The sequence below is a fragment of the Strongylocentrotus purpuratus genome, unplaced genomic scaffold, assembly GCF_000002235.5.
Source record: "Strongylocentrotus purpuratus isolate Spur 01 unplaced genomic scaffold, Spur_5.0 spur5_scaffold_4, whole genome shotgun sequence".
Classification (NCBI taxonomy): Eukaryota; Metazoa; Echinodermata; class Echinoidea; order Camarodonta; family Strongylocentrotidae; genus Strongylocentrotus; species Strongylocentrotus purpuratus.
In genome coordinates, this window is record NW_022145610.1 from 25,404,374 (window position 1) to 25,476,462 (window position 72,089).

Sequence of the window (72,089 nt, forward strand, 5' to 3'; positions counted from 1 at the left end):
TGTGCATGGTTGCTACAATCAAATTATTATACACCATATAAAAATTGATGTAAGCTTATGAGTAAAATGTTACATATTATGATTATTTTTAACATCAGAAGAAGCTACGGTATTAGGTGTGCCTAAAGCTTAAGCAGTTAATAATGAAATGGATATTAAAAGGGAAATACCACGACTTTTCTTTTTTCATCTGCATGATCTGATCTTTCTATTAGAGTACCGTGCACTGTAAAAAAATAATAGTCGAAATAACTCAATAAAATTGAGGAAAAGAATTGCCTTATTTTTATTAAGTAAATATTACCTACGGCATCTTAAGTAGAATTTACTTATTTTGCTGAATAAATTTTTACTCAGTTAAATCGAGTTACATTAACGTAAATAATTTAAGTATTGTAATCATTTTAGATAATTAAAAAAACGCTATGATAGGGTTACATATTGCACGATTTGGTACCCATCTAATCTAACAAGTAACATCCACTAATCATTCACTACTTCTATTTAAGATTAATCACTAATCACTAACACTACTTCTATTTAAGATTTAACCGTATATATATATATATATCTACCACCATCACAAACTATTACATACGCTTCAATTCGACACATATTGAAAGGCTCCAAATTTTATATATACTTGATCGTAGCATCTTAAAAGGAAAATTGGTTGACAATTTCCTGAAATATCAAGTTTTTATTTGTTTTGAACTGGGTAACAATTAAAAATTGTCTTGTCTTTGCTTAGCCATGTTAAATGAATTAGTCAATGTTTTAAAGTCCTTAAATTTTTATTCAACCACAAAAAAGAATTGTTTTATTTAAAAAAGAGTTTAATTTGGTCTTAATGAATATTCATTATTATGTAAATATTTCTATTACGCACTGCATCGGTCCTTACTTTAAAAAGATAAGAATAATCAACATAAATTGTTTGAGTAATACGTATAATTTCTGATTTTGAGTTAAAATTACTAAATTAATACAAGCTGAAATTACTTAAAGTTCTTATGTATTTGATTTTACTTAAATATTCCACGTATGTTCTACTAAATTGAAAGTTTGAGTTAGCAAGACTTAAATTTAGTTCGTAAGTGGCAAACCTAAGGTTTTCAAGTAAATTCTACATGGAAAAAATACGTAAAAATTACCAATGAACAAATTCTTTTTTACAGTGTGAGTATGCGGCACCCTTTCCAACCCGGATAAAAGAAACATGACGCACATGATCATGTTTCACGAAGCGTATGTGTTCATGTATTTGCTTTCACTACCTTGTACGTACTTAGGTCCTTGAGACTGGCAACAGGTATTGTGTCCCTCCATGCACGAAATCGACTTTGCGTTTCCTCGGCAAGTAAAGGTAGATCCTATTGTATTTCAACTTTGATTCAGAAATGAGTATGGAGGAAACATGATGTGACATAACTCATAAGCTACTCACAATACAGTGCGTCGCAGAAAAAAAACGAAACCGAGAATTATCGATGTTTTATCATAACTTAATCACAATTCTAATTGATATATGACACAATGGTGTAAAAAGAAATATTTATTTTTTTCTCGAAAACAATGATCAATAAGCTACTAGCTAAACAAATATAGATTGTTAAGAATGAGTTCGGAAGTTTTAATGCAAATGTGACAAAACTTTAAACACTAAGGATACTAATTACAAACTATCTGCTCTTTTTCTTCCATTCTCTCTCTAGCCTATATATAATTATATATATATATCTCTCTCTCTTCCGTCTCTCCCTCTTGCTCTCTCTCTCTCTCTCTCTCTCTCTCTCTCTCTTTCACTACATGATTCTTCTCTGTATTCCTTTATTTCATATCCGAATTTCTCTCAATATATCTCTCTTTATTAGATATTACTCTTTGGGATGTAATGACGATGCATGTAAAAGCAAGGTACAAAATTAATCATAAGTCTGAAGTGGGTAGCGCACCCTCCCCCAACAACCCCCCCCCCCTCTCTCTCTCTCTCTCTCTCTCCCCCTCCTCTCTCTCTCTCTCTCTCTCTCTCTCTCCTCTCTCTCTATCTATCTCTCTGTCTCTCTCTCTCTCTCTCATACACTCTATCCTCGCTTCCTCTTTCTCCTAGGATGTTCCTTCTACTGGCTCTTCTTTCTCCTCCTCCGTTTTCTTCTTATTATTATTCCTATCCTTCTCATCCTTTTCATTCTTCTTTTTTCTTCTTCTTCTCCTCCTCCCCTCTATCTCTTTCGTTCTTCTGCATCACCAGTACCCTTTGTTTTCATATCTTATTGATCACACGGAACCAAACGTATAATGGAGTCACGAATGAATTTATCCATGATTCTTACAAACACCAGCTTAAGAAATCATAATGGATGCCGATAAACTGAACCAAAGAAACATGGGAATCCCTCGAAATGTCACGTGATCATCGTCCGATTTCTTACATGGCCTCATAATGTCACTTGCATTTACCAAATGATCTGTCACAGGGAATCAAATAAAGAATGAAATAAAAGAAACTAAAATAACCGAGGTGGTTAAGTTCTTAACTGAAATAAAGGTGGACAATTGTCAAGCTTTTCATTCTCTTTATTTTCAGCTTGGATGGACACCACTGTAAAAAAATAATGTGAAAGCAATTGATCTTCAAATGTACTCATATTTTTTTTAAATACAGCACTATGTTAGGACCAAGCCTTTCAGGCCATTTGTGTGTGTAACCCCCCCCCCCCCCCTGAGTTTCCCTGAATATTATAATTTATATTACTGAGTATATATATTAGTTAAAGATATCACAAAAGACAGCGATAAACACAGTAAAAAGACAAACAATTACAAATACATGTGTGATATAATGTAAAATTGGAGGGGGCAAAAAGGTTTGGAAGGTAAATTCAACGTTACTCAGAATACAAGGTCAGTTTCATTTGTTTTTTAAACATTGAACTGTTTTTATACAAGCGTATGACTTGAGGTAAAGTGTTCCATAATATATTTGGCAAAGTATTTCATACAGATTTTTTAGAAAATGAACTTTTCATTTTCCATAAATGAAACGTGTTGCAAAGCCGAGTATTATGAGAATGAATTTGGTTATTGACCGAGAATATGGATGACATTCTTTTTGAAAGTATATTTTGGAAAAAATTGAAAACCAATTAGTGCAGTGTGGTATTTGAATAAATTAAAAACATAGAGGGTTTTTAAACTAAGAAATAAAGGAGCAGAATGTGCATAATAATCACTACCTGTACAAATACGTAGAGCCTTCTTTTGTGATTTGAAGAGGGTATTAATTTTTCCATGACACGAATTTCACCAAATAGTAATACAATATGTCAGATACTTATAGACAATGAACGTGGTATCTTGCAACTCGATATTGTATAGGCTTACTTCGTTTCTCTATCCATTTCGAGTTCTGTTTTGCTGTTTTGTTTTAATTTTGTCCGCATATAAGTAAACTAAAACACTCACAGATCAATTGATAAAATAGATATTCCCTCTTAGAATTCAAATTGTTGCTAACATTTATAATGGCTGCTAATAATTGTCATCATTACCGTCATAAGAGTATAGCCGTTGTAAAATCTAATTAGTTAAGTTCGATCGAGAAGCGAGGCAAGACCGGACACGGGTTATGATGGGGAATGGCTATTATCTACGTCCACAACATTTTGGAGACGATTATTATCTTTCGTACATGCAATTTAGCACGTTTAACGAACCTTAATTATCTTTATAGTGAAGTTAGATTTTGAGGAAGTGAAAACGTTCAGCACGTAAAACTGAGTTGTTTAATATTATTATCTTCGGTCCTTGCGATGGACAAAATCTTGGCGTTATCTAATTAGTCATGGAAGTGGCAATGACGCTGGAATGAAACGTGTTGCAAGCTTTATCTTTTTCTACTGGTATCAATAGATACGGGTGCCGGATAGTTTGCTGTTTCGTATAGATGAAATTAATCTTAGAATGAACATAGAAAATTAGCATCAAATCGAGGTTACCTTATGAATTTGTCTCCTTATTTATCATAAGGCAATTTACCCCTCCTCTTTTTACAGGTTTGTATACACTATTCCGAAGCGTCGCTCAAATTTGAATGGGGAATATCAGACCAAATTCGCACTGATCAGTTTGATCCGAAATTTCCAATAAACAATTGTTCAAAATGAACAAACTGGTCCTCAGATTTGCCGAAATAGAAGATATTATATTCCACATACTAAGAATCTTGCTCTACGATTGGTCAAATGTAAATCACGTGATGAAAGATAGTTCGCCTATCATTGATGGGAAAAGAAAAGTTTGTTGCACTGTGCAACGCACTTTCACCGAAGACTATCTACACAGTGCAACGCACTTTCACTGAAGATTGCATACGTTGCGTGTACGTACGCACGTAAGAACTACATACACTGAACATATCGTACACCGTTTGCTAGCTGTTAATTGATGACTTGTTGCTCTTAAATGACGGAAGAAGTGAAATGTTTCTGATGTGGAATATAAAGCAAATAATCACCTTTTGGTTTCCGAGGCGATCTAAATGTATACGCTTAGCTATACACCCAGATCGCCTCGGAAGTGATAGTTTGTCCCATCACCTTCACCAACGATAATTATTTGCTTATTAGTCAACCCCCCGCCCCCACGACATTTTGTTAGGGGTGTCTTACCTCCATACCCCCTCTCTATAACGACGGACACCCCTGTCGTCATCTTAACTGGCCGGCCATTTGCCCTTACCCACCTTAGACCCCCCCCCCCTCCCCCTCCTCTCCCCCTCCCAATATGACCCGGCTTCTACAGAGTACAGGTTCCAAAAGTGCAAATGCACAGAGTTATCATGAACCCTGGGAATGAGGCGAAGCAGAAAAGGGGATAATATAGTACCTCCATTGTCATAATGAAGATGACAAAGAAGTATGCGATAGAAATATTCTATTCTTATCTGCTCTTAAGTTCGTATCGATCCCGGTAATCTCCTGTAATCTCCCACAAGCATTCAATGACTTCGGTGCATATGACTCTCTAATACTTTGTGCTAGATATTGGCAAGCAGTTGTGTGATGGCTCGAAATGGTGTTGATAACGACTTCGGTGCGTCTGCAATCCTCTGTAGGATTATTATCACGTAGGCAGAGATAATTTTTTCACTGGATTTTCTATAGGGTTTTTCTGTATGGTCGGGTCCAAAATACGGTTAATATCTTGATGAGTAGTAGTAACCTTTAGTTTTAGCCGCGCGATCTGATGATATATGTGGTCAAGAGATCTCGAGGGAGGAGGGGGAGACAGAGTGAGGGTGTGAGAGAGAGGGAGAGAGGAAAAATAGAGAGTGAGTGAGCAAGAGAGAGAGAGAGAGCAAAAGATGGGTAAAGGTGAGGGAGAGAGAGAGAGAGAGAGGGAGTGGGAGAAAATGAGAGAGGGAGAGAGAGAGAGAGAAATGGGAAAAAACTAAAGAAAGATAAAGAAAGAAAAAAAGAAAGAAAGAATGACCAGTATGATGAAAAACGCCATTCTTGCGTGATGTAAGTCTGCTGGGAGCTCGACAGGAGAGCGGGAACAACACTATACATTATCTGTAATCTGTAATCAAAATCTGTAATCGTATTATCTTTATATTTTTTTGAACGAATGCATCTCTATGACCTGAGAAGGAGTGTCTAATGTCCTGCAACTGGCATATGATATAGTAATATATTTCAGCTTACTGTGATCTATGTAGTTCAGTAAAGAAACCGATTTGGATGGTTTGCGTAAGGATGGGGGTATATCGTCAAAATGACATTTTTTGGAAGGAACAGATTTTGGGGGGTCTTTTTTTCCTTGATCAGAAATCAGTTAGGAGGAGCAATTCGTCCCCTCGCCATACGCTAGGAATAATGTAAAGTCAAGATATGCACACGGTGAAATACGGACGTTGCTGGCCTTTAAAAACGGCTAGCCGATGAACTGTACATGCATGCTCGCTCGCTTTGATCGTTCAAATCGGATATAATTTCTCATTTACATGTAAATCCTGACCAGCTTCGATATCATCTTTGCAATATCCCATATCTATAAAATGCATGAATATCTTCAAAAACACCGAGTTATTAACAGTTAAGCCACAGTACATCTCATATTTCTGATCGCGAATTGTAGGCCTACTCAGGCATTTAATGCACCGTGATATTTCAAATGGGCGTCGATTATATTTAAATCGAAAGATGATACTCTGAAATGAATAATTCACTCAATTCTTTCTTCAGCCTACCAAAGCACTTACGTCTTTAAAAAAAAAAAATTATATATTGCATTTATAAAGCGCTTAGGCCTACTACAATGTTTCTAAGCACTTATTGTTACTTTTGCACATATCTCTCTCGGTCTCTTTCTCTCTTCCCTTTCTCTCCAATCACTCCACATGTATGCAGCTCTACATCGCCAGATTAGCAAGGAGTTGTAGAAACTTCTTGGTATAAATATCCCTCTTTCTCTGGACATTAATTCCGCTCTACAGATTGCCATTCATCACATTTATTGAATGATTCAGGTCTTATGTCTTATATTTTTTAACTACTCTCTTGCAATCAGTTTTACTGTATATGTGTCATTATTTTTTTAATTTATTTTATGTAAAAGAACTTGCATGCATTCAGACACAAATAAGTCTTGGAGGAAATAAAAGGGGATGTCTCACAAGAAACAGCAGATTGTAAAACTGAAGGAAGTAAAACTCAGCAAGGAAATAGAGTTTAAAATATAACATAAAGACCACCCTTCCCCTACCCTTTAAAAAACAAACTGTGGATTTGTTGGCAAATATTCTTAATTGGATGCGTGGGAGCGCTTCTTTTAACACAACTTACGTTGCTGAAATTGCTGCCAGAAACATAACCTGATCAGTGAAATAACAGGAATGACTAAATCCATTGTAAGATCATGAAGCTGTGCTTATTTAATAAGAAACACATACAAAGACAGAACGGGTACATAACAAACAAAGATTACAGAAATTGATAGAAAACACAAATTTTTAACACAGAATGCATAATTGTTTAATAAAATTGTTTAATAAATAATATAAAAAGAAAGATTATATACATTGCATTAATAAAATGCAGGTCAAAGGTCAATCAAGTGCTCTTGTGTTTTGGTATTTATGCTTACTTACAATGTTAAAAAAGGAGCCTTATAACATTTACATATGATCCCTCCAGGGCTCATATTCATTGAGAAATAATACAAGACTTGAACCATTAAACTATTCTGAAGATTGTTTATAACTTAATTTACTTCAAGTAGTGAACTTTGACAGTAACGCAGGAGGAGTCTGCACCTTTGAATGTTTTTAAACAGAAATATGGCACCACATAAACATGCTGTGAATCATCATCATAATAAACTTTGAAACATTCTCTTATGAATGATAAAAAATTATCTAATTGATTCCTTTCAAAGACAGAGCAATATACACTGGTAACAAAGAAGTGCTGATTATGCAGTTACATAGTTTTCTCCTTTTTTAATTACATGTACAAGTATTTCATTATGATGATTATTGCACATTTACGATGTGTTATACTTAAAGGATCCACTTTGTTGGTGGTACATCCTCAGCACCCCCACCCCCCCCCCCCCTCCATCGCCAAAGTAAGAAAACAAACTGGATACAAATGTGTTTATGCTGCTTGTAAGTATCGGCTTGCATTGTGATGTAGATATACAGTAGGCTGTGTTTATGTTTTGGGTAAACATGAAAAATGTAAGAACTTATTTTTTTTGGTTCATCAAAAATCCACTTCCTTTCATGAAGTGCTTACAGTGGATTGTCCCAACTTGAAAGATTGGTGAAGTGTGAAGTCATCAAAAATCTATTTTTGAAATTTCTCAATTTTTTCTTCATTTTCCGAAAGAGTATAAAAAATAATGTCCAAATGTCGAAAACCAATTGAATGTGTTAAGTATTGGCTGAGATATGACCATCTGGAACTCAGTGTTACATATGGCTCTGCATCATAATGTTACGAGCCAGGGCAATATAACACTGAGTTCCTATAGGAAATCTATTTATTTAGATGGTCATATCTCAGCCAATACTTGATATATTCAATAGGTTTTCGACATTTGGACATTATTTTTTATGCTCTTTCGGAAAATGAAGAAAAAAATGAAGAAATTCCAAAAATATATTTTTATGATGTCAAAGCTTCTGTACTCAATTGCCTTTTATAGCTTGAAGCTATTGCTACCTTGAATAGGGTGAAAGTCTGTGATTGTAAACACATAATTTCAGAGTACACCTACGCAAAATACAATCAATAAAACTTTTCAAACGCTCATGATCAATTCTGATCATTTGAAAAAGATGATAGGGTTAAATTACTGAAAACTCACAAGATTGAATACATGTAAACTTGCAATAAATAGTGAAATTACATTTGCATAATTATCATAATTGCATTGTATTAATTTGATCAAACAATAAACCTTCCCCCGAATGGCCACAATTAGCATAATTTAAGATCTTTGACCAAAGAGGGACACATTTATATTTAAAAAGTTTTGGTAATGAACAATTCCATTTCACAGTATTAAAAGTCTATTTGAGTAAAAAGGAATGGAACTTAGTCTTATTTTTATTTCTAGAAAATAATTCGGAAAGTGAAGTTTTATGAGCAGTTGAGCATTATATACGAATAAATCAATTTGAATCTTTCAAAACATATGAGAAAACAAATACCTATTTAGATACTTGTGAATACCATTCAGGCAAACAAGTTATACTGTTTTGATACAAATCTTGCTCAAATGCACATTTAGAATGTGAATTTTTCCGAAAGTTAAGCCGGGACTAAGTCCAGACTAAACAAGAATTTTAATTCACACTTCTATGGAATGCTAGGTTTCATCTTCCTCCTTCAATATTCATGACAAAGATAATCTATCAAAGACTTTTTGGAAATTCAGTTCATACTCATATTATCTTTTTCTTCCCATTTCATTGCAAAATTAATTTTTTGAGACTTTTCATTGAAGGATTAAAATAATCTGTACAGGATAATTGAGTTGACAACAGGCACTCCATAAAAGTGTGGACTAACTTAGTGCGCGCTAACTTAGTACGCGCTACCAGAATACCACCCACTATCATTAGTAACTGCAAAAATTTAAACAAAAGAGGGCAGCATGGTGACATTCTTTACCACTCACAATTGAGTATGGTTGGCAAATTTGGGCATCAAAACAAAAACGATTTATTAGTTCAATTCACAGAGTTGTCCATCCACATTTACTCTACGCCATATACATGTAGCAGACCAAGCAGATTGTGTCTGAGGATAACCCATGCAATGCAATTTGAATTAGGCATTAGATGCTTTTTCCACAGACTTTAACTTGGCTTGGGATTCAGAGGGTTAAATCGATTCAAAGTGTTAGAGATAACACATTTAGAGTTGTCCTCTTTTCTTTATAAAATGATGTGAACATGATACAATCCTGGTCTTGGAGATGGTTTTGTGGAAGTTCCTTTGAGAGAATTTCCACCATCTGCTAATTTTCCCCGAAACTGAAAACAAATGTAATAGACTACTGTAAGTAACTCTTATGGAGCCACATTGGCAATAAATCTGTTTGTATCAAGTGCATTTCCTTGAGGCTCCAACAGATGATAAGGCCTGTAGTTTGGATTGATGACTAAACAGGTCTTACACATTTTGCATGCCAATCAAACACGATAAAGAATCTACCCCTGGAAGAGAAATCTCACAATAAAATCTCCTGAACCACAATGAATGCTCTCCAATCTCTTACAGGCCACCGTCTATGATAAGGCTGCGATGAGTACTTGAATACTCCAGTACTCGCACTGTTGAATAACTACTGGAATACGTTTTTCGTACTCGAATACTCGGCCGCGATTTTTAATTTTTTTAATTTCTTTTGCCATTCACCTGGCACTGTTCAGGCCGACGTTTACCCATGCCCGGGAGCTAGCGCCGGCATGGTACCGTTGCAGGGGTGATAGTGAGCACTAAAAAAAAAAATAGGTTTTTTGTTTTCCCCTCAACCACGCCCCCCGTGAGTAAAAAAAAAGAAGAGGATTCGCGGGGAAAAAATGGCATCTAACAACATTCCACCCTTTCGTGTAAGAAAATTGGGAAAAAAATAGGGCTAAATAGGAAAGAATAGAGAAGATAAAGGGGAAATCGGGAAAATCAGGTTAAAAAAGGGAAGAAAAAAAAATTGGTAAAAAAAAAAAAAAAAAAAATCTGGATTTTTTTTTTTTTTTTTTTAAATCGGGAAGAAAAAAAAAATCGGGAAAAAATCGGGAAAAAATAAAAAAATCGGTAAACCGATTTAAATCGGGTTTTTATCAGGCCTGCGTTGGTAAAAATGTTTCCAGCTCAATCACTGTCAACTGGGAAACTGGGACCAAATGTCCAGATTTCTGTTTGGACTTGGAGGAAAAAAAGTCTGTCATCTTTGGTTTTAAAAACAGCATTGTTTACTATTATTATAATTATTAAATCGGCGCCTTCAACTGCAACTCGAAGTAAAATTGTGTGAGTTTTTGGAGATGGACCTGGGATACTTCTAGCGTAGTATGGTGGTGGCAACAACAACAAAATATAAATATATATATATATATATATATATATATATATTTTTTTTTTAAAAAAAAACATGGCGTCCGAGTATTCGCCTGTAAGCCTAGGAGTGTACTCAAGTACTTCATTACACCGTTATGCACAGCCTTACTCTACGAGATTCAAAATGAGTTAGTGACTTAGTGTCCTACCAGCTTTTACTCCATGAAAATCCACTAAGTCCAGTGAAAAAATTATCCATTGATTTCAGTTTGAGTGAACTGTCTCACTGAATACAGAGGAAGTTCCACAGAACCAAAATCATGGGTTCATGAACAGTCATATCATATGTACTCATTCAAAGAAGTCTTTGATGTTTCTTCCGGTAGCCAGGGGTACATCATGTTGCCCCCATTGGGCCTTGCGTTTGGGGCGGAGCCATGGAGGGGAGCGGAGGAAGGAACATGGACTTCAGTCTCGATGCCATCTCTGCTACCTCGTTGTCAGCAGACTCGTACTGCCGCACCGTCTGGGCAAACTTGATTGCACCTTCAGCAAAAATAGAAAATAGAAAAGGCCTTTCAGCAAATTGTTCCTTCTTTTAAACATATTTTGATGAGATTTTTCTGAAATATGTCTTTGGTGATAATTTCCAACCAAATTGTTTATATTTTTAAATAACCTATTAATTTTTTTATTTTTTTATTTGACAATGAATTTATCTTAAGAAATTTTGCATGGATCGGTAACATGGCTCTGGTGGATAGAGAATCAAAATCTATACAAACATACAAATATATTCACCTGTATTACATTTTGTGTATTTTCATCATTATTTTTCCTGGCATTGGCTCAAAAGAGACATGTTATCCTAAAAAATAATGGCGGATTCCTTCAGCTTGGAACTATTAACTGGTTACAGAAGGAGAGCAAACGTACAGCTATGATACAGCAGATTGTGCAGATAATTGCCAAAAGCAGCACGTCTTAATGCAATGGAATGACTATTCGAATGCAACCCAGGCCATTGTGAAATCTACCAGTAGGTCACTTGCTATGAACCCCTGTTGGCCCTGCTTCTAAAAAAAATTGTCTTTAATGCCTGGTCCATATTACCTTCTCCATCAGGTGTGAATCCATACTTCTGTATCGCCTCCATCTGAATCTGTGTCGCAGCTGGGAAGACAAGGTGCATCATATGCATCATATCATTGCCTGCTGCTTCTTTCTGCTTGTCCATCAAGGCCTTGTTTTCAGGACTGAGGAAGGCATCAAGGACATCCCTCAAAGCAGCTGAAATCATCAAAATGTTACTCATTTATTCCATTATTCAAAATGGTTCCTTATAAAGAATCAATGTTACATCCATATGGCGAAACTGGTCATGGTTTTCAACTTTTCATATCATACATTAAGGCTGAAATTATAGATTAAATTATATTAAAGGCACATTTTACTACTTGTAGCTACTTGCCCCCTCTATATAACAATGCCTAATCGGTGACCGTTGGTCTCCTATATGGTCCCCTTTTTCTTATGTTAATTGAGAGCTGATTTGATGAGATAACCACCAATCAGTGACCTTGCACGGAGGTCTAATCCCTCCTGGCAAAATTAGTGCAGATAGGCTTTAAAGGCTATGATCAGTGTATATGGGGCATCATGGGAGGTTATTCTACAACAGTCGTCATTTACAGAAGGGGTATGTGCATATTGGTACTATTTCCATCTGGAAAAATATGGTACATAGAACCTGTCTCAGACTCATGCCATGGCCAATTAACTGGTTGCTTAACTGTTTCCCTTACCCAACTGTCTAAATTATCTAAAGAAATGCTCTTTTAGCAAGGCTCCACACTTGTTTGTTTTTTTGGAAGGGGGTCCAGATTTGTATACATGAGTCCTATGTAAAAATGTTTAAATTTGAGGATCCGGAGTTCCGAATTAGATTTTGGGCACCCATATATGCAAGGCACCTCTTAGTGCCAAGTCCTACTTTTAGGCTCCTTTCTATGACTGTGTACAATTTAGTTCCAGAAATAGCTAAATAAATAACCATTAAATATCAAACACTCTAGACAGAGTCTAACATTAACTCAGTCATTAGCGACTACAACTTTCATGATATCAACATCCAATGATAATGTAATATCAACTGATTTAACAATCAACCTTCTCATCAATAACAATAATAATTCAACAAATGATATAAGAAATTTATAACATAAACAAGGATCTATTAAAGCTTGTAATATTTGGCAATGTTAACAATAAACAACAATCATAAACACAAAGCTGGGGTAGAAGTTAATTAACACGCGGTGCTAGTGTACTTTTGCACCACCACTGGGTATGCTGCATTTCATCACACACATTAGTTTCCTCATTCCCAATCCATAGACTTAGCACAGAATGAAGCATGGCAAAGCCAAAGGGCCGGTACGAAAGTACAAGACTTTGAATTGAGAGCCCAATATGATTGCAGCCTTGCAGGGCTCTCTATCACCATCATAATAAGACAGAAATATCTGTGTGGTATAAGGAATTATTTAATAAAACTTACATTTGCTAACCTTTCCCACATAAAGACAGTAACCTAGAGTAAAGGAGCCGGTAATCGGCCAGCTCCAGTTTTCGGCCGATTGGTTGGATGCAAGGTAAAATCACTCTAAAATACATCGCATAATAGCATAACACATATCCCACACATACCATACCATGCCAGTGTCACTGAAGAACCACATTTGCAATGGAAAATATATCCTAAAATATCACATTTTAGCGATGTAATCGCCGGTTCCGCTACCCAAATCTGAAAAATCGAGTATCTTACGCGTGTCTGTAAGAAATATGGGTACCATAAAATGAGCTTTATTTCAAGTATTTTTCAGATTTAGAGCCCGATTTTGTGCTAGTCGCAAGCTCAAAAGTATCTCATCGCATGTATTAAATCAATGCAGCCGCACACCGCGACACACACACGATATCTCTGTCTAATTCAGATTCCAACTTCCGATCACCGCTGTGCCTGTCTTCGGCCAGGCGAGCACCAGGGAGCTCCGGCGTGGGATACCTGCTCCGCCCGCTTGTGCTGTACATCAGCGCGGAAACGCACACGGCGCGTGCGAGCGCTTCCTATTGACTTTGTACATGCGGCCGTAAACTGAAACGCCGATAACTGGCTCCAAAACAGTGAAAATTGAAATGAATATTGTCATGGCAATTCGTGATTTTTTTCTGGGATTCTTTTTTTGTTTAAATAATAATAATATTTGCTTCATGATTTGAACAAGAAATGATAATAAATAGGAAGTAAAGAGTCCTAAAAATAGGATTTTGTCTTAAGTGGCCGAAAACGGGCTCCTTTACTCTACAGCACGCGCAAGGGTAGGCACATTCATGGGGCACTAGAGGGCGCTTCGCTCGCGTACGACAATCTGAATGGCCTTGCTGCGGTGGGTCGGCAATAATCAGCCCAAAACTTGGATATGGGAGGTTGGAAGGATATATCTTTTTTATAATGTTATCCGGTCTTACCCTTAACCATCCTATGTTTAATCTATGTAGAAATAACATGCGAGTGTGATAAGAGAATCATCGGGCCCATTACTGAAGTAACTTTTTAAATATTAGCCTAGAAATGATCACCAAACAGAAAAAATTGACATTTTTTCCCGACAAATCTTCATAAAATCTGAGTTATAAACAAGTCACATCTAGGTACACTAATACAAATACGATTTTCTGAAAATTCAGGTATGATTTATTAAGTTTATTTCAAGTATATTTCTGCGCATTGCAGCGCCAATATTCTACACTGCTTCAAAATCACACTTGAATTTTTTTTTTGCAACGAATTTGATACGAGGTCCGCGAGTGTTCCCCGTTCCTTGCGTGTTGAAAGTTTGGTAATACATAGTTTGCATTGACTCGCGCACGAAAAAATGGTCGAAAACAAAATGTCAAATGAAGAAATAAACAAGCTTTTGTATAGTTATTAGAGTTCTACCGAGGTTTCTTTGTCGATTCAATTGATTATATAGTCTCAATTAGAATTCAGAATTATCTCACTGAAAAGTTAAGAAACCGACGATGTTCTCGATCTTAGTTATTTTCATTTTGCCAGCAGCCGATCTAGCGTTGTTTGGGCAAAAAGCTAGGCCGCTGCCTTCCCACGCGAACCCTTCCGAGTCCCACTAAAATGGCGCTCTGCGGAGCTCCGAAGCTGCGTTGGTATGGCTGCAAACTCTCAGCCGGCTAGCTCCCCACGAAGGACCATTCGCGGTATGGCGAGAGTGTGTGTGTGAAGTATGATTTTGGATTCGAGAACGCACGTAATGCAACCGTGCGCGTCATTTTCAGCTGTCGAATGTATACGACCAATTTTACATGTACGATTTTTAGTACAGATACTTGGTCAGTTTTCTTCTTATATCTTTGGTTTTACAACATTTAAAAATACAATTTCTTCAAATTTGCTCCTGACTCGGTTCAGACTAATTGTCTGATGTGTTTTCAAGTCAATTTTTTTTAATAGATTTTTTGCATGAATTTGCCTAGCAAGGGAAGATTAAAACTAGACCTAGACTAGTCTAGATTCTAGCAACAAAAAAATCACTGGAATCCGACAAAAAAAGCTTGCCCTCGGTTTTTCGTTGTTTTGATTTTAGACTCGACAGTATGATTTGGAAATATGACGATTGGAAAGAAAATAGATCACATTTTCACATATTATAAAAAATAACTTTGAAAATCATTATCATCATTCATCAACGACAACGACACGTTCAACTTTCTAATGTAGATCTAAGTAGGGTCTAGGGCTAACATGATTTTAAATGCATGGGGCTATTGTGAAAAAATGACAAAAAGAACATCACTACAAACGTCCAAACATGTAATTAATTACCCAATACAAATTTTAGAACGTGAAAAACATTACCAAAATACTCAAAATGATTGAATCAACTTACATCTCGTCCTATCAAGCGATAAATTTGGTTGATTCACCTGCGCCATTGTGGCTTTCATCGAAAGGGTGCGGTGCGGTGCGGCGCGGTGTGGTGTGCTCAACGCACCCATTCGATAAAAGAGGGGGGCCTTTTCTCGAAAGGGTGCGTTGAGAGCGGAGTACCGTTTTAACACACCCTTTCGATGAAAGCGGGGGGGCTTTTCTCGAAAGGGTGCGTCGACTAGTCTTTCGCATCAGTCGTTTAAAATGAGGATCTCGGACAGAAGGTAATAGTTGCCAATTTAAGTATATCGAAAATGTATTGAATAAAATGGAATGGTCTTGATTACAGAGTGGTCTCTTTGATGGGGGAGACAGAGAGAAGGAAAAAAGGGAAAGGGAAAGGGAAGATAAAAGAAAGAAAGAAGAATAAGAAGAGAAGAGGGAAACGGGGGGGGGGGCGAAGGACTCTTGCCCCCCCCCCCCCCGCCAAAAAATAAATAAGAGAGAGAGAGAGAGAGATGCATGAGGGAAAGGGAAAGGGAAAGAGAAGATAAAAGGAAAGGAAAAAGAGGGAAACGGGGGCGAAGGGCTCTTGCCCCCCCCCCCGCCAAAAAATAAAAAAGAGAGAGAGAGAGAGAGAGAGAGAGAAGGGAAAGGGAATGGAAAAGAGGAAAGGAATATAAAAGGAAAAAAAGAAGAAGAAGAAGGAAAGATGGATACGGAGGAAGGGCGAAAGGTTCTTACCTCCCCCCCCCCCCCCACCCCCTCCCGCCAAAAAAATAAATAACAGAGAGAGAGAGAGAGAGAGAAGGGAGAGGGAAAGATAATCTAAAAGGAAAGAAAGAAGAGGAAAAAGAATAAGAAAAGAGGGAAAGGGGGCGAAGGGCTCTTGCCAACAAAATAAATAAGAGAGAGAGAGAAGGGAAAGGGAAAGAGGAAAGGAATATAAAAGGAAAAAAAGAAGGAGAAGGAAAGAGGGAAACGGGGGAAGGGCGAAAGGCTCTTACCCCCCCCCCCCTCCCGCCAAAAAAAAAAAAAATAAGAGAGGGAGAGAGAAGGGAGAGGGAAAGAAAATATAAAAGGAAAGAAAGAAGAGGAAGAAGAATAAGAAAAGTGGGAAACGGGGGCGAAGGGCTCTTGCCTCCTCCCTCCCCCCCCCCCCGCCAAAAAATAAATAAGAGAGAGAGAGAGAAGGAAAGGGAAAGAGAAGATAAAAGGAAAGAAAGAAGAGGAAAAAGAAGAAAAGAGGGTAACGGGGGCAAAGGGCTCTTGCCTCCTTTCTTTCCTATTCTCCCTCTTTTTCGTTTTTCTCTTTCTTTCTTTTCTTTCTTCTCTTTTCTTTCCTTTCTTTTCTTTTTTTCTTTTCTTTTTCTTTTTTTTTCCCTTTTACTCTCCTTTTTCCCCTCCCCCTTTTCTCTTTTTTCCCGACGGCAGCGCAATTTTACCGACAATATCCTGACAGGTGGGGGGGGGGGGTGTCGCACCCCACACCCCCTTTGGAGACGCCCCTGCCTTCGCCATTTCGTATTTTCGTATTTTCTCTATGAACTTGTTTAATGGACAATAAATAATATTAAAAACATGAATACTATAGCGGTATAATGATGAGAGAGATGATTTAAGTCATACTTTTTTTCAATGTGATTGGAGTGGACTTGAGGGTGGGGGGGGGGGGGTCCCCCTAAGATCTCGGCCGTTTCACAGCCGATCGCCGCGAAAATGCATATTTATGGTAATTTATGCAAACAAGGTCAGAGAATTCACATTTTTACCCATAAATCATATATAATTCATATTCGAGCGTTCTTTTTCACTTCATATATTCGTTAGAATAATAAAACGACAACAAAGTTGGAAGAGCCAGTTTATCCCTATGTTATCTCTTGTTTTGATAATTTGTATTTATGTATTATATTATTTTGTTATTTCATTTCATTTCTAACCACAATTCAACTATTTTTACCCAAAATCAAACACATTTACTTGAAACAAGACCAAATAACCAATGTTTTCTCTTTTTTTAAAAGAATAAATGGTATTTCCATATGTTTGGTACATAAATCACAAAATGAGCGATTTTAGGGCTAACATGCAAAAACAAAAGGTCACGTGACTCCGCAATTATACGTCCGATTTTCAACAAAAAAATGTTTCAAAAGATGCGTAAGACTCGAAAGAAAAAAGTCATGAAAGAAAAACTTTATATCTGCCGCGGTTCCGGAGTAGTCGCGAAATTACTAGAGAGCACTAATCTTTTTTGGGGCCCTCAAAATTTGAAAAAACGTACCCCCCCCCCCCTTGAACGCCAGGGGGGGGGTATCTCCCAAAAACGGTAAAAATTAACGTGTTTTTTTTTACACGTTTTTTTCACAGGGCGGAGCCCTCAGAAGCTCAGGGGTATTAAACATCAAAATTAACGTCGGGTGAGCATAATTTTATACCTTATTTGTGACAGTGGCAGGACACAATTTGGTGTTGGGTCCAGGGGCGGAGCCCCCAGAAGCTGAGGAGTTTTGTCCATTAAATAATTATTATTTTATACCTTATTTGTGACACAGGGGTCACGAATTGGCGTGGGGTCCAGGGGGTGGAGCACCCGGAAGCTCAGGGGTTTTGGGCAATAAATAACGGTCAGATGAGCATATTTTTATATCTATTTGTGACACTGGAAGGACACAAATTGGTGTTGGATCAAAGGGGCGGAGCCCCAAGAAGGTGAGGGGTTTTATACTTCAAATTATCGTCAGATGAGCATATTTATATATCTATTTGTGACACTGGCAGAACACAAATTCTTCTTCCTCTTCCTCTTCTTTCTTTCCTTTTATCTTCTCTTTCCCTCTCCTTCTCCAACATAAGATGCAAGACGGATATATATCGACTCACCTTCTTTCCAAGAACCATACGGGCCTGGAATTTACTTTCCCCCCCCCCCCCCCCAGCATCTTTGCCTGCGACGCAGTCGAAACCTTCAAAGCCAGACTCTGGGAAGCCATTCAAGGGGGTAATATAATCATAGTCCCTCCCCACAACTGCAATGTGATGGGACTTTATTCTAAAATGTTCTAGAAGCAACAAACACTCTCTCTCGAACGATAACGTTCTTATTGGTCATCTTTATATCCCTCTTGAGGATCAGGACCAGGATCAGAACAGATTCTCTCTCTCTCTCTTATTTATTTTTTGGCGAGGGGGGGGGGGGAGGGAGGAGGCAAGAGCCCTTTGCCCCTGTTTCCCTCTTCTTTCTTTCCTTTTATATTTTATATTTTCTTTCCCTTTCCCTTCACTCTCTCTCTCTCTTATTTATTTTGTTGGCGGGGGGGGGGGGGCAAGAGCCCTTCGCCCTTCCCCCGTTTCCCTCTTTCCTTCTTATTCCTCTTCTTTCTTTCCTCTTATATTTTCTTTCCCTCTCCCTTCTCTCTCTCTTATTTATTTTTGGCGGGGGGAGGGCAAGAGCCCTTCGCCCCCGTTTCCCTCTTTTCTTCTTCTTCCTCTTCTTTCTTTCCTTTTATCTTCTCTTTCCCTTTCCCTTCTCTCTCTCTCTTATTTATTTTGTTGGCAAGAGCCCTTCGCCCCCTTTCCCTCTTTTCTTATTCTTTTTCCTCTTCTTTCTTTCCTTTTAGATTTTCTTTCCCTCTCCCTTCTCTCTCTCTCTCTTATTAATTTTTTTGGCGGGAAGGTAAGAACCTTTCGCCCTTCCCCCGTATCCATCTTTCCTTCTTCTTCTTCTTTCTTTCCTTTTATATTTTCTTTTCCTTTCCCTTCTCTCTCTCTCTCTCTCTCTCTCTCTCCTATTTATTTGTTGGCGGGGGGGGGGGGAGGAGGCAAGAGCCCTTCGCCCCCGTTTCCCTCTTTTCTTCTTATTCTTCTTTCTTTCCTCTTATATTTTCTTTCCCTCTCCCTTCTCTCTCTCTTATTTATTTTTGGCGGGGGGGGGGAGGGCAAGAGCCCTTCGCCCCCGTGTCCCTCTCTTTCTTTTTCCTCTTCTTTCTTTCCTTTTATCTTCTCTTTCCCTTTCCCTTCTCTCTCTCTCTCTTATTTATTTTTTTGGCGGGGGGGGGGGAGTAGGCAAGAGCCTTTTGCCCTTCCCCCATTTCCCTCTTTCCTTCTTCTTCTTCTTTCTTTCCTTTTATATTTTCTTTTCCTTTCCCTTTCCCTTCTCTCTCTATCTCTCTCTCTCCTAATTGTTGGCGGGGGGGGGGGGGAGGAGGCAAAAGCCCTTTGCCCACGTTTCCCTCTTTTCTTCTTCTTCTTCCTCTTCTTTCTTTCCTTTTATCTTCTCTTTCCCATTCCCTTTCCCTTCTCTCTCTCTCTCCTATTTATTTGTTGGCGGGGGGGGGAGAGGCAAAAGCCCTTTGCCCCCGTTTACCTCTTTTCTTCTTCTTCCTCTTCTTTCTTTCCTTTTATCTTCTCTTTCCCTTTCCCTTCTCTCTCTCTCTGATTTATTTTTTGGCGGGGGGGGGGGGGGGGCAAGAGTCCTTCGCCCCCCCCCACACCTTTCCCTCTTCTCTTCTTATTCTTCTTTCTTTCCTTTTATCTTCCCTTTCCCTTTCCCTTTTTTCCTTCTCTCTGTCTCCCCCATCAAAGAGACCACTCTGTAATCAAGACCATTCCATTTTATTCAATACATTTTCGATATACTTAAATTGGCAACTATTACCTTCTGTCCGAGATCCTCATTTTAAACGACTGATGCGAAAGACTAGTCGACGCACCCTTTCGAGAAAAGCCCCCCCGCTTTCATCGAAAGGGTGTGTTAAAACGGTACTCCGCTCTCAACGCACCCTTTCGAGAAAAGGCCCCCCTCTTTTATCGAATGGGTGCGTTGAGCACACCACACCGCGCCGCACCGCACCGCACCCTTTCGATGAAAGCCCGCCATTGTCGATTTTTTTTTTTTTCTTCTTCAGAACTGTGATGAACAACCACGTAAAGTAAATTGGAGCCGTTTTAGCGAAATTCAGTGCTATAATTCTATGCAATATGTCTATAATGAAATTGTACCAGCTCGTAAATTCCTGTATTGGAAGACTATGTCGTGGGTTTTCTTTTTAAACTGTATATCGTGGACAGGATTTATGTGTCACTGCAGACTAAATCTAGAAATCTACTAGAATACCAAATGGCAAATCGAACATAATATCGAAGCAAATCAGAATAAACTCTTGTCATTCCTTGGATTCTAAAGCTTCAACTTTCTTTTTCCCCCTCCTTTTTATCTTTTTGTTAGATAAAGCATTTTGTTTCCCCTCAGAAAAAAAGTAATCTCTACTTTGCACACTACCATTTCTAAATTTAAACTAGCGTGTTACATAATTATGTAGTTTTAATATTGGTTGGCATTGTAATGGTTTATATTGTATATTATTATATTCATGAATAATTTATATTTTATGTTTTGAGTAGAAAAATAAAAAGAATTTTAAAAATGCTTTGAAATGTTGGTAAATATATAGCATACTTGTATATCGGCTAATTCATTGTGAATTTTTTAGTAAACAGCATACATTATACATATGTTGTCAGTCACACTGTTAGCTCATTAGGAATTAGTACATTATTATGCCCAGGCGCGTACACAGGGGGGTGTTTGGGGGGTTAAACCCCCCCCCCTAAATTTCTCTAAACCCCCCCCCCCCTCCCCCCCTTTTGGATTTTTTTTTTTATTAAATAAAAAATAAAAAAAAAAAAAAAATATTCCCATGGTTGACCTAAAAAAGCTGACCTTACCCCCCCCCCCCAACGGAGCAAAATGTCTAATTTTGAAATTTCGAGACCAAAAAAAAAAAAAAATGTGTCCTCTTACCCCCCCCCCCCCCCCCCCCCCCCCCCCCCCCCCCCCCGCTTATTCAGCGGACGGCTGAGTCGTTGCGATTTTTTTGGGATAAAAAAAAAAAAAAAGTGACCTCTTACCCCCCCCCCCCCCCCCCCCCCCACCCGCTTATTCAGCGGCTGGCTGAGTCGTTGCGAAATTTTCGGCCCGATTTATAAATGTTAACCCCCCCCCCCCCTTGAAAAAATCCTGCGTACGCGCCTGATTATGCTCACTAGATCATTATCAAAATGAAAACAAGGCTTTCTTATAAGTTTTAGGAGCAGACATGTCAGAATAATCTACACTAGTAAATTCAATTATGAAACCAAGTTATATATTTAGTCACTGACTTCTGATTATGTGCTTTCAGCATGACAGAGAGAGAGAGAGAGAGAGATGGGGCAGCGGGGGGGGGGGGGGTGCGGCGGTAAGAGAGCAGAGGAACGGAAGAACGACTAACAAAAAAAACCAAAAAAAATCTCATAATTTAATGATTTATACAGTAAAGGAAAGAGCAAACAGAAGGATGACCGGCATACAATATTATATGCTTCAGAATGCAACACACTCCACTTGCTTCGGCATAAATTACAACACATTTTTAGAAATAATACGTTTCTCTATGTAGGTTGTATGAGATCTGGAAAAAATCATCATGCGTGACAAATTATGGGTAAAAGAATGAAGGACCAAAAGGACCAGGGTCGACAAAATAATAGTTTCATCGATCTGAGTTTAATTCCACTTAATAACATTTTGAGGAATTTTCAATATCAGTTGCATACATTTATAGGATTTCCAATGGGCGGGCAGGGGTACATGCCGTACAAGAAATTTAATATAACATTCATGAAAAACTTTAAAACAATGTTTTGCAAAGGGAAATAGAAATATATACAGATGAAAAAGATGTGAAAATTGGGTACCACTGTGAAATCGGGGGCAGCTCTATTTATTTTTCTTATAGTTGAAGACTACCCCCCTCCCCCCCCCCTCCCTTTCAAATTTTAATAGACTATAATAGCTTATTGAACGTTGAAAAGATTTTTTTAAAAATTTATCCCTTTCAATTTTGGAGCTTTACGCGTAGTAGAGACGTACTGGTAAGGGAGGGGGGGTTGGGGGGGGGGGCTCAGGGGGTTGCCACCCCCCCCCCCACACACACAATAAAGTTCCTCGACCAAAATATTTATTTGACAAAAAGAAGGAAAAGAGAAAGAAAGAAAAAGGAAAGAAAACATAAGAAAAGGAGGAAAGGGATCGAGGCCGCGAGGCATAATTTTTGTTAACCACAGCCACTTTCTTTCGTAAAATAATTCCATTGGTTCCATAATTATACCGTCAATTAACATTATCAAGCTACGATTTTTTTTTGTAGGGTCTGTTATTTCTTTCTCTAGCTTTGCGGGGTCTATCTTCTTAAACAAAATTTAAAGAGCATATTAAGTCCACGCCCTCAGAAATATATACCTTAAAAAATGTATTGTCCGAGTAAAACAGGAGATTATATTTGTTTGTTATGGTTTAATTTTCTTTGCAAGGAAGAGGGGGTATGTGATGACATGGAGAAAGAGATACCAATATAGAAGAGAGAGAGAGAGAGAGAGAGAGAGAGAGAGAGAGAGAGAGAGAGAGAGAGGGGGGAGAGAGAGAGAGAGGGAGAGAGGGAGAGAAGGGGGGGGGGATCCGGAGAGCCGAGGGGAACCTCTCCCTTTCTCAATGGTATAACGGAAGTAGAAAACTATGCTCATTTTAAGAGGAAATCAAAGGAATACCTAATACTTGAGAGTCAGAGAAGAGAAGTGAATGACATGTTATATGATTTAAATTTGTATTCTTCTGCCAGTTTATACTTTTTCATTTTGTATATACTTATGTTTTTGTACGTTATAGAAATTCTACCCAAAAAAAAATCATCATCATTTCCTCTTCTTCCTCCTCCTCCTCCTCCTCCTCCTCCTCCTCTTTTTCTTCTTCTCCTTCATCTTTTTCTTCTTGTTCTTATTTTCATTTCTATCATAAGTTTAATGTTGTTATTATTATTATCTTTAATAATTTCCCCCTTAATTATCTGTCTGTAAATATTACTATTTTAACTTATTAATTGTGTACATGTCTGTAGGGGACCCCACTGTATAAGCTCTCGAGAATCGTGGGTTATCCTGTTCAAGCTGACTCTAATTTTGATCTGTTATTCCTGTATATTATTGTTGTATGTTGGAAGCTTGTCGAATAAAAATAAATCAATCAATCAATCAATCAATCAATCGGTCCCTCTATTCTTCTCCACCTTGACTTGCACGAATAACCACTTGATGAACTTACGTGTACAAAGAAATCCCGTTTTGGGCTACAGTCCGGATCTAACGCATGCGCAGCTCATTAGTTTGGCGTTGCCATTGAAAGAGGAAAGATGGAGAACTACAGGGTAAGTAAAGTTGACTTACCTCAGAAAAGTAATGAATTTATGTTTTTCAAATATAGAAAAGTTAGATGAATATTGTAAAACGTTTATGAAATATTATTTACTCAGCATGAATGAACCTGTTTTGCATGCCATCTATTTTTCAGCTCGAAAACCGCCTCGGAAAAGGAGCACAAGGACAAGTTTTCCTTGCAATTGACAAAAGTGACGGCAAGAAATTTGTGTTGAAAAAGGTAAGCTAAATATAAAAAGAATGTTCATGTTTTTATTCGGAAGATGTGGGTGAAAGTCTAATCAGTAAGAAGTATAAGACAGTAAATCAATCTCACCCTTAATACAAACTATAATGATCATACTTGATAAAACCTAGGCTAGATTCTTACCGCTAGAATCTAGATCCATCGTCTGTCATTAAAGCGTGGAATATGAATGAATTATGATACCGGTATTGAGTTTTATTGACATCAGTGACATCACCCATGCATTTGGCACCCATCTTTGTGAAGAGTGATGTAGGCCTACACACACTTAAATGAGTTTTACATCGCCCCTTCCCACACAGTAACCAGGGGTTCTTTTCACAAATTAAATACAAGATTAGCGACATCTTGACGGTTTGCCCGTCTTGTCCGCTTAGATGTGTTTCACAAAACCATCTTTGCCAAGAAGAGTGACAACTTGTCACGGTTCCAAACCTGAGAACGCCGTCTTAAGTCATTTGAAGTAACTCTACGGGCTAGCCGTAAGGGCTCCCTCGAAATGTTTTTTATGATATTATTCGAGGGAGCCTTAAACGGCACCCATAGGGTCCCACGGAGAGGTACTGTAGGTAAACAACAACTAAAATGTGTCCAAAATCACACTTTCCCGCACCCGACCAATATTGGACAGTGGCTTTGATAAATTTTGTTGTAATTGTAGTCCTAATTACCTCCTGAATTTAAAAATCAGAGGTAAAAATAATAAAATAAAAAGCAATTTTCTTACCAGACCGATACAGCTCAGCTCCCTTTTCACGTGTACCGTGTGAATTCACGATCTCTACACAATGGTGATGACCTCTGACTGGCACTTCCGTGATTGTGCTGCTTCCGTATAATGCGCTGTATGAGTGTTATTAGGCTACTACGGGCAGCTAGTGAATTAAATGAAAACTGAAAATTTATTTTAAAACTTATTTCCTGATCTTCAACCTCAAGCTGTTATTTTACTGATCAATTGTTATTTTTGGTCTTAATGTGAAACTGAAAGTGAAACCATTGTACCAAATTTCTTAACGATTGAATAAGATTAAAATATTATTTGTCCATACATCAGTGACCAGTCTACCGGTACCATAAAAAAGTGGCTGAAGATGAAAAAGTCTGTAACCCATGAGAATGATGACATTTTCGTGTAGGCATTTTTCTAGATATTTTCATATTTCAAGCATAACCTTGTCCTTGACATAAATTACAAAAAATAATTATCTGATAAATAAATGTTGGCAAATTAAAACTGTGAGTCATAATAGGCCTAGTTTGTTTTCATTATTGATTTTATGTGAATTATAATGGTATCCTCGTACTTACAATCCTTAGATGTTAAACACATATTTTCATGTGGATTGTATCTTGTAATTTTGTGCAACAACGCTCAAAGACTTACTTTTTAAAAGAGTTTGAGTGAAAAATAGCCTTGGTAATACAGGATAAAATCTGATGGATTGTGACAAAGACTTTTTTTAGCTGATGGTATTGAAATCATGAATTTGTCACTCATAATGGATTTGTGAAACAGGTGGTCCGCTTCCTGATATTTCCTTTAAGACCTTAGGTTGCGGACCAACATTTGATTGTCATGGAATTGGTTTCGTGAAAAAATTGGGGGATAGTGGGAATGGGAGAATAATAACAAACTCTGAGGCAGGTATGAGAAAATGTAAAAATTTGTTTATATCACTCTTCACACAGGCAAATGGGTGCCAATTACGGCCTGATGGTATCAATATCATATTTCATATTATATGTCATGTCTGTATGCAACTGCTGCCAGTGCCATACTATTTGTACTTCAAATTTTAATTATTATTCCTGAATTAGTCTTCAGGTATGTGTACGTGTGTGTGTGTGCAGGTGTGTTTGTACTATTTAGGTTGTATAGACATGTATCAATCAGATATGATTATTACATCTGAGACCAACCATTATCGTCGCCATCCGAAACAAAAGACACTACTCAAGTTTTGATCCAGAGTTCCACTCTGAGTCAATTTGTAGAATGTATTGTAGACGAAGACAGAAAGATGACTGTACTGCAGACACCACTCCTAAACTGAAGTTAGTGACAGATTCACTAAGGTGGTGCCGAAGGCATTATGTTTTGTTTTTTGTACGTCTGTCTGTATGCCCATCTCACTATCTACATGAAATTATTGCGATATCTCATGAACCACTTGGTCATGCTGGTAATGGTATGTTTTACCATGGGAATATGATCTGATGAGATTTTGGAGGAAGTAGGTCAAAAGTTAAAGGTCATAGAGGTCATTTTCTGAAAGTACAGGTAGTAGCCTTGTTATTGCGATATCTCAAGAACCACTAGATCTATAAGTATGACTTCAAAGTTCAAACAAATAGATAGTATGTATATCACCTGAGGCAGATGTTCTTATTCCAATTTTTCACAGAGGTAAATTTTTTAAATGACACTTTACAGGTGTTAAAGGTAATACAAAGTTTTGGTGTGGGGTCATGAATTTGGTTCAAATGAACATATTGGCAGCATATGCGATCCTACACTATTCAGTGATCGTTTTCACAGTTGAAATCAAGTCTAAAATTATGAAATTGTAAATAATAAACTCTTTAAGTGTATAGCTCCCTCTCAAGGTCAAGATATTCATTAAGCTATTAAACAATGTTTTGTGACCAAAATCGACCGATTAACTATTCCCATTTGGAAATTATATATCACAACTACATATTCTGAGATTTTCATGGTCGCAGCTATCATTGTATGGCCGTAGGCGCCATTTGAAATTTATCAAAATTTACCGGGAGCGCCGGTAAATTTTTATATTCAATTTTTCTCGAAAGCAGAAGTGTTTTAGGGGCTAAATTTTCTAGTGCTCATAATACATCCACAGGGCCATCCAAATATATCAAAATTTGTAAAGAATCCCTATCCACCCAATTTTCAGAATTTCCCAAAACTTTGTATTATCTTTAATTAGGCTGGTTATCAGGGTATGTCAAGTGGAGGTATGATCTTTGAACTTTGTTCAAGTATATATCACCATTGGGAGATAATCTGATTACGGTAGACTTAGGGATATATGTAAGTAGGTCAAAGTTCAAAGCTCATAGTCAGGATCCAATTTCCATGAAATTCAGGGTTGTTTTCACACTTTTATCACAATATCTCAAGATCTATTGATGCCATTAACTTCAACTTGGCTCAAAGGTCAAGGGTCATAGAGAAAGAGTATCTGATCAGATTTGGAGATAAGTTGGTCAAAGTTAAAAGATTATTGAGGTAAATTTACATGATGTTTCAAGGTATTACTTTTACCTCAACGTTTAGCGTTTAAACATTTAGCCATGAAGTTCAAACTTGATTTTAGTATTCATCACTATAATGAGCAAACTGATTAGATTTTTCGGTTAAAATGGTCAAAATTTCAAAAGGCATGGAGTCATATACCTACATGAAAATAAAGTGTTTTGTTTAAAAATAGTTTATTATCGCTACATAAATAACTATTTCAAGCTATTTTAGCTGTGAACTTAAAATTTAGAACTAGTATGCATCACCATGGGGAGACAAGAGATCAGATTTCAGGATTGCTATACAGAAAATCACTAATATTTTTTTCATTATGTGTTGACCTTTTCTTTTTCCATTTTTCTTTTAGGTTGAGTGTACAGATGAAACGGAGGCTACAAAAGCATTCAAGGAGGTACGTAAAAACAAAATTGATCAAATAAAAATTGAAACGTCCTTATAATTGCTAGGCCTCCTCTTATTGGTCCCAAGTCCTTGAATCAATCGCAAAATTAAATATTGCAATAAATAATGTTCTTTTATCCACATCCATATTCTACTTACCGGTACATGTATTTCCAATCAGTTTCTTGCCTTGAACATGATGTAATGTGTGTGTGTGTGTGTGTATACCATAGCCTGACATTGAAAATACTGAATATGCATGAAGCTGGCTGATGGTCGAGCTTTTCTTTTCTTATCCTCATTTTTCTTTCTTTATGATATTATAATAATTATATTTAGCAAGTCATGAAAATTTGAAAAAGAAAATTCAAAAGATTATTGCAGAATTAAATTGGCCCTATTTTATTTTGACAGTCAAATGAAATCTCCATGAAATGCAGATCTATGCATGTTCATTGTTCATTTGACCAAACTATAATTGTTGTAAATCAGAAAATCATTCAAAGTGAATTCAAGTCTAGAATTTAAGGACCATACTGAAGTTATGTTTTCTGTGATTTATAGCATTCTACTCAGTTATCAATCAATGGTTAGAAACTTAGCATGATGGTCAAACCGTACAGTCACTTACATGTACGTGGCTGGGAAAAAAATCCTTTTGCTATTCAAATGTAAATGGCAATATTCCAGTACTATTGAATAGCAATGTGGTAATCAGCTAGTGGGATGGTGGGGGGGGGGGTATTGTAAATTTAAAGGTTCTAATCAAATGCAATTTTGGGAGGGCATCAGTAAAAGTATAAAATTAAGTAATGTAAAGTTGATCTTGACTAAACTTTAACATTTCCTGATTATAGTTCATGCAAGTTAATGAAGTTATGTATCATATTTACAGTTATAATTCACAACATTCCATTATTCCTTGCTCTATTGGTCATAAATCTTATTTTCCCATGGATGGTTACCGGTATGTCACATTTAAATTTCATGACATGATCTATCACTATAAACTACATGTATGTTACATGTACCGGTATGTCATGCTCCCTGTAAGGCTGTCTTGTGAGTCACAAATCCAAGAAGCTGTTGCTTATTATATTAAGTTATTAAGTACTGGAACAATAACATTGGAATCCAGTTGTAGAATGCTATAAGTTTTCAGGTTTGCATCAATTCCTAGAATATTAATTTGATATTCCCTTTACCATACATGTATTACAAAAAGTCTACCATTTTAATATCTTTACTAAAATGTTGGCTATAATCAAAACATTGATATTGATTTGCCAAAGATTTAAAGTTAAATGTATCATAGACATTTTCTGCAAATGTAATGGAGTAATGGTGGAATCCAGATAATGGCTGCCATGCATGTCATATTGCTGTAATAATATCCAATTCATATCATGAACTTTTATTGGAGACAAGGTGTTTGCAGTGCATACATGTACTGTTGAAAACTAATAATAACGGCCTTGATGTATTTATTATTTATTAACTAATTCCTGTCTGCACCAGACAAATTCTGCGGTATCCAGGATCATAAAACAGTTGTTGCTTAGTGTTGCTTAGCAACCAACGAGAATGCTCTTACACCCATTGGCAACATTTCTGTTAGTGGCAGTTTTCACCTTACCCTTCCCCCCATTGCAATAGGTCTCCTGTTCATAAATATCTAAATTGAATTAAATGGTAAATTGTTTCAATGAATATGCCGGAAGTAAACGCATAATAATTGCACAAAGACTGCACAGACAAGAGCATGATATAGTTCTTTGACTATTTTTGATCATTTGTTTCCTTATTTTTTATCATTTTGCTTAATCCAGAGATTAGTCGTTTGAGTATCTGAACAACACAATCTCTCCTCCCACGCATTATAACCAGATTAAACTAAAAAGACTTAAACAAATAAGGACCATTTATAGAGAAAGATTAGAAGAGGAGAGATAGAATAATTGAAAGGAATAAAGAGGAATTAATTTTACAAAGTTCCGTGTAAAAGATATGATGGGCATAGTATTTTGTTCTTCAGTACGATGTATGCATTCATTTCAAAATCTGAATTATAATCATGGGCGATCATGTACACATTGCATAATGATAATTGAATTATAAGTTAAGGTTAGAATTATATTTAAAAAACCTATAATGCTGAAATCCTTGCATGAATTTTCTTAGAAAGAATAATATGGGAGGGGGTGGAAATAGTGGGTGCTGAATTAATGGTTATCATCTGACTTAAAGTGCATTACTGTACAAGAGATATAAATTGTGATCATTCTTTTTCTAAATTTCTAAAAATGCATATTGTGACAGTATAGATAGAGCATAGATAATCTATTTTACTATGGCTATTTGTAAGGGCTGTCCCTTTTTGCGTTATTTACAGTATGTAAATAAACTTAGGTGCAAGCTTTTCAATCCTTAAATCGGTTGTTTTGCATGTGTCCGTGTCTTAGATGGCTCAGGGCGTCCTTGGGGTATTGTTTCCTTCGTTCAGCATATAAAGAAATGTACTCTACGGTGGTATCTGTTTATTCTGTTGACTTTATTAGCCTAGCCCCCCACATAGTATGTGCAAGCGACACCGGTCCCAGAGCAAATATAATTATATTCTAAATAGTTTACATATACGGTTATGATGGTAATAAATGTCTTTGACAGAATTGCTATTCTGTAAAAATAGACCATTATTTCAGAAAGTCTGCAGAGCGTGTGTATATTTAGAATGAGGAATACAAAGAAGTCGGTTTTAGATCTTTGACTTGAAATGCATCAAGGCAACGAAGTTGATACCTCTGCATTGTGTGATTCTACTACCGGTAGATCATATACAAAGAAATTTATGTGTCACCTTATTGTTTAGTTATATCTGTTTACCAGTTTACCAGGTTACCTGTTTAGCCCCTCAATAGACATAAGCAACACCAGACTTGAGATAAATAATTGAATGACTCTTTGTCGTTTTATGTACATGTATATCGTAAGAAATGATGATAAACACCATTTTTACTTCGTAATTTGTTTTCCTTCTGTTTTGACATACATACATGAATAGCAGAGAACATATACATGTCTATAAAAGCTTTATATATTTTTGTTTGTGTGATAAACATCACATTTCTTTGTTCATTGATCTCTTTTACACCCCCCCCCCCCCCACCCAAGAGAGATATCATTATGACATGTCATAGATGGCTAGGCCTATATTGACTTAAAATATTCATCATAAAAATATCATAATTTAAACAAAAACGAGCTCAATTGAGCTTCAGAAATGTTAAAGTACTCCAGCATTTGTTTTTCTTTAGATAACTTGTGTACAAATGAAAACAGAATTGCCTTAAGGAGATTTCACTTCTTTTTTTTTCTATCCTGCTACAGCAGTGATGCACATACAATTATCTTTATACCATCATCAGTGCATTTTTTTTCAAAGGGATGTTGGGTCTTTTTTTTTTTTTTTTTTTTTTAATAATCTTTTAGTGTATGAACTTTATTTCACAAAATATTACATTTTCACTTTGTATCTTTGATATATTGCTTTATTTTTTAAAATAAATTGTGATTACAATGTACATCATGTAAGTGAACAATGTTGAGGTTTTTTGTTTTTATATTTTATTTTATTTCTCTCTCCTTCTTCATTTAAACCCCCTCCAAGTGTTCAACAATGAGTTTGGACTGTAAAGAACTTCTACATTTTGCTATTGTGAATTTGATATCCATTTCAGGTACATTATGCCAAATTTATCAATGAAACATGCCATTTTTAAAGTCTACCGGTATATAATTCACCCTCTTTATAGTTCATTATACATTTATGACATCTGTCCAATCCTGTGGTACCAAGAAGGGGTTTATAAACTTATTTGTTTGTCTTTTCTTTGCATGTAGGCTATGGCCCTCCAGGAGCTCAAGCATCCATACATCTGTGGCTACAAGGATTTCTTTGTCACATGGGACAAGGAGGTAAAGAAAAAAAAATTGTAGTTAGATTTATGTTTTAAAGCCCCACTGGACACGCCCTCTATATAACAAACAATTAATGCCTAAGTGGTGACCATTGGTCCCCCATATGCCCCATTTTCTTATGTTAATTGAGAGCTGATTTAATGAGATAACCACCTGTCAGTGACCATGCAGGGAGGTCTAATGCCTCTTGGTCAAACCAGTGCAGATAGGCTTTAAGACTGTGTACAGTACATGTATTTTTGTCTTTAAAAGGTAGATTCCATGATAAAATCTCATGTGTAACTATGTAATCTGACACATTCTGTCTCATTTCATGAATTCATTCAATTGTCCAGTTACTTGTGCTTGAGCATTCCCCAATTCATATATGAATTAACATTATACTTTTGATCTCAGTTTTTCATTCTGTATTTGTTAAATGCCATTTGACGTACGGTACTTTGTAATTTGATAGCTTGACTTTCCCTTGTTCAGTGTCCTCCTAATGGAGCATTTTGCCCTGCAGTTAATATGTCAGAATTGTCTTTCTCTTCCTTTTTTTAGTAGGTATGTTATTTTGCTTCTTAATTATTTTTTTGTATTTTATACAAAATCTGGACAAAAATGAAACTATCTGAATTCATGTCTTGGTTATCCCCCCCCCCCCCCCCCCCCTGCCAAAAAAAAAAGGAAAATTAAAAAATGTTTGTATATGCTCACTGAAAGTCCTACACTATATGTGTATCATTCTGATAAATCAATATCTCTTAATGATTCATGGCCTGTTGTAGTCCCTTATAAATATGGCCACCACCCCCTAAAATCACCTTGTCACTGATGACAGGAAGAGGAGTAAATGACCTGTGAGGCCAGAGATGAGGCCAGGCATCTCTTTTGTTCCCTGTCTTGGAAATCATTGCATTCAGTCTATTGTTAAGGGCTTCGTACAGGTAATAAGGGATGGGAGATGAATAGGGATAGAGAGAAGGGAAGAAGACACCAGAGGGTGTGGTTACAAAGGGTCTTTTCAAACCTGGACAATAGGTGCAGGGATTCTTGAGGAGAGTGATTATATAACATTGATCAATTCCCCCCCCCCCCCCCCCCTATATAGATTATTTTGAACAATACACTTTTATGGGTTTTGTGTATCCTGCTTGAACAAACCTACCAACAGATGTAAGTTTGGTAAACTAGATAACAAGAGGAACATAATTCGCATAAAATAGTTTAGGGAAATCCCCCCTCCCCCTGTGATGTAAATTACATTTTTAAGGCAGAAATAAAATGCATTCAGTAAGAAAAACTACTGCATGATTGCTCCTCCTCGACCCCCCCCCCCCCCCTTGCAGTTGATTAAAATTGTAACATTTCCATCTTCCCTGAGTGCATTCAATTTGAAATAGCTACTTTCTGGACAAATAAACTACTGCAGGATTGCTCCCCTCATCTCCCTTGCAGGTGACTAAAATTGCAACATTTTCACTTCCCCTGAGTGCATTTAAAGGCCCACTGCACTACTTGTAGCTACTTGCGCCCTCTATATAACAAACAGTGCCTCATCGGTTACCATTGGTCCCCCGTGATCCTCTTTTTCTTATGTTAACTGAGAGTTGAGTTCATGAGATAACCACCTGTTCAGTGACCTTGCAGGGCGGTATAATCCCTCCTGTAAACTAGTACAGATACAGTGTAAGCTTTAATTTGAAATAGGTACTTCCCCCTCCCTGATCAACTATCCTCCAGGCCAATTGCCCCCTAATTAGGGGTAAATGCCCCTGTTGATTCTGTGAACCTGTAGATAAAGGCCACTCAAAGGAGATTAAAAAAGCAAAGTCTCTATACCCAGGTGGTCTTTATAGACAGGTTGCTTTCAATTGTACAGGTTTCAGTAAGAGAAACAAAGCAAGTGGTCTTAGAAAGATGGCCTTTCTGTACAGATGCCCACTAAAGCAGGTTTAACTGAAGTTGTCACAATTAAGACATGGGAGAGTAGTTGTCGGTTGGGGGGGGGGGGGGGTTCATAAAGGATGCAGTGTAATACATTAACCGGTTGAGACAGTCCGTCTTGATAAATATTTGACCGATACGTTTCCTTTCAAACTCTTCTTTATTATCCAGGAAGCTGCCATTATAGTATGTATAGTCATGGACTACTACAAGATGGGGGATCTAGACAGATTGCTGAAGAAGAAACGTAAAAAGAATGAAGCAATCGAAGAGCTGGTGAGTACTTAGTATTTCATGATGTTTGATTGCTCTTATTAGAAGAAATTTTTAAATTTTATTCTAACAAGACCACTGCAGGTGGTGCTGGATGCATTATGTTTTCAGGTTATCTGTCTCTCCGTCCTTCCGTTTGTTCTGCTTTCTTGTTATTGCAGTAAATCAGTATCCACTCTTGTTCTTTTTTCTTCTTTTTTAACTCCAGCCAAATGCTGGTTTTTGACCTTCCATCTCAGAAAATTATAGAATTTAATAAGTATTCTAAAAAAAATAGACCAGAAATTGTCTGCATTGTTCTTAATTTTGTACTTTTCTTTTTGTTTTGGTCATACCCTTTCTGCATTAGATCCTGAAGAAATGGTGTGGACAAATGATTGAAGCTCTTGCTTTTGTCCATCAAAGAAAGGTCATTCACAGGTACATACAGACTTTTTAACTCATTTTAATTTTAAAAATGTAATTTCTTTATATTCATTTTGAATATCAGGAAAACTGTGCAACAAAGTCAATTATTTGAAAACCCTTTAGTGCAGTACTTTATGCAGCTTACTCTGCCAAAAGTATTTTAATAGCATTTACTATGGTTCTATTTTCAAGGGTACTCACACGATCTTGCTGAGCAGCAAATGCACATGAAATGTACCATCAAAGGATAATTGAGTAAATTTAATGAAAATGAAGAGTGAGAACTCAAATTTTTTACTTTTATAAGTCCATTCGAGCATGCTTGTCTGGAAAACAAAGTAACAACAATAGCTTCCAGTATAATATTTCAGAATAGTTATAATTGTCTTTAGAAATGGTTTCACAAATACTGGAAAGTATCATGCCAGTAATCTTGTTCATTTTTTAAAGTCTAAAAGTTCCTATATTCTTTATTTTTTATTCTCACAGAGATTTGAAACCAAGCAACATCTTCTTGACCGATGACCTCACACTGTCCCTAGGAGACTTTGGTGTGGCGACCATCATGGATGATGCCAGGACAAAGGCTAGGACCACTGTTGGTGGGTTATGAATCAGAATATCAACCTACGCTTATGTTTATCATTTTCATTGCCAGATAAATACATTCTGATAGGTGATCCATCTGTAATATAAATATACACAGACCACTTTTGTAGTATACAGTGTCTTTGGGGAGAAAAGAAAAATAGATACCATACCCAAATTCCCCAAATGGTTAATTGTCATGATGCCCAGGTTGTGTGATGAAGTACGTCTTCTCTGAAATATTTTGAAATCACATTCCAAGTGTGTGATGTATGGATCAATCTAATATTGTTTGTTACCTTGAAAACTCCATGTAAGGATACAAGCATAGATGATTTCACCTTATATATAATTATGTGCAACAGCAAGTACTATCTCTACACAAAATCAATTACACTTTGCTGCTGAATAGCCTAAAAGGAACAATGCTATTTAAAATGTGATTGTTTTATTACAATGTGTAGTATGAGTCAATCCTCATGTTTTAGGAATAAAATAATCATTCCTGTCCTTTATGCTTCTACTCACCTTTACCCTTTGACAGGCTCAATGAACTGGATGGCTCCTGAGGTTCTAGAGAAGCCGTACGATGAGAGAAGTGATGTCTGGTCACTAGGGTGTATCATCCTCGAGATGGCAACATGTGGATTCTTAGATGTAAGGCATCAGTCACATAGTAACTCTCAATAGTCTTGTAACCAAAATTAATTAAAAATTCCACTAACTTTATAACTAAGATAACATTTTAGATGTTACCTATAAAATGTTGAACACAGAGATGGGTCTGCTGTTTATCCAAGGATGCCAGATTGCGGGGGTTTTGCCAGATTTTAGGACATGACATGTAGATCCTTAGGCTCCTTCGTAGAAAGAAAGGACAGGGTCCGAACATGCATGGGCCACTTTTTGGTGTAGAGTTAAGTTAAATTATCCAAACAGAAGTAGAAGATTCGGCATGAAACTTTCTCTACATTTGATTATCAAAATCTTCCTCTTGAAAATAAATATATCTTTATTGTTTGTTATCTCGGTTGCCTCCCTTCCAATAAGCCCTCAGACCAGTATGGCAAACAAGTAGATCCATTTTGTTAATGTTGCTGAACCATTTTTATTTTCATTAAATTTATTTTTTCACATTCCAGTTTTAACACAAAATAAAGTACAATATAAAATATGAATGAATACATATAGATATGGTCAAGTGTGTTTTTTGAATATATGTTATGATTTTTTTTGTTTTTGTAATTTGTATTTCTTTCAATTTTAGACTCAATCCATGGGTGAAGTTTTGATGGGCATCAAGCAAGATCCAGCCAGACTGGAAGAGGCTTTAGAACCAGTTGGAAAGGTAAGAAAAACATTCATCTTATGAGCCTACTTATTATGAAAGTGTCGTAGTGGAGTGGTTTAAGCACTTGACTTGAAATTCAAAGGTCGTGTTTTTCGATCCCGACACGTCACTAATGTCCTTTGGCAAGGCATTAATCTACATTTGCCGCTCAATACCCAAGAGAGAAATTGGGACTTGGTAGGATGACAAAAGCATTTGTGTTTTAGTAATTGCCTCACGGTGAGCATATGGTACAAATACTCACCAGGGAGTGGAGATGGTGCACATTGTGCATGAATGAATCAGATGACCGGGATAATACATGAAAATACAACTTGTGACCTACAATATATTCATTACAGCATTTGGAATAAATATCATCTGCATTGTATGTGTAGTTTCATAGTAAATTTCATAGTAAATGTGTGATGGATCGCCTAACAGGCCGACCTCCGCTCTGTGCTTGGAAAATGTTTGGTTATACTAACATGTATTGTGTGGACCAGTCCCCAAGTTGTTATCATACACGTATACAAACAGATAATATTGAACGAATACAAAAACGGGCATGTAGAATTATTTTGGGACTTAATTATGAAACACATAATCATGCTCTAGAACTGTGCAATTTGTTAACGTTGGAAGAACGTCGGAATAAACTTTGTTTTTATTTCGCCATTAAATTAGAAAAGCATGATTTGTGTTCGTTATGGCTACCAAGTCAAAGAATTGTTAAATTTAATTTACGAAATGTACAGAAATATTCTCAATTTATTTGTAAAACTAGTCGCTTTAATAACTGTAACAGCTCTATTCCCTATTTTGTTCGTATCTTAAACGATTATTATTCAAAAAAGTAAGCTTCATATATTTTTGTATATGTTTATGTTTAATGATGTTGCCTATTATGTGTATAAATGTGTCTAGTATTTTTATCCTTTTATATGTCATTAATTTTATTTTATGTCAACATGTATAATGCTCAGTGTATTTTAAATATCATGATGTTTTTACCTTGTACAAATGATCTGCAATTCAGCTTCGGCTGCCAGAACATCATACGAATAAACCCTTATTGAATTGAATTGAATTGAAATTGATGCAACAGAGGAAGAAAAACTAAATACATTTAATAATTTAACAGTTGTAAGCAGACAATGTAACTTCCAATCATGGTGACTTACAGGATAATCATAATAAACATTTTCTTTGCTCTTTTATATAAATTCTTTGTATTGCATGGAGTTTGCATATTTGTGTTCCTGATAGTATATTTTCCTTCTATTTTTAGACGTATTCTGCAGATTTAAGTCAAGTCATTCGCACCATGCTGAGAAGGAACTTCCAACAGAGGCCGTCTGCTTTGTAAGTTTCTTTTTTTGGTAATTTACATCTGTCATTTAGATCAGATTATAATAGCTACATTTACACTGCAACCAAAACTCATTGATTTTTCTCACATTCCAGTGTTTACCCACCATTGTGAAGACTGCTAATGACCAGTTCAAGAAGCTATTGATAGCAATCCCGTTTAGATTTCTCACTGATTGATGTAAACACTGTTGGTTCAGGGGCCTGTTTCATAAAAACTTGTGATCAATAACAAGTGACACTAACTGTTATAAGCTACTGAAATTGTGGCATTCGACTGGCTGAGAGCAAATTTGTCATAGAAATTTAGCATTAGTTATTGATGGCAGGTTTTATGAAACAGGGCCCTGATGATACAGTACATGTATCATATGAAAATATGAAAAATACAAATTTAGGTACATATAGAGGGCTCTTCGATGACAATAATATTAGTCTCACCCAATAGCGAAAACTTATCAATTTCCTAACTTCAACCCTGGACCCCAAACTTAACATAACCCTAAGCCTTGCCCCCACCCTAAGTCTAGTCCTAACCTGAATCCCAATTACATTTTTAACCCTGTAACTTTGATGAAAGAAAGCTTGGGAGCATTTGTCACAGGAGTAGATGTAAGATTAACACTGTTCATATTCCATTCTGATTTGATACACAGGGAGTTGGTCGAGCTACCCTACATCAAGGAATGTCTAGCATTGAGCAACTCAGCTCTGACTGGCAAGAAGAAAGAGAAAGAGAAGGCTGCAAGTAAGAACAATGATAGCATTTAATAGCAGTCCTTTGTAAAAACTTATGTTCTCATTTTCTCATTATGTTACACACATCTCTGAAATGACCGAATAGAGATATGACAAAGAAATTTCATAAACTGAATGTCTTGGGTGTATGTAAAGATTGATGATGTTAATATCGCATTTGTATTCCCCATGACCTGGGACGGAATCAACAATTTTTGTTATGTTGAATAGAATCTCACATTTCTATGACGTTTGTCATATCTTGGTTTTCATTGTGCAAAACATTTTTAATGTAAACTTTTAATTCATTTCTTTGTATCTCTCTTTCTCTTTTCCCTTATTTCACAAGAAAGGATTTTTGATCAATTATCTATGTGTTATCTGTTGGTGTCATAAAGAGTCAATATTTTATATTCCAATTTATTCAGTTATGTTTTAACATTTTCTTACATTTTATAGAGGATTGTCCAACAGACAAAGGCATTCCTGGTGTCATGGGTAAGTCAATGAAAGTGATACCAGGGGGGGTGTTTCACAAAGACTAAGATCAATTTAAGTTGGACTTAACTAAGTTTTCATTCATGTGTAGGACTAAGTCTTTGTGAAACACTCCCCTGTATTGTATCATTCTATTCAAGTTATATCAATCATCTTTTATTCCATAATTTATAGACCTTTCAAATTTACTTTAATCTTGAAAATTACTATCTATTTCATAGACTATTGTAGTATTTGTTGTTTTACGATTATGATCAGACTAGTACCGCAAATGCATATTCATTGCAGCCTCTATATAATATTTGTCAACAATATTCATGCTTCAATCAAACAAGTTATGTCATCTGAATTGTTCAAGAGATGTAAAAGCATTGTAATTTAAACATTATGTTTCTTCTCTTTTCAGCGTTCATCACCGAGAATAAAGATAACGAGATCTCCATCACAAAAGCTTTCAAATATCTCAACACACTTCAAAGTAAGTAATGGATATACCTCAGGCCTAAAATAAAAACTTGTTGCATTGCCCTTTAGGTGCCAAAACATGGGTCGGTCGGTCGGAAAAGTTTTTTATGCCTCCGCCACCGAAGGTGGTGCCGGAGGCATCATGTTTTCGGGTTGTCCGTCCGTCCCGTTTGACCGTTATCACAATATCTCAAGAACCATTTAAGATTTAAACTTAAGACTCGGGAATAGTATTTATCACCATAGGAAGACGATCTGATTAGATTTTGGAGTACATAGGTCAAAGGTCACAGGTCACAGAGGTCAACTTATGAAATTCCTTGTATTGAGTTTGTTAGCGCGATATCTCAAGAACCATTTGAGATTTAAACTTCAAACTTAAGGATAGTATGTATCACCATAGGAAGACGATCTGATTAGATTTTGGAGCACGTATGTCAAAGGTCAAGGGTCACAGAGGTCAACTTATGAAATTCCATACATTGAGATTGTTATCATGATATCTCAAGAACCACTGGAGATTTAAACTTCAAACTTAGTGATAGTGTGTATCACTATAGGAAAACAATCTGATTACATTTTGGAGCACGTAGGTCAAAGGTCAAGGGTCATAGAGGTCAACTTATGAAATTCCATACATTGAGATTGTTATCATAATATCTCAAGAACCACTGGAGATTTAAACTTCAAACTTAATGATAGTGTGTATCACCATAGGAAGACAATCTGATTAGATTTTGGAGCACGTAGGTCAAAGGTCAAGGGTCACAGAGGTCAACTTATAAAATTCCATACATTGAGATCGTTATCGCGATATCTCAAGAACCACTGGAGAATTTTCACTTCAAACTTAATGATAGTATGTATCACCATATCATAATATCTCAAGAACCACTGGAGATTTAAACTTCAAACTTAATGATAGTGTGTATCACCATAGGAAGACAATCTGATTAGATTTTGGAGCACGTAGGTCAAAGGTCAAGGGTCACAGAGGTCAACTTATGAAATTCCATACATTGAGATTGTTATCATGATATCTCAAGAACCACTGGAGATTTAAACTCCAAACTTGTTTAAATTGCTCTATGGCGGAGGCATCATTTTCGACTGCGCGCAGTCAAAATTCCATCTAGTTTTTTATAATTTTTGTTGTCGCCCTCTTTGGGCCGATATTTTTCAGATTTGAATGTTTTTTTGTCCCGCTCTCTTTTGGCTGATATTTCTCAGTTTTTAATGCTTTAATACATGTGTTTCAACGTCATCATTCCATTGATATCTTTTTCACCTCATAATCATCCATGGTTTGCACGAGTGAGAATTTTGTAATAATTTTATTTTATGCATTTATATCCCATTTACATGAACAAAATACATATTTTTGTATTCATTAATAACAAAAAATCTAAAAAACGGTTTAAAAAAAACTTTTTTTAAATGCCGACCGTAGATTTTCAGATTTGTGGGTCGGTCGCAAAGGGCAATGCAACAAGTTTTTATTTTAGGCCTCATACAGCTAACCCTGTATGTCTAAGTTGTTGTGATCTGTTATGTGTATGTTTTTTGTGTGTCGTATCATGAATTTTTAGTGCTGTATGTAGGGAAGCTTTGCCGTAATGACCACAGCCCTTCCTATGAAGAAAAAAAGGGGGGGGGGTTGGGGATGGAGAAGGGGGAAGGTGGAGATGGGATGAGAAAAGGTTGATGGGACACCCAAAATCCATACCAAGGGGATAATATTGCGATCTCGGGGGGGAGGGGGGAAATGTTCTCCTTACCCCCTTCCCCACTGAGTATGCCTCGGAGGCTCATTAGGATTCTCCAAATCTTGTTGCTGGGGGAAAAATCCTGCTCGTCCCCCAACCCTTTTCCATCCAATCCTAGATTTGCCCCTGCTTATAATCATGATGCTCTTGTGGATCACTCTGCAAAGATCATAATGGCTGAAATAAAGAAGCTGTGATCAATATTTGGCCATGAAATATAAAAAACATGCCGACTTCCTACAATTTGCAATTATTTTTCCTGATTTAATAAAAAAAAATCTTGTTTTTCCTGATTTTTCTTGATTTTCCCCCTATTTTCCTGTATTTCCCCTATTTTCCTGTATTTCCCCTTTCATGTTTTCTTTTTTCTTGTAGCGCCTCAGATTGATGAAGCTGGTAAGAAGCTGATCATTAGTAGCATGAAGAGCAGTGTATCAGAGGTAGCACTACAGATTGAAGCCTGCAGACTGCTCCTTACCCTCACAGCAGCTGGTAAGACAGAAGTGAATTGAGAAGACAAATGAATTTTTTTAGATGTACAGTCAAACCTGTCTTTAATAGTGGCCATCTCTCCATAAAGATAACCTGTCTATAATGGTTACAAATATTGCCTCCCTCTTGGAGGAAATGTGTGTTGAAGAACCTGTCTAATAGGCTTGGGCGGTTCCCTTGTTGATGAGAACCGACTCCGGTTCCCACTCTCGGCCTCGGTTCCAAGTGGAATCGACTCCCGCTGGCTGCCATATACAGTACATGTAATTGAAGCCACAATGCTGTAAAGGCCACACACACACACACACCAGGGAGGTGTTTACACACTGTATGTTATGTACTGTGCATGTCGGCTCCACTCAGCAGTGGCACTGATAGCAACAGATGATATTCTGAGATATTTTTTTGGAAAACTTTACTTTTAAAAAGGATCAAAAGTATGAATGTATGTGTGACTTGTGTGTGTAAATTGATGTTTTGTTTATATCTGTTTCGTCTCATGATATCTCTACAATTACATGCAAACAATATATAAAGAAGATCAAAGTGCAGACCTTCATAAACAGTTATGAAATGATTTATTTTACTACTTTCGATCAAATCGAGAAAAAAACATGACCACTGCTAATAAAGTAATTAATTATTTAATAACTCATGGCAACTTGGCAACAATGTAAACAAACAAAAACATGTTAGGTCTAATTTAAATTCTAAACTTCAACATAGAATGATGGAATAATCAACTCGTACTTACACTGCTAAAATGTAAGAAATGCAGAACAATTATTTCCAATATTACGGTAAACAATCCATTATGTAAAACTAAAGATTCTGATTCCCTGCCTAAAATAAATGGAATGTATCCGAAACATGCCTGGTCCGCTGGCTCTCCTCCCAGGGACCAACCTTTATCTGAGAGCTAAGTGTAAATAACTCATGCTCACATGGCCGGCCGCCCGCCCAATGCCACCCAAAAACTTTAATGACCCCAGCCCCAGCTCGTGGCACTCCATTCCCATGGTTACTACTAACCACGTGCTTTCTAAACAACAGATAACAGCGCTAGATCTTGGTTTCAGAATAACTAGTCTGCATTTTCAGCCACTATTAGAGATTGCGCTAATGCCACAGCGAGAGGGGACACTCGACTTGCCTGAATTATTCTTATTTGTTTAAATACCCCCAAAAAGAACACAAGACAGAGAGATGTAGATCTGCAAAACTTATTATTGAGACAAAAATAATAACAGAAGGGGATGCTAGAGGGGGAGAGAAAGGGAGAAGGGGAGATGTTGACCTGCCACATTTATTCTTGTAAGGAAAACAAAATAACTGAAGGAAACAAGATATAGGGGGTGGGGGAATGTACATGTAAATTGTAGACCTGTCAAACTTATTTTTAAGAAGAATAAAACTTGATGAGGAGAATTCAAGGGAGAGAAAGGAGGAGGAAATTGTGAGTTGTGTGATTTAGTTTATTTGAGGAAGAAAACTAAACGTCTGATGTCTAGGGGAAGGGGAGACTAGGGATAGAGAGAGAGCAAACACAAAGTCACATAAATCAGTTTGCGCACGAGAGAAAACATGAATCAACTCCTTGATCACACGCTCCAAGAGGAGAGAAAATGGGGCCATTGTTCCAAGACTCTTGCGCAATTTACCAAAGGTCAAACGTTCAGCTGGGGGGGGGGGGGGGCAGTTACAGACAACATGCAGCATAGCACACACATCTCACTCTGATGCACAGTACTACGAAGGAGGTACACACACAAATGTGTGTATCAAAACAACATGCTACTAGTGCGCCCATCGCTCGCATGCATTCTGATTTTGTTCATTCTCTGTGCTGTGGAATCTACACCAGTTCGTTCGGGCAATGTTCCTTCGTTCACTTTTGCAAAGTATCTCTTTGAATTTTGGTGCTGTGGAGTCGACTCCAGCGCCAAAGACTCGGTTCTTATCTTGGAACCGAGTCTCCTTTTCTCGGAACCGACGTGCTCGAGTAATCGACTCTCTAGAGATTGGAGTCGACTCCTCGGTTCTGGATTTCAGAATCGGTTAGAGTCGGGTACTCGGCTCTCGCTCCCAAGCCTACTGTCTAAATAGGCCACCTGTATGAATAGGCAACCTGTACAAATAGGCAACCTGTATTCTGTGACAACTTTGTGTTTCTCTTTGGTGGTCTTAATAGACAGGTTTGACTGTATTGCCTCATTGGCCATCCCTCATCTATATTTCATGATTAAGAGACCATAGTGTTTCCATTCAGGGTCACGATGATATAATCACAGAAGAATTCTGTCGTGGAAAAAGAGAAGTGATCCAAACTGTAAAAGACTGTCTGAGAGGAGCTGTAGTTACATTTATGTCTGTTAAAGCCCCACTGCACTACTTATAGCTACTTGCGCCCTCTATATAGCAAACAATGGCCTATCGGTGACCGGTGGTCCCCCATGGTCCCCTTTTTTTATGTTAATTGAGAGCTGATTTGATGAGATAACCACCTGTCAGTGACCATGTAGGGAGGTCTAATCCCTCCTGGCCAAACTAGTGCAAATAGGCTTTAAAGTTATTTTACAGTTTCCCTTTTGTTTTGATAGGCTAGATCAACCAAATCTTTTATGCCTAAGAAGTAATATAGATAGTCATAGCTTTGTTCATAAAGTTTGAATTAACGAAATCTAGAATCTGTTTGTTTTCTATTCAACTATTTATTGCTGCTGTGGTTATTGTTTTCAGCTGATGCTGAAACTGATGCAGATGATTATCTGTTTTCTGAAGAAGTCATCCGTGCTGTTATTCTACCAATGAAGGCAAGTACAATTCTTCATCTGTTTATATTTTAGTAGGGCATATTTTTTATGCTCTTTCGGAAAAATTAAGAAAAAATTGATAAATTCCAAAAATAGATTTTTATGATGTCACAGCTTCGATACTCTATACTGGTTGAGAGACAGCACAGAGATACTTGGAAGGCTCTATCAATGGCCTTCCTGAATGTGCTGGATAATGTAGAGTTCACAATGTTGTCACTCCAATGGCTCACTCTATGATAGCAGATGGAAAGTCTGTGTTCCTGTATTGTTCAGTTTGTGCTCTGATGGGGTTGTAGCCCTAGCCGTTGTTTGTTTAACTGTCTATTAAATTGACTTTTCATTTGTTCTATTTTCTTACAGGCCCATCCATCATCCCGAGATTTCCAGAATATAGCATGCTCCCTTCTCAAGACCATAGCTCTCAGTGGTGAGTAACAGGGAAAGATTTTACATTCTACAAATGCTGGAAATAAAGTTTGATGAATTTGTATAGTTTTGTTTCAAAGCTACCTTTTCTAGAGGCCCCTTGATGTAATTCAATCAAGAATAGAATTGGAAAAGCTCAATAGGGTGCCTGTGTAGTTGTGAATATAGATTAATGTATATTCACTTCTTTCAGAAGGACATCAGAAACGGTTCAAATAATAATAATATACCATACTTATATAGCGCATATCACAATATGTCTCTATGCGCTGTAAGAAAGAAAGTAAGAAGGAAAGGTGGATAGAGTAACATAAGAAGACTGAGATATGCTCAACATACTTCCTCTCATTAACATTGGAAAGTATTGGTTTGTTTGGTTTTATTCTTGAGCCATTTGATCAAAAGAACGTTTTGATTTTTATTTCAACAAGTTTGAACATGAGAGAAATCAACAAGTAACAATTAGCAACAGTTTTCTGCGTTGAATGAGAAGTAATCACTCTCCTGTTATGTAAAGGTAGAGGTGTCGTAGACGAGTGGATACGTCGCCGGACTGTCGATCACAGGGTCCACGGTTCAAATCCCGCCGTGGCACTAATGTCCTTTGGCAAGACATTGATCTACATTTGCCATACTCCACCCAGGTGAAGTAAATGGGGACCGCGAGGAAGGAATTCCTTGAATGCTTTGAGCACCTTCCAGGGTGGATATGTGCACTATATAAATATCCAATATTATTGTTATTATTAAACCCCAGTTGCTATATATTTTCTTTCTATTCTACGTTAATTCATTTTCAGAGCAAGCAGCAGGGTCGATAGGGAAGCTAGGAGGAATACAAGATATCCTCTCGGCACTCAGAACACATCCCTCTGATGCTCAGGTCTGCGCCAACTGCTGTAGCGCCCTCTCCTATCTCACTATCAATGGTAAGGTGGTGCTCCGTGAAGTGACCCCTCTCCCCCTGGCAAATCTACTGTACACCAATTTGATTTCGCCTGCCATAACTTGGATCTTGATGAGCAAAAGTCATTCTATGCACGGCTTTCATTATGAATCTGACGTGAAGCATGATGCGTTGAATAATCTTTTTTTATGACTTTCAGTCAAAAATAGTCAGTGGATGAGGGCGATTTGCCCCAGGGTCTCTCCAAAAATATTGCCCCTTTAAATTGTGGAAAAAAGAAGCTGCCGCCATTACTTTGTCATTGTGTGTAAAATAAATTTGATAACAATAAGGCTTTTGAAAAAAATGTTGAAGTGCCCTTTAGGTGCCAAAACATGGGTCGGTCGGTCAGAAATCTTTTCTTTTTGTTTACTCCCTCTTTGGGCTGATATTTCTAAGTTTTGAATGCTTTAATACATTTTTTTCCTAAAAAACAGTTTTAAAAAACATCTTTTTTTAAAGGCCTAATTAGACTTCAAAGTGAGCCCAATCCCCCTTATTAACATTGGTTTTGATTATATGTTTTGTTATTGGAAGCCTGACATCTGTTCAGTGCAAAATGTATTCATTTAGTTACTGAAGTGTCTGCTTTCTTTGTTTTTGACAGATAAGAATCTTGACATCATGAGAGAAGAGAAAGGTGTGGTCGATCTAATCAACGCCATGGAATCACATGAAACTGATTCCTCCGTCATGGATTTCACATGCTCGGCTTTATGGGGACTATCGCTAGAAGGTACGTTCCTCACTTTGATCGTTAAATTGGCAACAATCATGTATGATCTCATCAGCGCAGTGGAATCACTTGAAACATATTCATCCATCATTGAATTCATATGATCTACGTTATGAGGACTGTCATTAGAAGATAAGTTAAAATCCGCACAAGTCCACTTGTGATTTTCAAAATGGTAACATTTAAATTGTACTTCATCTCTTAGCATTCATCCGTAATAAATGTCAAGTATCTGATATATAGGTTTATGAATAATTTTTGTTATGATAATAATAAAGGGATCTTAAAATATAAGAAGCAAAGTATAGATAAATTCTAAACCTGGTTATCTTGTAAGTTGATTTCTAAAACCATTACTTACATTCAACATAACATTTTGAAAATATCTTGATTGCACCTTCTGGACTTCTGCTAACATTCATCAGGAGAATAGAAACAATTGATTTTCTGATTTCTTTTTGATCCAGATGAGAATGTAGAAATGATGGCAGCACGAGGTCTTGCAAAGGTCCTTCTCAAAGCGATCACTGATCACAAACAGGTCAGTAGTTAATATCATTATATCTCCTTTCTCTTTCTGTTCCTCCTCATATCTACTCTGCTTTGGGATACAATCGATGAATGGTAAAAGTTTGTTTGCACAAGGAAAAGTAATGGTAAAAGTTTATTTGCACAAGGAAAAGTAATGGTAAAAGTTTATTTGCACAAGGAAAAGTAATGGTAAAAGTTTATTTGCACAAGGAAAAGTAATGGTAAAAGTTTGTTTGCACTTGGAAAAATAATGGTAAATTATTCATTTGTATAAGGAATAATATTAAATGGCTTCTGCATGTTATCCTATGAATAGCAATATTTTTTTTTTTCTTAGAAGGAAACTTTTGCAAGTTATATAAACATATGTGAATATTGCACTTGAGCAAAACAATCATGCCACTTTTTTGCTTATTTATACTGAAAATGTTTCAGTGTAAAATCAGTGATAATGTTTTAAAATTGCATTTGATTGCAAAATTTTGTTTTCTATTTGTTGTTTAGATCTATCATCTCTTGTTTATGGTTTGCTTTAATTACATATTAGCGTGTTTTTGAATGAGTAGTGTTTTAAGAACTCAGAAGCTTGGTGCACTATGACTCCAGGGGAGGGTTTCACAAAGACTAAGGTTGACTTTAAGTTGGACTTAGCTATGGCAAGCCGTTCATGCCACTGCTTGCTCTCACCATTGTGATCTTTAGATATTATTTTTTTCATTCAATAACAAATTATCATAAAATCTAAATTCTGTAGATTACTGACCATGACTTGTACGTCCCTTGAGAGACCAATGTCAGTAAATGGTGAGAGCAAACAACTGCCTGCCATAGATAAGTCCAACTTAAAGTCGATATTAGTCTTTGTGAAAAACCCCCTCCCCTGATCTAGGACTGACGTATTATACAAAGAGTACTAATATTAGATTCACACTTGTATCTTTTACCAGCATGCCGACGTGGTGAAGAACGGCTGCATGGCCCTATCGAGCCTGGTCGCTGAGTCGGAGGAGAGTGCGTACCTGGCCCACAACTCTGAGGGTATCACCATCGTGGCCGAAGCCTACCAGCTCCACAAAGAGAACCCGGACGTGGTGGAATACGTCTGCTCTTTCTTCATGGATCTTGCTGAAACAGGTGAGAAGCGAGTAGCCTGCATCAGAATTTATGTAGTCTGGAGTCCATTACTCACTGAACTTGAAAAAGATCATTTAACAGCAACAAATAAATTATATACAGTAGGCTTGCGATACCAATAGTCTTTTTCAAGACTACTCCAACAGTCCTTTTCAGGACTACACACACTCAAGAAAGAAAGATTTGCGAGAGTCTTTTTCAGGACTTCCCAATCCTCCCTCTCTCCCTCACGTGGTACTACCGCAAGCCTACTGTATATCTACATCACCATGCAAGCCGATACTTGTACGCAGAAATGAATTTTATATTGCTTTGTATTTTAGGGATCCCATACTTATATACTCTATTATGATTATCACCTTTAAATACTCTTTGGTTAAGACCTGTTTGAAGTTTGAATACCATTGCTCTTAATAAAATCTAGGTTAAAGTTACTTTAAGGTACTGCAACTCCTGTTTTGCAGTTTCTATCAAACTTTGCATGAACTTTCGATAGGTGGTATCCCGAAACACAAGTTGTTAAGCACAGGCAAGACAGAGCATGCCGTTTGATATCTTTTGTTCAACAAAAATTTAAGTAGAATGTTTAAGGTCAGATGGACTAAGTCTTGACTGAACTCTGGGTAATCGGAGTATGAAAAATACATGGAGAACGGGAAATAAAAAGTTTATGTGGAGATATTAATCTTGTTTACAATGTTTTATGATTTCCACAGAGGATATTTTAGAGGATATGAAAAGCATGTCAAAGGTCAAGGACATCATCAAAGAAGTGAAGGTCAAATACGCTTCGAATGAGGTAAGTCGAGTCCCTGATAAATCATGACAACAAAATATTTATGTTTTGAGGACGTAAATGTAATGACCATTTCATTATTCATGACCTGTCGACTTTTCTTCCGACCATACACATTTTGGAGAAATATAACTCCTATTTTTGTAAAACTAGAAATTCTAGCAAATACTGTGCACTAGAATGCCAGAGAATAGAGATATGTGGAGAAAGTTGCAATCAACTTCCAAGCTGGGAGAGATACCTTGGTAGATAGATAGATAGATAGAAATTTTAACATTTTCAAACACCTGTAGTGTACTTCAATAGAACACTCCTATCAATATCATCTATTCAGAGAAGTAACATTTTCCGCATCATCTCCATTGTCAGATTTTTGATTTGTTGATGATATTTGATGTGTCATGTCCCCCCCCCCCCCTAAACTGTCAATTATCAGAGGTTGTAAATCTTTACATCCACCAATACTCAGCATTATTCATATTGCTTTTCCTTCTTATTCTTCTCTTTCCCTTTCCTTCTTTGCCTTTCCTATCTTGTACCATTTCTCCTCCTTTCCTTCCTTCATTCCTATTTTCACCTTTACCCTCTTCTGCCTCCCCCATTGTTCTCACTTTGTTTTCCCTTGTCCTCCTTTTTTGTCCAACTCATCCTTTTCTTTCCCTTCTCATTCCTCTTTTTGTCCCCCCCCCCCCCCCCCCCTATCCATCTCCCCCTCTTTGTCTCTCTCTTTCTCTGTCACTCTTGCTCTCCATCTCTTTGTCTCTCCTCTCTCTCTCTCTCTCTCTCTCTCTCTGTCTCTCCCTCTCTCTCTCTCTCTCTCTCTCTCTCTCTCTCTCTCTATCTCTGTCTCACTCCCTCTCCCTCTTTCTTTCTTCTCACCCCAGGATATCATGGGAAATGTAGAGATGGTAGACTCGATGATATCGGGCGGTCAGCCTCCAGCAAACAGACCAAGCTCTGCCAGACCCAAGGGCAAATAGACCCTAGCCCTTACCGATCGCCGGACAAGCTAAAGCTGCCATTTGATGTCATGTACATGCACAAGAGACCAAACTCCATTTATCAAGCATCTTTCAATTGTTTACTGTAACCATTGTATAGAGATACAGTTACTTTGATTGATTGATTGATTCAAATATATTCCATTTCATATCAATTGTTTGCACAATAAAGAACATAGTTGACAAAGTAACTTAAAACTTATGAAATGAAACAGGAAAGCATAGCTTGTTTTGTAGGTTCCCAAGAATAAATATAATATGAACTTTCTGTGGTTTTGTGATCAAATTGAAAATTCGATCAAAAGAGTTCCTTTTCACTTTGATTTCATGTTATGCAAAATTAAGATATCTGCCTTTATAACAAGATCAAATCATTTTGAGATAGAGATATTCTTATGCAGTCTATGGATGCACTTGCGAATTAAGCTGTTCAGTACTTGGAAATATGAACAAAAGCTTCGATATATAGCAAAATACACAGATTTAATTTCTAAATGTGCTATTCAGTACTTGGTAATATGCAAAACTAGTATCTGTGCCTTTATACAAGATCAAATCAAATCATTATCAAAGAGTGGAGAAATGTTAAAGCAGTTTACTGGTTCAATCTCAAGTGTGCTTTAGAGTACTCGGTCACAGAGATATTCATGTAATGATGGCTTATTATATTTACATTATATTTCGATATGACTGCATTATATATGTGTTCAAATGAAAGTAAGATACCATCCACCAAATGGAGTGTGATAATCCGTCCGAGCAATCAATGACTTATAAATAGATGAATTTTATCAAAAATGCTGCTTAGATATTATGGAAAAGAACAAAGAATATGGAATCCTGGATTTCTATTGAAATGGGATTGACATACCCCAAACAATTATTAGAAGGAAAGAGAGAGATATATGATTCAGTATGGAAGTGTGTTCTGCAAATATTATGCTTGATGATCAGACAACTTGTGTGTCTATTAAGACTCACATTTTTATCTTTTTTGGGGTGTAATTACAAAAGGTGATTTGATAACAAAAGTAGCTGTGTGCAACATAGGTCCTATGTGTACTTGGTTATAAACTGCAGTGGGGTACAGCTGCACATGTGAATGAATCTTTATGGTGTTTTCCTTTGCGGTCTGACGTTATTAAGATTACTATAGAAAATTCCTGAAGAAGGTATCATATTTGGAATGAGTTACTTGCACAACTCGACTGGAATTCACACTTACAAGCTTGTAGCTGTTGTATCACCAATGTATGATATCTAAGCCAACATGTACACATAGAGTCTTAGGGAAAGAAAGTGTGCTATACAAGACTTTTCTAGGTATCAGTGCTACATTGCCATTGATGTTATTTGCCCAGTTACGTTAAACTTTGCATTTTATGTCTTTCAGATTCAGGAAAACTGATATTAAGTTCTTGTAAGGCTCTTTCAGATATGACACAGAAAATTTCTGCCAAAAAACGCTGCGCTTTTAAAAACAAGTCTTTATGGATGGCAACTGCGTGCAACAAAGGACTTGTTCGTATTCACTGAGCTCTGTGTTATAAAATACAGAAATATGTGGGAATATTACACTTATGTCATAACAAAAACACTGAAGGTTTTGCTGCATCATGCCTGAACAAGCCTTTAGACTTTCAAAGTGGCATGTGAAGTAGTATTTCTGTATAATGCAGATATTGAGAAATTTGGTTGTTCTACAATCATAATGACAAGTGCATTTCCTTTGTGCATGCATCAATTGAAATTAGATGAATTCCTTTCTAATAATGCATTTACTTTTCAGTAGAATTCTATTTCATGACAAACCTTGCACTTATACACCGCCTGAACAAAATATTATTCTCTGGACTGAATTCAAATGCCAAACAATTAGATCAAAATTTATGAATATTTAATTCTATCAGTCTTTCAAATGGAAGCAATGAGTTCAAGCGTTATATCTTCTCTATGCATATTCGCCGATATGTTTACAAATTTTTCTCACCTTGATTGAAATGTATGATTTTTGTAATTTTATTCTAAGTTGGATAATGTCATAAGACATAAATAAGAATGAGTTTAACCCAATCATTTTTTGTGTGAAAATAATGTAAAGATATATATTATGAGTTATGAAAAATTCACTATTTTGTTTTATAAAAAAAGAGAAAAATTATTGAGATATGTTATTAAATAATTAATATAATGCATTTGTTTTTATTCCTCAAAATGTCAAATGACCACAACCAACCACGGTTCCAGAGTAAAGTGGATGCAATGACATTTATTGCAATTTTTTATTTGTTTTTCAGAGTATCCGAACATTGAAGTTACCGGTAAGCTCATTATTGTGCTATTTGCAAAGCGAATTCCATCCATCATCAAAGCTCTTCAATTTATTCATAAATGATGATGTTATATGCATTATTGTATAATTGTGTAAAAATTGCAGAAGAAATTGTAAGTAGTGGTCGGATGTGTATATTGATTTTATTTAATCAGATTCAATCTTATGGGGAAGATGTGTATATTTTGGTAAATTTTGTGAATTTTTAAACATAATTTTGTTCTGTTGTCTTTCTATGATTGGTTCTCTTTTTCATGATCATTTGTGGCGGTTAATTTATAAATGTTTAATATCTGTCTGAATGTCTGAAAGGTCTGTGATCTAAACACTGCAAGTAGATAGCAATAGCATACAACTGCATACATGTACAAGAAGAAAACTAATTGCTGTAAATCTAAACTGTGTCTCTTCTAGTTTTGGTGCAATGGGTAATCTTAATCATGAAGAACAAGGAGTGGAATAAGATTATTCAGCTGTCTGTATTGCCATGATTTTCATAGACCTGCATTATATTTCCAGTGAACTAAAAAGCTATAGATGAGATTGGCTTGAGCCTATGTGTTGTCTCCAAACCAAATCATTTCCACCAAGTTAAATGCTATAACCTCAAAATGCAGTATATTATATGCATTTTATTTTTGTTTGTACCCCTAGCAGGGGTGAGCAGTAATGATGCACACCAATTTTTGTAATTACTGTTATGTCAAATATTTTTAATGTACTACGTTCTTCTTGATCTACTCAGAATCCGAGCCATTTTATTCACTGTTACAAATTATCCATGCATGTGGGAGGAATATGCCTTGTGTGGCTTCAATTCACCTTGTTCCACATTAGGGGGAAAACAATTCCGTCCACGTATCCTTTGCGATCACATTATGGCTTCAGTTGACCTTGTTTAACCTTTGTGAAAACAGTTCCGTCTGATCTGACTGCTTTTGGCATGAAACTATAGCCTGTTTTGGTTGAATTATACATGGATACTGTTTTAGTAATTGTGAATTAAATCATTTTGTCGGTTGTGAATAGGCTAGTATGCATGTGTCTAAGATACAATTTTGAATCGGCTAATGTTGACTTCATATATTCATATGGATGATGTAAGGGAAGTCCAGAAAAAAGACATGACAGCTCCTAGAATGTTAGAAGTTAGCCACACCTACAGTCAAACCTGTCTCAAGTGAAGGCCCAGGAGAAACACAAAAAGTGGTCTTTGTAGACAGGTTCCTTTAGTACATGTTTCAATGAGAAACCATTTTCAAGGGAAACAAAAAAAATGTCTTTGTAGACAGGTGGTTTGTCTGCTTGTCTGTCTCTTTGTATGTTAAAAGGCAAAAGACAGAAACAGTCTGTGACTCTGTTTATTAACTTGGAAGGCACAAACCTATTATTAGTACTGTTTTTAATTATCTAGCATCACCTGTGCCTGGAAGGGGAAAAGCAAACTATGACCCTTGGGTCTCTCTTTTTGGTGTGACCGAGTTAGATTTGATTTATATGTGTAGGTGTACTACTTTACAGGGCTTTCCCCCTACTCTTTATGAGTACGTAGCTGGTTGGCCCGAGTCAATACATCGCAAGCAGTGGACCATCGAAAGCACAAGGACACGGAATTTCCAATCTAGGGACTGTTAAGCCTTGACTACCTCTACTGATTAAAGAAACAGACTAGGTAAAATGGTCAAATTCGACGGAACGCCAAGAATACATTAAACAACAACAACAATAACTCTTAATGAGCGCTGTGTGGTCCTGAACCCTGTTACATGTGATTATCTTACACATGGGACCTCTATCTTACATTCTGTCCAAGGAAACATTTTGGAAATTATGTGTACTTATAATCATCTAGTACTGGTATATCTTCATTCCAATTCTATGTGTGTTTTATTGTACCTGTAGTTAGTAGAAAAATAGCACAAGATAGATGTCTTTCAGTCAAATAATCATTTGATGTCAAAACAGAAATTTATATATAAATGGCGGGAATTTGAATAATGTACTATATGTGCTAGAATATGTTACAAAGTTGGCCTTATATAAAGGGGAAAAAATATATGAAATACAGATTATGTGCCTCATGAAATGATGAAAAAGGTATATTTGTTTAGATATATATGTATGGTCAGTGTTCAGTTATATCGTATGTTTAGATAAAGTGGTACTTTGTTGAATATTATAGAACAAACATAAGTGAGATGTTACTGAGATATTTACATGGACAAATTATTATCAATGTACGATGTGATTCAATAATAGATATTACAATGTTGGTTATTGGGCTATAATCTTTCCAATACGCAAATATTATAAATATATGGACTATGGCCTTTTTCAAAGATGTACCGGTACTAAAATAAGAACAATTTCATGTTCGTGTTACCGTCCAATGATAATAAAGAACATTATTCTATTCACTTCAATGGTTTTTGCTTTTGTGAATTACCTTTTTTTTATGAGAGCCTATAATGTATTAGAAAATAATGTGTTTTAGGAATATGTAACGTTTGTTAATTTTTATAGAGGTGGCTCTTATGTATTTGTAAGAATGTTTGTTATGTGTTAATGGTGGTCATTGCATAACTTTATGTTCATGTATCTTTATTATACATTGCACATGTAGATGATTCAGTTAGAAGGGAGAGGAACGAGAGAGTAAGAGAGAGAGATATATGGAAGAGGTAGGGATGAAGAAAAAACGGTAGAGATTTTGAAGGACATGGGGGATAAAGATAGATAGGTGATGGGAAGAGGCAAACAGATGGAGAAGCAAGAAAGTGAAAGGAGGAGAGGGGTTAGGTGAAAGAATGGGAGTGTCTGAGTTAAAGAAATATGGAAGAGAGATAGACAAAGGGGGGATTAGAGTGAGCAAGATATGGGAGAGAGAAGAATGGGGGAAATGACAGAAAGAAAGAGCTTAGAGAGAGAGAGATTGATAGAAAAAAAGTTGAATCAAGAGACAGATGTAGAGGGGAGGAGAGAGAGAAAAAAAACAATAACAGAGGTAGAAATAAGGGTGAGATATTAAAGAGGAGGGAGAGAGAGAGAGAGAACGAGATCGGGGGAGGGAGTGTCAGAGGGTATTGACAGGTTTAACACTTCACCCTCAAAATTATCGAATTTAATCATCTAATGAATCATAACTCTTACCACTTCTTATAGGTAATTGAATTCATACCTGACACATACAGTCTTTGATTAGGTCAGTCATGAAAATCCATCTCTTATTAACATACACCACCTTGTTTAACAGAGGTGTTTAACTCGGTCACCCCAGGTCGCCATCCAGTTATTATTTTTTTGTCATGTTTCATTAATTTCGTGATACCAGTTTTCTTGTCCGGTCCAATTATACACAACACACCGCTGATCATAACAGCTGGACATTTCGCTCGCTGCGCAATCATGCTGTCCCCATGGCAACCGATTGTGACGACATTGAATTACGTCACACGGGGAATGGGTTGTGAAGTAGGGGACGAAGTGCTGTCGGGCAAAAGGAAAATAATGGCCCGTACATGATGTTTTCTGGGATATTAAATTCCAACCTCGTTTATCCGAGTATATGGTTTATTTTTTTCTATCTATAAAGTTCTCTCCCGTCGCCGCCACTCGATGAAATGTAGCTGATGTATTTTTGTAGCGACCGAAATAGCACTTTGTGAGTTGATAGGTGCATGACATTTTGAACGGTTACCTCATTTTTCGTTTTATGCATGCATGCATTTTTACCTATTCACTTTCAGCTCCCTCCTAAACATGTCATGTACTTTTCTTGTGAATTATCATTATGATCTTAATCTTATCCCTTTTCTTAAAAGTTAATATTAATCCTATTCTTATACTTATTTTGTTTCCTGTTCAGATATTCCTATATCTATTTCTATCTATATTCATATATTTGTCCTTTTCCTTATCCTTAAAATTATCCTTGTTCTTATCGTTACGCTGATCTTGAACCTTATCCTTACTCTGACTTACCATCTTCCTTGTCCTTATGCTTGTTCTTATCCTTATCCTTACTCTCACCCTTATAGACCCATATAGCCCTATCCTTGTATCCTTATACTTCTTCTTATCCTTATCCTTAATGCATATACTTATCCTTACCCTTATCATTTTCTTATTCTTATTCTTATCCTTAACTTATTCTTCTTCTTATCCTTATTTTTATCCATATGTTTATCCTTACCCTTATCATTTTCTTATTCTGATCCTTATCGAACTTATCCTTGTTCTTATTCTCTACTACAATCGGAATCAAACCCACCACCGTCATCGTTGATATGTAATGATTTTTCTTTCTTGTGGTGATGGTGGAAGTTTTGAATAGAGGTGGACTGGTGGTAATGATGGCGGTGTCGTAGTTGTGGTTTTCAAGTGGTGGTTATGATAGTGCCGGTGATGATGATGGTTGTGTTTGGAGTATTGATGATGATGATGATGATGATGATGATGATGGTGATGGTGATGATGATGATGATGATGATGGTGATGACGATGATGACGATAGCCATGGTATAGTTATGGTGGTAGGGATTGAGAAAGGTACAAGCAGTAAAGATGGATTATAGTGACGAGATTGGTGATGCTTACTTAGTTAAATGATTAAAAGAAAGTAATTTCCGATACACAGGCTTCATAATAAAAACTTCTGTTTAAATGTAACTGCATTATTCTCCTTGGGGGGGCAGGGTCAGTGAAGCGTTATTATTAAACAAACAAACATTGTTCATTTATGTAAATTTATGTGAAGTTAGATTTATTGTTATTTTAGATCTGTTACAAATATTCATTCAGATCTATCATATACGATCAAGGATCAGTGTCAGTGTATAGTTCCATTTTGCATGTAGAATTCTCTTATAAATTTTCTCAGCTCAAACTATAAGTAATATTGATAATGATGATATAATATAAAAGAATGATATGGATTTAATTCATAAGCGTTTCTCTATACAAAATGGAACATTGACAACACTGATAACTCATTAAGGAACATTCATTTATGTGTTTATTGATGTAAGTTGCAAGGTGCATAGAATCTTAATTATTATGCGCTATTAAAGTTTTTACGATTGTTGTAACTATGATTTCATCCGTACATGAATGTGTCAAATCTGGAACGTCTTGACAGAAGAATAGTTTCCTTCTGGCCCCTTGTCTATCTTCCTAACTTTTAGAACAAATCAATATTTTTTCTTGTTTCGGGTGGATCTGCGGTCTTCAGCAAAACCGCCAAGTTATTTGGGGAGGACTTCCATATCATCGATTTTTATCAGTGCCATTTTGGAATAATCAATATGAAGGAATAATAGACGACCGAACTAAAAAAAAGTAGGGCGCAAATGTTGGCACGTGTCATACTTATTGCTTTAACAAACTGTTTATCATGATTAAAACCCTAAATATGAAATATGTTTTAAAAAATGTTCTTCTTTTAATCTGATTTAAGTTAGTCCTTAGTTTTATCATTGGAAACAATTTTTAAAGTTGGAATAAAAACTTTTGTTTTTCGGTATTTGAAAAATATACTCCCTCCTTGCTTTATCGGCCCTTCCATCCTCTTTAGATATTTATTATTCTTTTATTCATTGGAGGAGTACCAGGGAGGCCTAATTTTACTATAGCAGTACTATATACAATGTACGACGTATCCACAACAAAGAGATATACAAAGTAGGAGTGGAAAGCATTCATACAAGGTTAATTCCTTTCGCGCTTTAAGTATGTAGCTTCTAAATAACGGTATTGCTATCAGGTGTGGCGTAAATTTGTATTTTTTGCTGAAATGCAACACTTTTGCAACTTTTTAGAGTCGTTTAAGTACAATGAGGAAAGAAATATATTGTTTGGTGATATTTTGAAGACGGCGTAGAAAGTTTCTTGAGCCAAATGGAAGTATCCTAATCTGGTGAATGGTAAGTACAAATGATTCTTACTCGTATTACGACAAACTAAAAGAACTCCATATCGAAATGATTGTCATTTGTGTTTTCATATTATGATTATATGCTGCACAAAAACTTAATTAAGTATGTGAATAAAGAAAATGCATTAATAATCTTCCAATTATACGTGTATTTTTTAAAGTAAAAAGAAGTTTGAAATGTTAACCACATGCGTCTATATCAAGTGAAGTTTTTATTATCTGCATACCACGGTTGCTGTTAGTACAATAGAAAAGGCTTCCGTTTGGTTTGAGGCATATTTTTTAGCAATCTCCGTGACAATCATATTGGCGATTGGAACATAAATGTCAAATATTATGACGAACATGAAATAGCACTAAGCAACAATGGAGTGTAGCACATGTAAGACCGTAAAGTTAAGTCGGCCCATAGTTTATTCTGTATCGTTTACTACGTTTAAGTCTTATTTCCCCTCTCCTCTATGTCTTCGTATTTTTCTTCTCTCCACCTATAACAGTCCCTTCCTCTTTTCTAAGTGCTACATTACTGGTTTACTACCCTTGCTAAAGCCAGGGTAATAAACGGGGCAGCGCCAGGAGCGTCACAACGTGACGGACATGTGCGCTATATAAGAAGCCACCATTATTATTATTATTATCATTATTAAAAACTATTATGTTGATTCAGGGGGGGGGGTCGATATCAGGGTACCGGCAGCCCCCCCCCCCCCCCCCATGATACCCACTACAAAAATGATTATCTGGTTCTGCTAGTGAATGCATGAGTCTGTTCAATATGATGCCCTATCCTAATTCTTGATCCGATTCCTATTTCTCAATACAGAAAATGTAACAACGTTAGAATCATAAACTTCCAATCAGTCTACCATTTTAACATAGTTTAATATATTGGTAAATAACATGGATAGCCAGTATTCGTTTCGTAGGTTGACGAAAATGCATATTTTATGCAAATATGAAACCCCGCAGAAAACAGTAAATTTATCTTTTTATAAACACGCATACTTTTGAACTTGTATAGCTCTAATGTATTTTCTTCACTATCCTCTTTTGTTTTTAGACCCATTGGATACAGCGGGAGCCTTTCCTCATAATTGTCCTAACATCTTGAAAAGTTACCCTTTAACTTGTGGATTAACCTATTCCTGTGAATCAAAATGCCCTCTCCGGGCTGGCAGGGGGACGACCCCCCTAACAACATTCACGAGGTCTATGACTACGTCGACCGAGAGGTCAAGCACTTGAAAACCCGCCTCGCCACCAAAATCGAAAAGTTCTTCTACGGCGGCATCGAGCCAATCCAGTTCCTGCTCCACGTCGAGGAGATCTTCAAGAGCAAGCATCGCGTCAAGCGCATCAAGAGTATGATCCCTAGAGTGGCCGGGATGCAGGAGCTGGATCTCTTCATCAGGACTTGCCTTGAGGTGCGACGTCCAGGAGGTGTCCGAGATGCCGGGTTCAGCAAGGATATCCAGACGTTCGCAAATGCGTTCACCCGCAGCGCTAAATCTCTCGTGGACCTCCTGGACGAAGTACGCGACATATACGGCGTTGTCCAGACGTTCTGCAGGAACTACCAATCACTTGAAGGCGACTTTGATTTGAAGTGGGCCCGTAGCACAAACCTTGAACTCAAATCTAACCTGGATGCTATCGATCAGCTCCTAACCGATGCTCATCCGGGTGTGAACATCAAGTTGTTCAGTGCAGACAAGTTCTCCCTTGAGGTTGCTGAGAGCGTGGACTCTAAGAGATTCCCAGTCCTTCGGCTCTTCCCCGATCTCTTCCAGAAGTTCTACTTCTGCATCCACCTCCTGGGAAAATGGCGCGCAAATGATCAGATCTACCTTGAAGATATTCAGTTTAGATTGATCAAGACAAAACGTCTGCAGCGATTGAAACAGGAAGAGTACAACACCATCGAGCTTGAGCATTCCAACATCCTGAGTTCCATCGTCGAGAAACGACTTCGAGTTCGCACCAGGGAAATGCGTGAGCGTATGAAGCAACTCGACCAGGAAATAACAAAGCTCACACAACAAAACCGTGGAATGAACCAGGAGAAGTCGCAGAGCGAACACGACGTCCTGGAGAGAAAACGCCTCATCTTCCAAAACAAGGACGTCGCTGACTTCTCGAAGGACATCGACAGCATCTTGGGTGTGAGGAAAGATGTCGAGATCCTACACAAGAAGCTGAAGTCGTTGAACAGGAGTCTGAAGTTAAACGAACAGGAGTTTATCGCCCGCCAGAAGGAGAAAGCCGAGTTGGAGCGAGACTACGAAGATACGAGGCAAGCGATCAGCCGATCGAACCAACTAGCCTTCGAACGATCAGAACTCTCTAAAGAGATATCCATCATCAATGAAAAGATTCATGAACTCGAAACGATTTACTATCGAAAGACTGACCGCCAAAAGCTGGAACAAGCATTTGAGGAACTCCGGGGATCGGATGACAACGGATAGAATCATTTTCATCAAGTACTCCTAAAAATGAACTTTTCTAGATTCTGCCAAAGCGAGGGCTTAACGTGGATATTTAGGCCTGTGTTAATCCTATTGTATTGTATCAAATCACTGATAATCCTGTTGGGCGGTGTTTTATTGTCCTGCCCAGACGTGGCTGTAAGCACATCGATCGTCTATTTAGTGTGTTAATAATCGTTTGGGTTCATTAGGGGGTAATGAATGGGTCATTCAACCAATCCTTTTTTAATTTAGTGAACGCATAAACTTACACGATGAAAGGTAACTTATCAAGAATTGCACAAATAGTCACGGCGTTGGCGGACGTAGGAGGTGGGACATAAACAACCCGTGCTCAACCCTTTTTCAAAACACAGTCTATACATCCACAAAATGCGACCCAACTGTTGCGTTGGTTTCGCCTTTTGTGTGCACCCTCTCCCCGCCCCCCCCCCCCCCCCCACTCAGTGTTATTTAGGGTACGCATATGCGTGTTCCAACCGACCCCCTCCCCTTTTCAGCAAAAGTCCGGTGTGTAAAGTCAATACGGCCCGACCTTTTTCTTTTGTATACGAGCCTTTTTCAGCACCCCCCCCCCCCCCCCTTTTCAGCAAAAGTCCAGTGTGTAAAGTCAATACGGGTCGACCTTTTTCTTTTGTTACGAAAAGGACATTTTGGCAACACGCATGGGGTCCGTCCGTTCTCGGAGTGGGGGGGGGGGGGGGGGGCCGGGACCCTCTCATACGTTAGACCAAAATTTCAATTGAAAATGCAATAACTGTTTTCTCTTGTCAAAGACTTTTCTTTTCAATTGTGCGTCTTGAGTTTTCTTTTTCATTTTCGTTTTCTTCTTCTTCTTCTTCTTCTTCTTCTTCTTCTTCTCCTTAGTCCTTCTTCTCCTTCTTCTTCTCTTCTTCTTCAATTCTTTCTCATTCTTCCTCTTCTCCATATCATCCTTCTCCTTGTCCCTCTCTTTTACCCCTTAAAAGCACCCTGGCGCCACGCCTTTCTTAGAATGATTACGTCCCTCTTAACACCAAATTTGAAGAAATAAGCTCGCATTTGTGAGATACATAATATTTATTGTACCGTTAGCTAGAATTCCATTTAAGAAATAACTCGCTTGATATGAAGTGCTTTCCTTGGGACGCATCATTAAATAGCTGTTATTACCCTATATTTATCGGGGCTTCAAAGGCGCTCAAGCAGTCAAGGCTTTCTACCGGGTTCCTATTTAAATCAAAAAGCTTAAAGGTAAAGACCAGTATTGGAAATGCCCCAATTTCAAAAAATGAAATGGAAGCTCTCATTACCAATCATGTGAAAGAATATGTTTTGACTAATACATGACGATAACAAATTTGCCGGGAAACCGTCTACTAATTCATATATTTGGTAAATTTGTTTCTCTCATGGTCTGTGAGAGATATAGTATAGTCCCATATACATCTTTCTGTGTATAGTGCTTGTAACTTTACGAAGAATGGGCCAAATTTCTTATCATTTTGATGATTCCAGAACCTTGCAGATGCTAGATGCTAGATGCTAGATGATCAACCTTTTCTAATCGATTCCACAACGTTTCTTTCACAATGCAATCGTATGACCATAACTGGTCTTTACCTTTAAGAGAAGCAAAGGTTGAACAATGTAGTGTCTGGCAACAGAGCAGTGGGAAGGATTAAACCCTATTTAAATCCACTCAATATGCTAAAGGTGTTTGTAAAGAGGTGGTTTGTAACGGGATAGGGATTAGAACCATTAGATTTTGATCCACAGTTCGGTCAGCGCTAAAGTTACTCCAGCAACTGGACGATAGCGATCCGTATACTTTGCACACTTCCTAAAGTAACTAAGAGTAATACACACATGCGAAATAATTTCACAACTGCAATATAAGAATGAGCAGGGATCTCTCCCATCTCCCTTGGATGAGTAAGCGCCTAAATAGTGTCATCTAGGTCAACGTCATGAGGGTTCATGTTGGTAGCAAAATGTTATTAGATGACTCATGAATTATGTTTCTCATGTATTGAAAATAAGTTTTGTAGAAAGATGAATAATTAATAAAACATTGTATCATACACTGCCTCAGTCTGATATCCTTCTTTGTATATATTTTTTAATTAGAGTAAGTTTTTATGCTAGAAACGTCATCTTATAAGGAGAAATTGATTTGTATACCGAACAACAGGAACGAAGGGGTGAGAGATAGATGGGAGAGAGAGAGTGAGATAGAGGGATAGAGATAGTGTGGGAAAAGAGGGAGGGAAAGGGAGAGATAGAGACAGAGAGACAGAGAGAGACATACACAGAGAGAGAGAGAGAGAGAGAGAGAGGGGGGGTATGTTCATGACATCTCCTGCAGTCAAATGAACACGATTTTATTTCTTGAAAGAAGAACAGACAGCAGGTCTCTTAACCTTTGTGCGAAGGATACATCATACATGATTCGATTGAATTTATTTCGATCAATCTTCCGTTATGAAACAAATCTGCTTTATCTAACTCTTAAGTAGTCCCGTTATTGTATTCAACAAAAAACAATAGAAGGTCCTAGGGTGTTTGAAGGTTAATTTAATAGCAGAGAGGCATAGAATATGGGACAGAGAGTTGTGGCATTCCATGGTCGCCAACGTCTCAGGACATGGCACGTAAAGAAAAGGAAGAAAAAGCGTATCAGTTTCACAATTCTCGAGAACTCGATCTGTTTTCTTCATCTTGACATTCCCACGCCAAGGTCAATGGTGTCTTAAAGGTAAAGACCAGTATTGGAAACGCCCCAATTTCAAAAAATGAAACGGAAGCTCTCATTACCAATCATGTGAAAGAATATGTTTTGACTAATACATGATGATAAAAAATTTGCCGGGAAACCGCCTACTAATTCATATATTTGATAAATTTGTTTCTCTCATGGTCTGTGAGAGATATAGGGTAGTCCCATATACATCTTTCTGTGTATAGTGCTTGTAACTTTACAAAGAAAGGGCCAAATTTCTTATCATTTTGATGATTCCAGAACCTTGCAGATGCTAGATGCTAGATGATCAACCTTTTCTGATCGATTCCACAACGTTTCTCTCACAATGCAATCGCATGACCATAACTGGTCTTTACCTTTAAGATCCCTGTACCTTTTTATATATTTTTTTAATCACTGAATTGCATCGAACCGAGTCAGTCAAATCACGACCAAAATGTCAGACGACGAAGAAAATAATTTAATAGCAAAAAGGCAGTCAAGCAGAAAGTCACCAACTGTTGTCTCTACATGGACGATACAGGTATTGTGTTGTACCCGGGGGGAGAAAAGCTCGTCTTGTATCTTGTATGTCCTGTTATTGTAAACAAAATAAAAATAAAAATAAAAGGTGCAAGGGTGTTGAAGGTATCCTGTTTTCAGATTATATCCAAAGTGCGGCACATGAACGAAGTAATCAGACAAGCATATTATATAATTGGCTACATACTCCTGTAATTATTGCTACAGTTTTAGACTAAATATTAAATCAACCCCGTAGTGCATTAGTATTGATCCTGCAAAGGTCACACGATCACACTCCTTTGAGACTCCAGTATGAATGGGCGCAATTTCAATCAAGCGCACGTAATGAATATAAATCAGTATTTGAAGTAGAAGACTGAGGTTTTAGTAAATATCAAGTTATTTCTCAATTCATTAAATGAAGGTATTCACGTAATTGAGGGTACTAGGAAACTTGCATATCGGGAAAGAATTTAAAACCATTTAGATTCCAATTTATTTTTTGGTTAAACATAGATACAGTAAAGTTTTAGTAAGCAGGGAATGAGAAGAGAAAGAAGATACAAAACTGTAGCTAAAATAAATGACAACTGCTACCACCACCACTACTACTACTGCTACTACTACTACTACTACTACTACTACTACTACTACTACTACTTCTACTACTACTACTACTACTACTACTACTACTACTACTACTACTACTACTACTACTACTACTACTACTACTACTATTACTACTACTACTACTACTACTACTACTACTACTACTACTACTACTACTACTTCTACTACTACTACTACTACTACTACTACTACTACTACTACTACTACTAATACTACTACTACTACTGCTACTACTACTACTACTACTACTACTACTACTTCTACTACTAAAATAAACAAACAACAACAACTGCAACGACCCAAAAATTGATTTGAAGGAGGAAGGGTAGGGTATGGCATAGGCGCGGGTTCAGTCACTGGAGGGGTACTGGCGATGGGTGATTCAACTTTTTTTTTTAGAGTGTACACTGACAAAAAAAAAGGTGGGTTACGTTTTTATGCGCCGATGTGAACACGTTTTTATTATCGATGATTGGTTTCAAGGGATGAATGGAAACGTTCATAAAATTGACATTTAGATCACATCTTAGGACGTCACCGCATTAAGTACGTTCATCTCAAATTCTCAACGGTTATGACCGGTATCGTCTTTTTCTGTTTCCCGTTTCCCATTTCTCATAAAAATGCATTTTCTGTTCCCTGTTTTTACACTCCCTCTTTCTCCCCCCCCCCGCCTCTCTCTCTCTCTCTCTCTCTCTTTCTCTTTCTCTCTCTCTCTCTCTCTCTCTCTCTCTATATATATATATCTCTCCTTTCCTCTCCCTTTACTCTTCTTTTTCTTATAATTTCTCTCTCCCTCTCCTCATCTTTCTGATATCCCTCTCTCTCTCTCACACACACAAAAAAAAACACACACACCTTTTCCACTCTTTCTCTCTCTCTCTGTCCCCTCTCTCTCTCTCTCTCTCTCATGTTTCTCTATATATGTCGCTGTTTCTGTCTTCCCTCTCTTTCCTTAAAATAATATTGTTTCCCTCTCCCCCCCCCCTCCCCCCCCCCTCTCTCTCTCTCTCTCTCTCTCTCTCTCTCTCTTTCGGAAGGGGGTATTTCTTTCCACGTATTATCACCTCAAATAAACTTGTTTTTCAAGAGGTAGTCCTAAGCTATACAGTCTTCATGTCACCTTTATTTGTAGCATTGAGTTGTGTAAACAAGTTACAAATAAATAGATGCAAAAGATTTGAATATCAATAGAGTTTCTATTTCAAAGAAGCGTAAAGATTAAACACTGATAAGTACCATAGTAAAGAAGCTGTGTACAAACGAAGAAAAATGAAGTTTCAAAAGGGGGAATAAACACAAAGAAAGAAAAAGAAAGAAAGAAACAGACAATTAAAACGTAGAACTCGTTGAATAAGAGTTCATCATTGAAACCTATTTGCCAAGCTTTCTATTCCATACTTAAGTATTTTGGTGCATACCCTATAATTATTGTTTGTCATTCTGGTCCCGGTATTTTTGGATTCATTCTAGAACGACCTTCATTACAATGTATCTGTCGATAGAGCAACGCTTATCTGCTTTTAGTTTATAATTTGAGACCCATCAAAATAATCGACATTACGTAGATTGCCCTAATTTGTAAATGTTGAAAGATAATGAATCAATGACTGTGCAATCGACGAAATTACACGTCTGGCTAGTCTCTAAAGCATGAGTTAAAGCTGCAATCTGCAGATCTGTCGGTCTCATTTAGTGGCGTATCCAGAATCTTATCAATAAGGGCGGTATCTCCACTAGATGGGGTGGGGGTGGGGGGGGGGGGGGGGACTCTCGGCAGCCCATGATGTAGACCAATTGAAACGCGCCATGCTCTTATTTTCCAATGGTAGCTTTCATTTTTCCTTCAATTCAAAGTGATGTTCATTTTCATATTTTCACTGAAGTTTTATTTATTTATTTATTTTATTTATTTATTTATTTATTTATTTATTTATTTATTTATTTATTTATTTTTTTTTGGGGGGGGGCGTACCCCGTTCCCTCCTATGATACACACACCGCCTGATACCAGTCCCCAGGGGCGGCGATCCCGGGGGGACGGGGGGGACACGTCTCCCCTCAATTTTTTTAGGGGGGATCGTCCCCCCTGGAAATTTGAAAAAGTGCAAAACAAATTGTATAGCATACACTGAATAATGGCTGCAAAACCCACACTTTTAGGCTCTGGAAGGCCCAAGAGTGCAGCGTTTAGACTAATAAAATTGCAAAAAAAATCTCGCTCGGTCGCTACGCTCCCTCGCATAGCATCCTCGTAAAAAAAAAAAATCGCATTTCGTCCCCCCGGTCATTAACAGAAATCGCCGCCCCTGCCAGTCCCTATCATAATGTTTCAATAGTATGTTATCTCGCCTGAAAGCTTTTCATCCTTGCCCAGCCTGCAATGGAACCACTGCTCGGCAAACATTGCGCGAGGTATTATCGTTTCCAATTACCGACAGACGATAGGGAATGCAAACATGGCGAAAGAGTAACGAGAAACAAGATTTCCTATCTTCTATCCTATTTCGCTCGGCGTCATCTGCGTATTTACCTCTCTCTTTACCAAGCTTCAAACATTGAACGCGTATCGACACTTAACAATAAATAATGTAAGATCTGGTTGCCAGGTAACCAAGCTCCTCAGAATTGCAAAGCATATACGACTAAAAGCAACACGTTATTGCCCCGTCACATAGGAATGAATAAAACATGGAATATGTGTGACTTTTGGTGGTCAAAAAGAAACTGGGTTATTTTCTGGGTTTCATGCTAAAAGCTTGAATAATGTAATAAAGATGATACCAAAAGTTAACACTGCACAGAATAGAGACCCTAGTCTACACTTCATTTGCCTCTGGCGTATCTTCATGACGCCAAACACTATTTAATTGACCCAATTTGTCTAATTCGATATGCAAAATAACCTCCAAAACGACCAAAATAAACTGAACTCAATAAATAAATGAAGTCATTGATACTCAATACTTTTCAATGAGCTTTTCCCATTTCGAGTCTAGTATATAATAATAGAAATAATAATAATAATAACGATGGTAATAATAGTAATCGTGATGATAATAATAATTCATATTACCCAAGCAAGCCTCATCAGCATTAATGCTGTTTTTCTGAAGGCCCTGTACACTTTAAGAAAAAAGGGTGCCAAAAAGGCACCCTTCCCACAAAAATGAACCCTATCGACCAAAAAAGGGTGCAAAATAAAAGTTTGCATATTGCATGCGTATTCATGATTACTTTCCACGTGTTCACATAAAATAACATTTATCATGATTTGTTAAGCAAATTATATTTTGTGATTTGTATTTTCCTTTGGCAATTATTAACCAATAGATTATTTTGTCTGATCATGTTACAATTACATTCACGTTTTAGCAATATATATTATATTGATTATATGATTACTAACCAAGAAACATCATGCATATTTAATATGTATTTTTGTACGAGCAAATGTTACCAGTATTCCTCGATGATGGGTGCAGGATTGAACCCATAAAGGTGCTGCTAGTGTTGCATCGGTTTGCACCCCTAAAGGTGCAGGAATGAACCATAAAGGGTACCATTTCCCCTAGAAGGTTCAATTTGGCACCCTTTTAAAGGGTGCAGGATTTAACCCCTAAAGGTGCTGCTATTGTTGCATCGGTTTGCACCCCTAAAGATGCATACTTGCACCATTTTTTCTTAGTGTGTAACGCGACAATGCTTAAATCTGAACTACACTTTTAAAGAAATTGCCCCGGTACAATGTTTAGTTGAATCAGTATATGCCTACTTCATGGTGATGATTATTATGATAATGCAGTCAAAAGTAGGGCTGATAGTATGCCGAAGGTCATAATATCTAGTGGGGTTACATGCTCATTTGAACTTACATTATTCATATGAGAATATAGGTCACTAGCTTTAGGCCATATTCAACTTTCCTCTGAATATAAAAGCACCTCTTTTACAATTTAACGTTCAAAGAGGCTATAGTGGTGTATCCAATACACAATGGATCTGATTTAGAGTGGAGTGCTTTTGATAATAATGCCCTACTCTGAAAAGGGCTTTATTATCACGGATGATCTTTTAAAAGGGATAGTATAATATCTTTCTTCTTGCTTATTTTTCCATTTTTGTCCTATTCTTTAACTTGATATGATTTATCAAAGGATGGGAAGCTTAAAAAGGTTTTGATACAAATAAGTTCAATAATAATAATGTAAAAAAGTGACGGAAACGAGTTCGAATTTGGAAAGTTCAGCTCATTTCTTTTTTGCTTTGTCCACTCTGTGTCCATTAATCGTGTCTCTTTGGCTCTCTCTCATCGTGTCTCTTTTCCCCTTTCTCTCTCTGTATCTCCGATTTTCCCTTTCCTTTTCTCACTAGCCCCCTCTCTGCCTCTCTCTCCTCCTCCTCTTCCTTCTCTCACTAGCCCCATCCCCTCCCCCTCTCTCTCTCCTCCTCGTCCTCGTCCTCATCCTCCTTGTATTACCCTCTCACGAATTTTACTAGCGCTCTCTCTTTCTCTCTCTGTTTTTTATAAGTATTTTCCTAAATTCCACATTACACTTCATTAATTGAACATCATAATGGTTGCCCTCTAACTGCGGCATTAAGGTCTTAACTTCGTTGTGTTACTTTGTGTTACTTTCGATTTCGATTTCAATTTTATTTTCATTTCCAACAGAACAATCAATATAAATCAATCACAGAAATCAATGGTTGACAAGTAATCCTCATCATTAGGCATGAACTTGACACAGATGCTATGTCTATGATTTACAAAGTTGAGTGGACAGCATACTTGATTAAGGTAATTCAACAACAAAGCCAAAACAAATACCTCTGAAAATGTTGGTATAATAATTCTAAATTACACAGTAGGCCGATCATTCAAAATAATCTTCCTTCAAAGAAACATTTTATCCTGTTATTGAGTTTGGCATTTACCGGTGTGATTGTGAATAAATTTTACATTATGATATCCTGATTATGGGTACATTTCATTAGCTCTGAAATTAAAAAATTGCTCCTGAATGACAAATTTCTCGCCATATGCCCAATACTTTTGATTCCCCTTTTCTGTATAAAATAAAAGGCTTATTTAAAAAATGAAATGCAACCTAGCTCTACCCATAATGCCTACTCAACAAGTTGTGATGTCTAATATGCTCTCAAAATAGGGAAAATTTGACATAGATATTGTTTGACATCATTATTAAAAAGTAGACCCAAGGTCACGGATATTTGGTTTAGGGATAGCCTAAAGCGAGTTTCGGGTGTACAACCCAATAGGCGCCATTATAGAAGTGGCGCCTCACTCTGCATTAGTGGTGTCCGTGACGAACACACACACACATAATGTGTGTACATGTACAGTACTAATACCATCGCAAATGCAGAGTCGAGTTGCACGGCATTCGGTGCACTGTGTGTTTTCGTCGCCCGATCTCGCCCATTCATTCAGCCAACACGCTACCAGTACAAGCGCACGCACATTCTTCAATACGATACCGGTACTGAATCATGGATGTATAACTTGGAATTTTGCCGTGGAAACTGATACAAATTGTGCTAATTTTTGGAACAAACCATGGCTACTTATATCATCTTTATAAGCTTTTTCTTCGTATTGTTTGTTCTCCATCTACCTTGCCCTCTTACTGCCGAAGAGAACTTAAATTTAGAAACCGGTAAGTGTAAAATCCTTCGCCTTTTTACAGGTGGTTTTGGCTGTCAGCTGTTTGACTTTTACGCCGTCGCTGCCGTATGGCTGTATGTGAATGGTGTACTAGTCAGCTGGGTGTTGGCTTCTTGCCCCACATATTGATATTTGCGGGGGATGAATGGTGATAATAATGAAAACAAATACACTACTAGTATCACACAGGTACACATTCTCGAACTTTATTATGCAGTATTTTTTTCGAAGTGCTGCTTTTGATACATAGCAATGCATAGCAGCTTCGTGCCACCATTTTAAAGATTTTAAAAAATTGATTTAAAAAAAAAAAATTTTTTAAATCTTTCGTCTGGATCCAGAATGCTCTGATTTTTACAAATTATGCATGAGTGAACGAGAGCGATTTAAACAAAAATAATCATTAAGGCTCTACATAGGCAACATAATGTGAAATGTACTTTCACTACTTTCTTGAAAAAATTGTTTGTACAAGAACATATGTACACTTTTTCATCATACATTTTCCTTTTTTCAAACTCTTAAAGGTAAAGACCAGTATTGGAAACGCCCCAATTTCAAAAAATGAAATGGTAGCTCTTTTATTACAAATCGTGTGAAAGAATATGTTTTGACTAATACATAATGATAACAATTTTGCCGGGAAACCGCCTACTACATGTAATTGATATATTTGCTAAATTAGTTTATCTATTGGACTGTGAGAGATAAACGCACGTGTCGCGCATGTGTGCGTAGTCCTATATACATCTTTCTGTGTACAGTGCTTGTAACTTTACGAAGACTGGGCCAAATTTCTTATCATTTTGATGATTCCAGAACCTTGCAGTATACACACCGATACTTATATGCTAGATGATCAACCTTTTCTGATCGATTCCACAGCGTTTCTTTCACAATGCAATCGCATGACAATAACTGGTCTTTATCTTTAAAGACGGCAAAATGTAATAAATCGTTGCCAATTTGAGGATGAAAAGCTTATTGATTTACATAGGCTAAAGGGCTTAGGGATAATGTAAATACATGTATGATCTTGATGTCACCTATAGCCCTAATTGGCACCTGTACCCCTGCATGAATGTAGAGGCGCAGGTAAACAAAACCTAAATGTGTCTGAAACTACCCCCTTCACCGCGCAAGACAAACGTTGCACAGTGGCTTCGGAGTTCGCTAATGGACCCTTCTTTCTTCTCATAAAAAGCACTTTGAATTTGGTCAAGAAATAAATATAAAATGTAAGATTTTGCAACTGGTGTGATAGAGATTTACTTACCTTTCATGTGTTCCTGATAATAATTAGTAAACGTGTGATTTACATTACTAAAATGCTGACCTCTTACGAGAGTTCGCGATGTTGGTTCGGGCTGAAATACGAAGACACAAGATTTGTACACATAAAAAAACAGCTTTTGCATTCCAATTTGATACTTTCTCTACGATAACAGCAATGTACAGTACAAAGGCGCAAGCAGGGAGTTCACTGGAAAATTTGCAAAATTTCTGGGTGTTTAATTGAATATGGCAAACACCCAAAACGAAAAACACCTGAAATTTTTGAAAAATGGGTCTTTTTTCGTGAAAAATGACCCTAATTAAGGGTAGGGGTTTTGAGGCTTGAGCGGCACACCCTCGTCCAAACCACGTCTAAACCATGTCTGAGTATCAGGGAAATAAGGAATCACCTGTCACTTATAAACATCTTGTCGTACTACTGTGGACATGTAAATGTACTTTGATGTATTTGCTACCAATACACAGTGTCTCATTACTCCACAATTAAGGTTTTGTATTGATATATCTCAAAATAATGATTTTTCAGGAATTCCCAAATGAAACCACATTGGGAAAGA

At 37.1% G+C, this 72,089-nt stretch overlaps 2 protein-coding genes and 1 long non-coding RNA gene across 3 annotated transcripts in view; 2 read left to right on the forward strand and 1 right to left on the reverse strand.

Annotated features, from left to right (window-relative positions):
• Nucleotides 1-10,654: 10,654 nt before the first annotated feature.
• On the reverse strand, nt 10,655-15,593 carry LOC586524 (protein C10). The gene is made up of 3 exons (XM_030998268.1): nt 15,545-15,593; nt 11,688-11,864; nt 10,655-11,120 (listed from the first exon to the last, which is right to left on the reverse strand). Exons 1-3 carry the CDS (start codon nt 15,588-15,590, stop codon nt 10,972-10,974), a joined length of 372 nt encoding a protein of 123 aa, XP_030854128.1. The 5' UTR covers nt 15,591-15,593; the 3' UTR covers nt 10,655-10,971.
• An 8,102-nt stretch (nt 15,594-23,695) lies between these two features.
• Nucleotides 23,696-51,216, forward strand: LOC589694 (serine/threonine kinase-like domain-containing protein STKLD1). The gene is made up of 22 exons (XM_030997607.1): nt 23,696-23,768; nt 23,912-23,998; nt 27,661-27,705; nt 31,596-31,670; nt 33,774-33,878; nt 34,225-34,295; nt 34,773-34,885; nt 35,416-35,528; nt 36,139-36,219; nt 37,493-37,566; nt 38,229-38,320; nt 38,770-38,808; nt 39,215-39,286; nt 41,415-41,531; nt 44,271-44,344; nt 44,708-44,774; nt 45,574-45,702; nt 46,327-46,455; nt 46,923-46,996; nt 47,934-48,120; nt 48,837-48,919; nt 49,801-51,216. The coding sequence occupies exons 1-22, from the start codon at nt 23,754-23,756 to the stop codon at nt 49,894-49,896; spliced, it is 1,938 nt and encodes a 645-aa protein (XP_030853467.1). The 5' UTR covers nt 23,696-23,753; the 3' UTR covers nt 49,897-51,216.
• An 18,654-nt stretch (nt 51,217-69,870) lies between these two features.
• Nucleotides 69,871-72,089, forward strand: part of LOC115929015 — an 8,404-nt gene continuing 6,185 nt past the window's right edge. Inside the window, exon 1 of the long non-coding RNA XR_004066297.1 lies at nt 69,871-70,228. This is a non-coding gene — a long non-coding RNA (uncharacterized LOC115929015). The remainder of the gene's footprint in view (nt 70,229-72,089) is intronic.

Bases quoted from the DNA above. Each gene is read 5' to 3' on its own strand.
- LOC586524 (XM_030998268.1), bottom strand. From the start codon at position 15,590: ATGGCGCAGGTGAATCAACCAAATTTATCGCTTGATAGGACGAGAT. The intron at 11,865-15,544 runs GTAAGTTGATTC...TGATGATTTCAG, and splicing joins ATCGCTTGATAGGACGAGAT to CTGCTTTGAGGGATGTCCTT. The intron at 11,121-11,687 runs GTAATATGGACC...TTTTTGCTGAAG, and splicing joins ATTCACACCTGATGGAGAAG to GTGCAATCAAGTTTGCCCAG.
- LOC589694 (XM_030997607.1), top strand. The intron at 41,532-44,270 runs GTAAGACAGAAG...TATTGTTTTCAG, and splicing joins CCTTACCCTCACAGCAGCTG to CTGATGCTGAAACTGATGCA. The intron at 45,703-46,326 runs GTAAGGTGGTGC...TGTTTTTGACAG, and splicing joins CTCCTATCTCACTATCAATG to ATAAGAATCTTGACATCATG.